We start from the raw sequence: 72,089 nt of genomic DNA, 5'->3' as shown, positions 1-72,089 counted from the left end.
ATCATGTGATTAACCTCCGAAACTATTACCAAGCCCAAAGATTTGATTTCTCTCGATTTTCATCATCGAACATGTCACCATAAAACAATAAACTCAAAAATAATTTCTTGGTATCCAACATCTATTTCTCTTGACTTTATTATAAGAAATCATTATAAATAATAAATCCTATGGTCAAAACCGATTGGATGGATTTTTTTTGTAATCTCGCTTAAAACACATCACGTGTTATGTGTTCCACGTACATGTTTTAGAAATTCTTTAAGAAAGGGAGCCTTACCGTGAGCAGTGGAGCTTTGGCCATGTGCTTTCGACAAGGATGAGTAGTCACTGAAGGTGGGGGTGTGATGGTGGTTCACGATGGCTCAAGGCTGGAAAGGCTAGGTGCTGACTAGAGAGATAAATAGGATAGAGAGATTAACCAAGAGAAACTGGGGGCTGTTAGGATGCCGGGGTGGAGGGCAGTGTGTTGTGTGGAGGAACTGGAGTCGCAGCAATGCCTAGTTGGCAGTTTCTGCATGTTTGCCGGTGCACAGGGGAGTTCCAATGCTGCTCTGTTTTCGGGTTGGTAAAACAGGGCTTGTGGACGAGGAGGGGTAACCTGTGCGGCAGTCGGAACTTTCTGTGCAGGGATGTATGGCAACGGCTCCTTCTCAGCATTGCACGCAGGGGCTTGGGGGGTCTCCATGGTTTCGGTTTTTTGCTTGTGTTTGACGGTGGCTCCGCTGTGGTTTGTGGGAAGGGCAGGGCTGGGACGTGATGAGGCATTGCTCTGGTTCAGTGAACGTAAAATAGGGGAGGAGCACTGGGTTGCTCTCGGCTTGATCTGATGGCTTTTGGAGGAGGATGGTGCGGTGTTATGGCTTGGAGCAGCAGAGAAACAGGGAGATTACTGGCAGTTTGCTGTTTGGGAGAGGGCTGCCACAACCTAAAAAGAAAACCCTAGAGACGGCTGGGTGTTTACATGCATGGCGAACCCTGGGGTGTTTGCAGGGCTGCCCTGATTGGGTCTTCAGCACACATGGGAGGGAGGGAGAGAGAGAGAGAGAGAGAGAGAGAGAGGGGGGGGGGGAACGCTTATATGTACACTGCAGCAACACTAGCTGAGGGAGCTGAACATATGCATATGGGGTCTATATTTATAGAAGGTAGTCGGGTCATAGGCTTTGAGTCCAGAAAGCCCAACTCATGAAATAAACATTTTTGGGCTTTTAAAATAGTTCTTGGGCCTACTACCAATTAAATAGGGCTCGCTTGGTCCATAAATAATAAATGGGCTTTAACCCAATTTTTTGTGCCCAATAAAATTCCATAATCCACCATAATAAATATTGTGCCCGTGGCCTATTCATAATTATCCAATAAGACTTAATAAAATAATACCTCGTGTTTTATTCCAAAGTGATCCGTTAAACATAATTAGGCCCAATAAAATTACTTATTAAATCTCTAATATCATTGGGTTGGGTTGTTACATAATCATAGTTCCAGATTTGGGTACCACTTTATGAGCTGTGAAATCACGTGTCCCAATCTATGGCACTACTACTTCTGTTTGCCAAAATTAGTGATCCTAACGTACTGCATTTAGTCAATATTGCTGACTGAAGGAAAATTTAAACAGAATTATAGAATATGGGGAAGACAGACATAATTACATAAGTGAATGCGCACGTGTATGTTAAAAATCTGACCAAATTAGAGAAGGTAAAGACATCAAGAAAATCTTGAAAGCTCTGCCCTATTGGAGCAAGCTTCTTGAAGATAAAAGTCAAGGGTGATGTGGTTGAGGGAGAGTGATAGGTGGACTAAGTTCTTTCACCAGGTGGCTCATTCATATAGGAGAAGTAACTCTATAGACTGTAAGTGTTAGGGTTTAAAGATGGAGAAGAAGATGGATTGATGGAATGATAGGTAATTAAAAAATAATGCCCTACCCTCTTACTGTCTTTTATATACTTCAGCTTACATTTAATACTTTTACCCTCATAGGGTATATTTAATACAATGATGCCTTTGAACACTCTCCCTCAAGCCGAGCATATATGTCATATTAACACAGCTTGAAACAAATAGGCTTTTACCGACTATAACATAAGGACCTAGTAAACATATATGCAAGTTAGTCAAACTTCACAAAATGTCTAGACATATCACTACTCATATCATTTTTTGAATGAAGTAACCGTCAATCTTAATGTGCTTAGTCCTTTTATGAAGCACAGGATTATAAGTAATATATAATCATTAGTACATTGAATAGTATAGCTGGAGATCTAAGCTATGTTTGATCAAGGTAGTATATAATCATTAGGACATTGGTTTTTGCGTTTTTTCAACCTATTATTTTTAACTTATTGCCCAATTTTACTTATCAAAAAAAAAAAGAAAAAAAACTTATTGCCCAATTTTTCTAAAGATTGTACATTGAATAGTATAGCTGGAGATCTAAGCTGGATGGCTGTCTTTTGATTTATTGGGAGTGGAGGCAAATTGGTTGTAAAGTTCATTTGACAAAAACAAGGTTCAAGGGGCAGTAAAAGATATGATTGGAGGCAAGGCACCAGGCCCAGATGGCTATACAAGGGCTTTTTTCCAAGCATGCTTGGATGCAGTGAAGAAAGGGATAATGAAGGTTTTCCATGATTTTCATGGGATGGGCAGATTTTTTTTTTTACAACGAGAAACTCCGGAGAACACCAAATGCAACATGTCTTTTATCCAGTTAAACCCCCAATTTGTGTAGTGCCCCCCATCGCACGAATTAGGTAAATTGTCGGTTTTTCACTAATGGGAGGTGGTCCTTAAGAAGTTTTTTACATTCAAGGATTCAAATCTTTGATGCTCTCCCTCAAAACCAAAGCATTTACCACTTGAGCCAACCCCTAGGGGTTTACAAAAGGTCTAAATGAAACAATATTTAGCCCTCATTCTGAAAAATACAGGGGCTGTTGACATTAAGGACTCCACACCTTTAAGCTTTGTGAGTCGAGTCTGCAAGTGTTTGGACAGCAGAATTAGAATGAGCAAATTGGACCTAGAGAAAGGGTTATGATTATGTGAATCAATATTTTTTTGCTGTGTTGGGGTGTGGTTTTGGGGAGAAGTATAATTGGATAGTTCTGTTAGGGACCTCGGTCAAGTCCCTAAACACTATGATCTCCATGCCTAGGATCTCCTTGTGATGACCGAGTGCCCGTTCCTCTCTTGCTTGGTTCTCGAACAAAGGTCACAAAGATGGCAACTTTGGTAAAGTGAGGTTAGGTGTTTAGGCTTGAATTGGCGTGTGGGATGGTGGGAAAGATGATGGCATGTGTGGGTTACAATGGGTGATGGAGGCACACGGCAATGGAGGAAACTAGGGTTGGCGCCACTTAGGGTTTAGGTTTAGGGTTGGATGAAGGAAGATGGGATTAGGGTTAGATATTGGGCGGCTAGGATTGACGGCCACAAGTGATGGATTGATTGATTGGTTGAGAGATTTTAGGAAGGATTCCTAAAATCTTGGAACTTCAATAAGGAAAGGATATGGCCGGTTATGGGAGAGGATATGGTCAACTAGGGTTCCTAAATTATAGGAACCCCAATATGGAAGGGAGGTGGGAGGCTAGGGCTAATCCAATTAAGGCAAGTGATGGCCGAAAATTGGATTTGAATTCAAATGGGAGAGTGTTTCGGCTAGGGCAAACACTCAAAGGGGCAACACTTAAGTGTCAAAATGGATCAAATGAGGCAATTTGTTGGTCTCGGCAATGAACATCAAATGAACTCAAAACAATCCCAAGAACAATCCAAGAGCACTTTAATAACAAAGTTCACAAATTAATAAGAACAATGGATAGAAAATGGAAGACAAGATGCTGAATGAAAAACCGGATCACACTTATTCACGAATTGCAAAGTGTGATCCTCTCCTTGGGGATTCACGAATTGCACCCCAAAGTGCCCAAGTGCTAAGCACCGAAATTGTTGATCTCAAGAACAAAACCGTCCAAAAGGAAATTGTCCAAAGATGTAAAAGAAAAGACTAAAGGTCCTATTTATAAGAGTTACAATTTGGAAACCTCCAATAGGTCCCTTGGAATAATTAAATAAATCAAATTAAATAAATAAAATAAATAACATGATAAGGGTCATGGACCAAGTCTAGCCGTGGTATGCATGGCCCATGGTGGGCTAGGTTGGTGCATGGTGGTCTTCGGGCTGGTCCATGGCTAGGTAGTGTGGCATGGCTTGCTGATGGTGAGCCATGGTGGTGCGTTGCATGGCCCAGGCTGGTGGCCTAGGCGCTGAGGCTGCAAGGCATGGGCTGGAGCTATGCGCTGGATGGCATGCCTGGTGGGCATGCCACTGGCCTGCTCTGCAAGGCACGGGCTGGAGCCGTGCGCTAGATGGCATGCCTGCAAAGGCATGCCAATAACCTCGCTGGCATGCGGCGTGGGGCACCTGTAGGGGTGCGCGCAGGGGGCTATGCGCGCAAGGGCTTGCGCGTGGTTGTGCGTACATGGGTGTGTGCAGGCAAGAGCGCAGGGGCGCGCGCAAGGGCTGGCACTGGGCTGAAGGTAGGCGCTCGTGCAAGGGCGTGCGCAGGGGCGCGTGCATGGGCGTGCACAAGCGTGCGCGCAGGCGTGGGTGCAAAGGAGCGTGCTAAGCTGAGTGGTGCCGCGCGCGCAGGGGCATGCGCAGTGCCGCGCGCATGGGCGCGCGATGCAGGGCTGTGTGCCTGGGCATGGGCACACTAGGCCGTGCGGCTACTAGCCTCATTGGCCCGCATGCTGGGCGCCCCGTGCGTGTCAACGTGCTGGCCAAGGCATGCATGCATGCTGGGCGCCCCGTGTGTGTCACGGCACGGGCCAAGGCATGTGTGTAGGCTGGCCAGGGTGCTATCCTTGCCTTCCAAGGGTAGTATCAAGGCTTGTCCCGGGGTCACTTTTCTAGGGGTTTTAACAAGTTCACTGAATACCTTGTTGTGCTTCTCAGTTCTGATAAATAGCTCTGCCATGGTTAGTTTGATACCAGATGTGGGTTGGGACAGGGAGATCCGTTGCTGTCTCTGTTATTTGTTATCATTATGGAGGCTCTATAGTTGAACGATATCAGCATTGCTGAATGGGGTTCTTTTTCAGACTTCCTGGCAGGGGACCGGGAATGCAGGGGAATTTATTTTACACCTTTTATTTGTAGATACACTGATTTGTTGCGAGGCAAACCAGAGCGCAAACAGTAATAAAATATTTATTGAATATTAGTTGCATGCTCAGAGATGTCAAAGACCAAGAAAACTTCATTAGCTCAGTGTGAAATTTTCATCTTTGGCAAAGAATAGATGATAGTAACAAACGTAATTAGGTTTTATTGCTTTTTTTTTTTTTTTTTTTAAGATTGTCAAATCTAATAGGATACATGCTTGCACTCTTAAGTGCAAAATGCCGGACATATTGAAAAAAAAAAGAAGAAAAATAAATAAATAAATGAAGAGAATTCTCAATGATCAATCATTAGGTGTGTCCATAAGTCAAAACTTGAATTCTTCGTCATACTAGCTTAAATGAGAGATGTATAACTGAGTGTACAGATGTAGTACAGTAGTAGAACTGTAGAACCAAACTAATGTTCAAGTTGATTCTCTGATAACTGCAGGCTCTCTCAAAAGCTTTGACTGAGGATGAGCTGGTGTATCTCAGAGCTCAGTTCACTCTGTTAGAACCAAATAGGGATGGGCGCATCTCTCTTGAAAATTTCAAAATGGTTATTTACTGCACCTAGCTTATGGGTTTGGGTTTGAGTTTCCTATCTAGAGTTGGTTAATGTTCTCAAGAGGGAATCTTTTTTCTCTTTTGTTGGGCATGGCTTGGTCATTTACGAATATCTGATCTTTGTATTAAGGTTATGTTGCTTCTTTTTTTTTTTTTTATATTTTATATACAGATTCATTTGTAATTTGAAAAAATATTTGCAGGCTCTTATGCGAAATGAAACTGATGCCATGAGAGAGTCCAGAGTTCATAATATTATAAATGCTGTAAGGCATATTTGTTGATTTAATGTTTTTCAGCTATTATATATCTCTGCCATAGACATGGTACAGCTATTAGTATTTTCAGAGCTTGTAAACAGAGATTTTAATTTTTTCATTACTTATCATCAACAAGTCTACATATAATTTTATGTATTTATGCACTAAAACACACAATCACATGCATTGGTAGCTTGGTAGAGTTGAACCTCAGACCATTGGTGCCTGAGCCATAGCCTTAGCTAATTATTCTGTCAGCGCAGATTTTCCACCGCATATTTTGAGACAAAATGTAAAAAATATAAGCTTGGTATTAAAAGAATTCCTGCTGGTTTTAAATTTATATTATTTTTCTTTATAAGTAGTTTTGGATTTATAGTCTCAAGGAACTTAATTTTGTTTCTGTTATATAATTTAGTTCGGGAAATTATCTATACTGTGATAACTTTTACTTCCAGCAAGTTGTTGCATGTGGAGACTTTGGACCATACCAGAACTTGCAAAGGTTGCATAAATCTGGTCACCCAATAGGTGAAATATAATAATATATTTTAGTTCTGATCTGAATAGACTTAAAAAAGAACCTTGGAACATGGGCCTAGGCATCCATTGTATATTATGGTTGATGGAAAAATTGGTCAGTTGAATGTTTTGATCTGGTTTAAATCATGATTGCATCACGTTTTTGCATCATTTATTTCTTTTTTATTTTTTAACTGAACGTCATTGTTCTGTATGTTGGTCAGTTTTTGTTTTTGTGTAGTTACTTCCTTTTGAGAAATGGAAAATTCAGTTTCTTATATTCTTGTTTTCTAACTTTTCAGATGGAACCACTTGCTTTTAGAAAGATGGGATTTGAAGAGTTTTGTGCTGCTGCAATCAGCACACATCAATTGGAGGCCCTTGACCGGTGGGAACAGATTGCTTCCACTGCTTTTGAGTACTTTGAACGGGAGGGTAATCGTAGCATATCTGTTGATGAATTGGCAAGGGTATGTGCAGTTATGGATTTTGGGACAACCTTCCTTGTCCTCTCGATTCTTTTTTGCGTATGTGTGCATATCTATGTCACAATTTTGTTGCCTTTTATTGCAGGAATTGAGTCTTGGACCGACTGCTTATTCCATCCTAAAAGATTGGATCCGAAACTCAGATGGAAAGCTTAGTTTACTTGGATATACAAAATTTTTGCATGGAGTAACACTCCGTAGTTCAAACACAAGACACCATTAAGTTTGATAGTTTTCATCAACACAATTTAAAAATTCACGGGATTTGCAGGATTTTCTTTTCTTCTCTTTTTCTTTTTCTTTTTGGGGAATGGGGGGGGGGGGGGGGGGGGGGGGGGGGGGGGGGGGGGGGGGGGGGGGGGGTGTAAAGAAAATGTGTATAATTGAATATCAGTCAAGCCAGTTCTGTGATGTGAGTCGTACTTTTTATATTGAGAATTTCTGCTTGCTCTTACCCCATTTTGGCAGTTCATATATTTCTATGGGCAGCTATTATGACCATTCATTAATTCTTGAAATCCAGAAGGTTTATAGTCAGATGAAAACTAATTGCAAGTCTTTACTGCTTTCTGATCGTAATTGCTGTTTGTAGTTTTTGTAAGTTGATTACACATTGGTGGAAAGCTGAAGATAAAAGATATGATTTTGTTACAAATTAACTTGTGGAAAGGATTTGCTGTTGCTGTTTGATATTTCTGCTAAATATTTGCTAAAATCTCGAAAAGGTCAAGTAAACCAAAAGTTTGTGGAGTAATGCCCTCTACTTATCTGCAAGAAGAGCTCTTGTGATGGGAGTTTAAACTTGGAAAGGTAATTCTAGAGATGGGGCTCTTTGATGCTCACCAGGAATTCAAGGTGGCGACAAGGAGAAAGGTTTATCAATCTCATTCTGGTATGATAATGGTCCATTGTTTTTTTCCTGGAGAGTTGATGCTGATACGTTTTTTTCTCACAGCTATGGCAACTCGAGGCTTGTTGAAGGAAGTCGAGTGATTTTGAAGTCAAGCTCGTCCTTTCTAGTTCGTATAGGCCCCTCCTTGGTTACAGGCTTTGAGAATATACCAGGGCAGTCCTTTTGGATTTTTTTCATGTCAACTATATGTTTTCTACGTTGACTTGTAAGTAGAAGATCTATTATAAATTGATTGATCATGTTGTCATAAACTAATGATAACCAGGTCATGTATCTAAAGCCATGTGACATCCAATGAGAATGTGACGTGTGAAAATTTTAATATACATTACAATGATGGTAAATTAAATGTCAGCTTAAAATTTTTATTTTTTATTTTTTTTATAAATTGAAGATTTATTAAAAATGGGAAAACACAGCCATGCATGCTGGTTTTAATCCAACTCATGAAGGTTGGTTGGAGGGGTGTTTCATGTTGGCTCTCCAACGACTCTATTAATCATGCTTTTAAGTGGGCCATCTTTGGATGAAATAATGTGACAAATTAAAAATGTTTGTTTCCATAAATACAAAAACACCTAAGCTAAAGGGACTGCATATGGAGAGACCTCAATGCCACCATACAACACATTATACATTTTATTACAAACATTGTTTAATGAGAAAATAAATAAAATTACAATTTGTAGACCATCGTAATAGTTGAGATGCATTTAGTCCATAGTTATAAATAAAATTACATTATATTTTTGAGAGATGATAAATGCAGTCTTGAGTATGCAAGTGTCGTGTAATTACTTTGAAAAAATGAATAAATACGAGATCCATATAAAACAAAAATTAATTTTTCAATAGTGGATTTCACTCTTTTTCGATGCTTGCACACTCCACAACTACATGTAGCATTACTTTTTCTTCTTCGCCTACTTCTCCATCAAATTTGAGAGATACTTAAATGTGATTAAATATATTTTTCTTTTTTAGCTTCTAAATTTTTTAAGTTATTTTCTTCGAATTTCAAGCGAATTTCTTGGAGATTCTGAAAGTTGCAAGTCTCCATATATAGAACGTGCATTTCTATATTTGATCAATTCTCATATGTTGACTTTTTTTTTTTTTTTTTTTTTTTGTGCATTTGTCAGTTTTCTATAATTAATTTTGTCTAATCTCAGGCCCTTCTTCTTGTAGACCTCCTTATTAGGTGAGTTTTCTATTTCTCTTGTACATTAGTAATTTTGTATTCTTGCTCTCTTCTTTATTTTATAAGGTAGTTGTTTGTACTAGTCGAAAAATATTCTAAAAATTCAATGAAGATCAACACAAGTATTATATTCCTAATTCCTAATGCATGTCAACTTTCCCCTATCTAAGAAGACACATGTAGCCTATTCTTAAAGGGAAGACTAAAATTAGAAGCTCTAATTAAACTTAGAGCACAAAGAAGCCTAAGTGTCTAACCCCTAAAGCCTTTTTTAATAAGTTTCCTATTTATGGAAAGGGTTTATTAAGCAAAACTCCTAAGAGGTAGACATGCTCTAGTTTAATCTTAGAGCAAAACCTCACATCTCAATGCCGGATAGGTCATAGGAGATGGAATGTGCATAATTAATTGATCTTCACGAGTTCAATCTTCACCTCGTTGCAACAGAATGTTTACATATACGTTTTTCTCCATATTTACCTACCATTTTACGTGTTCATCTCTCTTCTACTCGAAACTTTTAAGTTTGAACAAGAATTTAAGGGAATTATATTATTCGAACAAGAATTTTAGTTCGTAAAGGCCCCTCCTTGGTTAAATTATATGATGTAATCATGAATGAAATGGAATGATATTGTAAGTGCTTCCTATTTCTGAAAATATGACTCAACTTCAAGTAGACTCAAATTATTTTCTTATTTCTTGGTGTATCTAATGCCTGACCATATTCTTATTCCTCAGAGATGAGTTCTTTGGGGCTATAGAGTACATCATAATTTGAAAAATATGTAGAAGTCGATATGGGGACAATTATGGAGTTCCTTGATGATATTTCCCTTAGTGAGTTACGTAGCTGTTTAGTTAATATTGCAGGCTGGTGATGACATTTTGCCATCACTTTTTGTAAAGTTTGATCCATTTCCAGCTCGATTCCATGTTAGTTACTCGATTCAGCTGGTGCGGCATAAACAGTACCACATTTGAAATACATGCTGCCTGCCCGGCCTCTATCGTTCCCCTCATACTTTTGGATACCATTAATAAAAACTCACTTTCCCTTCACCCACATCGTGGATAATGTCTACTCTGAACCACTTATTGTATAGATCAGTGGCCACCAGTTTAGAAGAATAATATCTCAGATCTCCATTGTAGATCCTTAGTTGCAGAGTGGTGGCTGCTTGGGCAGCACCAAGAATTTGTGCAATTGTGACACCGGAGGTCCCTTTGGGCACAAAAGCATGGCCTTCAAACTGCCAAACTCCTGATGTGTAGTCATATCCCTAGATCAGAACCCAAGAGATAAGTCAATACTAGGCACCTTTACAAGTGATTCACGATGTTTCCCATTTTTAAGAAAATATATTCACCAGAGGAGGGAGACTCGAACAAACACACCAAAACAACAGCACACAGGAAAAAGAAAAAAATGGCCAGCTCAAGCTCCAATATAATGTTCCTTGAGAGATATTGCCACCAAGACCTTTATGCAACATGTTATTAGAAGCTGCTATGTCATTAATAAAAAGTTCACCAACAAAACTGCAAATAGACCAGAATTCGGGCAGATGACAAAAATGGATGTAGAGAGGGAGAAAGAACTTACAGTTATCCGTACTTCAGTACGTGGCCGAGTCGGGCTATCAGGCTTGAAGGGCTTGTCGTTGTTGTAGACCCAAAACCTTCGAACTCCATTTTTGTAAGTGTAACGGTCTTCTAGGGGTACATCATATGGCTTATGCAACACAAAGTTCTCTTCTGTAAGAGGCACTCGGGTGAATCCATCTGTAGGATCAGCACCACAAAGGTGGAGAGGCTCCCAGATAGAACTCACAAGAAGCAATAATAAAGCTCTGTAGTAGAAATTGGTAATCATTTCCATGTTATATCCTCTATCTGTTTTAAATATTAGAGTTATTAGAAGCTGAAGATTTTAAAATGCCCACCATAACAGCTCCTTTTATTGGTTCAATTACCTATTCAACCATTATTATGCTTTTGAATCTCATAGAAGACAAAATTCAAGTCAAAGCTTAAATTGAGTAAACTGCTAGTTAGGATGAGATTACTTAAATATGCCTCCAACTCTCACTTTTCTTCTGTTCTTCTTTTCACGGCAACCCAACTAGCTCATTTTATATACAGCTGGCTAGATAAGACAACCTCACCGGCATGGCCAGATAGTATGTTAGACTTCTAGAAAGTCAAAGTCAAACATTGATAGAGGTTCTACCTACTAACAAAAATTCAAAGAAGGCAAGAGTCTAAGGCCTCATTTGGTTATGCAAATGAGAAGAGAAGAAAAGAGATGAGATGAGATAAGATGATAAAAGATGAAAGTTAAATAAAATATTATTAGAATATTATTTTTATTTTAAAATTTGAAAAAATTAAATTGTTTATTGTATTTTTGTGTGGAAGTTTAAAAAAATTATAATGATTAGATGAGATTATATGATATATGTAACCAAACGAGAGTCCTCTCTAATTAGTGGTTTGCATTTCATAACGTAGTGTAGACGATAGCATAGTATGTACCATTTTTTGATGTGCATAATAAATTATGGAAAATGCTATGAGTCCGTTTTGGGCTCCCGTTTGACGTGTAAATGCCAAGTGTCCTTTTAACTTTCTTTTTTTATTCTTTTCTTCTCATCCGTGGAGGGGCTGTTGGGAGGGAAAAAAAAGGGGGGAGGGGAGGGCAGCACGTACGGGTGAGGGAAGAAAAGAAAAGAAAAAAACAAAACTGGAGCCAAGCGAAGAGAAGAAAAGAATAAAAGAAAAAAAAATTAAAGTAAAGGCCAAGTGACCTTTACACGCCGAAGGGAAGCCATTAACTGGAGCCCAAAATGAGTGAACTACCATTTCCCATAAATTATCGAGATCTTCTGTTCTTTTTTTCCTCCACAACCCAACTAGCTCATCTTATATTGAGCTGGATAGATAGGACAACCTCTATTGCATGGCCACATAGTATGTTAGACTTCTAGAAAGTCAAAGTCAAATATTGATGGAGCTTCTACCCACTAACAAAATTCAAAGAAGGTAAGGGTCTAAGAGACCTTTCCAAATCAGTGGTTTGCATTTCATAACGTAGCATGGACGATAGGATAGTACGTACCATTTTTGTGATTCACATCATAAACTATTGAGATTTTCTCTTCCTTTTTTCCTCCACAACCCAACTATCTCATTTATATAGGGCTGGCTAGATAGAACAACCTTCCCGGCATGGCACATAGTATGTTAGACTCTTTGAAAGTCAACAATAAACTATTGATGAACTTCTACCCACTAACAACAATTCAAAGAATAAGAGTCTAAGGGACATTTCCAAAACCGTGGTTTGCATTTTATAATGTAGCGTGGACGATAGGATAGTATGTACCATTTTTGTGATGTTCATCATAAATTACTAAGATCTTCTATCATTTTTTACCTCCACGACCCAACTACCTCATTTATATAGGGCTGGCTAGATAGAACAACCTTCCCGGCATGGCACATAGTATGTTAGACTTTTTGAAAGTCAAAGTGAAACATTGATGAGCTTCTACCCATTAACGACAAGTGAAAGAAGTTGAAAGTAACGTAGCATGGAGGATAGGACACTACAACAGAAAGGGTCTTTTGGAACGAAAATTTTCGTCCCAAAAGACCCTAATTTCGTCCCAAAAAAATTATTGGGACGAAAAAAATTCGTCCCAAAGTCGTTCCAATATCACTGTGCCAAAAGGTATTTTGGGACGAAAATCACCATTTCGTCCCAAAAAATTTCTTTTGGGACGAAATTGAAGGAAACCGTTCGAACACGTTCGAACGAAAATTTTTTTTGTCACGGTTTAAATTCGTCCCAGAAAATAGTTCGAACGGAAAAAATTTTAAATTCGAACAGTAGTGACGTGTTTGAATGATTTCAAAATATGTTCGAACACATATGAATTCGTTTGAACGTTATGAATTGTCTTTGTGTTCGAACATTAAATGGTCAGGTCGAACGGTATATGGGTTCGAACGGTATAGGCTATGTTCGAACACGACTGAAATTATTTACGTTCGAATGTTGTGTGATTGTTCGAACTCTACGAACATAAATTTCGTTCGAACATTACGTTTACGTTCGAACGCTATTGTCGTTACATAGAGTTCGAACATTTTACGTTCGTTCGAACGATATCTCTTTAATTTAAATCAATAATAGAAAACCAAATAGACATTCATACTATTTGAAAAAATACATTAGAAACTGTTTAACACTCACAAAAGTGTTAAAATAAGCGCAAACTAAATAAATAACAGTCGAGACGGGCATTGTTCGTACATAAATAGATAATCTCAAAACCCATCAGTTGTTTGGAGGCCTGTACTGTTGCATAAGCTGCTGCATTTCGAGTTGCATCTGTCTTCTAAACTCTTCTTGTTGTTCTTCATATTGTTTGAGGCGCATCTCTTTATCTGCTTGTTTTGCCAATTGAGCCTCTAACTCATGCTGTCTTGCAGTCAATTCTTCGATTCTGGAATTCGCATTCTCTAGCGCTATAGAAGTCATAGACGCATTCCCAGAAGAAGAGGAAGAGGGACCAGGCTTTACACAACGACCCAAACCCCTCAAATATCCTGAACGTTGACCCAGGACTTGTGTAAAAATCTCAATATCACTTGTTGAGGAATTTTGATCTGACGCAGATTCAGCACGTAGGGCAATCATTTTATCCTAGCCATATATAAGATAAAGAATTAATATCTTCATAAATATTCTAATATATTTAATTAAAACAGGTTATAAAACTTATATAATTTTCACGGGCATCAGGATGAGTCCACTCTCCATTACGATCAGTGTGCGATGCAGCATATAATTTTGTCAGATCATAATTAGTATCTGAATCTTACTACATAAATGTGTTAAGATATAAAGTCATTATGATTCATCCAAATAATTAACTATATCCAATAAAAAAAAATAGCAATACCAATTTCTTAGAAAGGCGATGGAAAGATCTTGAGCCTGCATGATGATTAATCTTCAATTTTGATCTATCTGTTTTGTTTATAGAACTTCGCTCCTACAAAGAAATTGAAAATATTATGAAATGAAATGACAGATAGGACAAGTAAAATAATTAAATTTCATTATACCTGATATGATGGATCCTCAAACATGTCACAAAGTTTTTCCCACTCAGAAGGTCGGACATCCTGGAAAGGATGTTGGCGTGCATCTTCCTTCTTCTCAAACTTATTATAATACTCATGACACCTCGCCTTATATTTGCGGAATGCATTACCCATAAGCTTTTCCACAGTCTTACGCTCCTCTCTCCGACCAAAATTTAATTCGAAATCATCCTTAAAAAAATAGTCACAAACACATTATCATTTATAATATTCTAAATTTAAGTAAAACATAGAAATTTATTCTACTAAATCAATGTTTTAAACATTACCAAACAACGCTTCTTGATAAGCTCTTTAACATCTTGGGGGACTTTCTTCCATGAAGTCGTTGCCAAAGGTGCGTAAGTTCGTGTAAGAGCACCCACATGTGATGCAAGCCAAGCTGCTAGTTGTCCTTCGCCCCCAGTATGTTCGTCAGGAATGTTAACCTTGATCTTACCCACCTTCCGATATTTTTCCAACGTCACCCCTCTAGTGGTGCCTCGACCTTGACGAGATTGTACTGTAGATTCTATAAAATATAAGATTGTAATCAATTTCATTTATATCTCTATTAGAGGACCTTAATTAATAATTTTTATGAGTATTAGACTTTTACCTTGTTCTGTAAAATCAATCTCTAATGGTGACAATGAAGGAGAGCTAGGAACAGGTGGAGATGGGTTGCGAACTTCCTTCCTCTTTGGCGGCATAATTTCAAACTACTGATACATTCAATAAGTAAAATATTTGTCATCAAGTGTAATGTTAACACATAATTGGTCAATCAGAATCTGTAACAGTTTCATTTGACAATTCGCTCTCATCATCTGTAGATACTTCAGATGATTCAACATTTTCCTCAACTGTCGCATCAACAATTTCAGCCTCAATATCTTCTCTATTTAATGGAATCATCTCATACTGGCTCAAATCCACAAACAAATTTAAGGCGGGTTGACTCTCTTGGTATGCTTCTTGAGTAGAAGAGTCATCTTCTTCTTTATCTTGTCCTTCCGCCTGAGGGATAACATCATATATATTTCTTGGAGAATATTTTTGAACTACTCGCCATTGATTTCCTAACTTCGGGTCATCTAAGTAGAATACTTGAGATGCTTGAGAAGCCAAAATAAAAGGATAATCTTCATACCATTTTTTTGATGTATTAACACTCAAAAAATATTCATCATCACGGACTCCAGTACGAGGATTGCTTAAATCCCACCAATCACACTTAAACAGACACACCGCAAGCTCTCCCAAATATTTCATTCCAATTATATCGACAATAACCCCATAGAAATCAATATTTTCTCCATCATGACTTCCTTCGACTAGGACACCACTATTTTGGGTTTTCCTATAACAATCTCGATCCAGTGTGTGATACCTACTTCCCCGAGAAATACACGCAGAAAATCGAGCAGCGCGTCTCGATGGGCCACGCGCCAATGCATACAGTTCATCAGATATATCATTTGGATTATTCGCATGCAATTGTACAACCTACATATTGAGTAAAGCATATACTATATCAAAGTTGAAATTAATATTTTTTCATTTGTTATTGAGTAACGCATATGTAATTTCATTACCCGTTCTTCAAACCATCTCGGGAACTCCTCTTCATGTTTTTGGTTTATATCATTTACTCCTAGTTCCTTGAGCACGTTAATATGATCACTGAAATTGATGATTACCACAAATATTTTATATTTTGTATTTTTTTAAAATTAATGAGGTAATTTAAATTAAGAAAAAGTTATAACTTACTTCAAGTAGTTCTCTATCTCAGGGCAATTGTTCAGCACGTACCACTAAGCTTTCTCGAACTCTCTTCCACACAAGTCATAACCACGCACTGCACCAATTGGACGAACTTGTTGGGAAAACACAGAAAATATATTCCGTTGTCTTGTTCGGTCAACGTCAAAGTTTCTTTTTGGCCGATCAAACCAAGTGTCAACTCCATGGAAATATTTGGAACAGAAGGTATGCCACTCATCGTCAATATATGCTTCTGCAATTGATCCTTCTGGACGGGCCTTGTTACCCACTGTACGTTTCAACTTTCCAAAAAATCGTTCAATGGGATACATCCATCTATATTGAACTGGTCCTGCAAGTCGAGCCTCACGTGGTAAATGAACGGCTATGTGAACCATGACATCGAAGAATGACGGTGGATAAATACTTTCTAGCTTACACAATATTATGACAATTTCTCGTTCCATTCGATCCAAAACTTCTACATTCAACGTCCTAGCACATAAGTCTTTAAAAAATGCACCCAACTCAGTCAAAGTCACACGCACATCTCTGGTCAAGTACCCACGGATACCAATAGGTAAGATACGCCGTAAGAAAATATGACAATCATGACTTTTTAATCCAGTTATTTTCCAGTCATTTGTTCTCACACACCTTGTTAGATTCGAGGCATAACCGTCCGGTAATTTGATCTTCATCAGCCACTCACAAAATGTAACCCTTTCATTCCTTGACAATGTATACCACCCAATCGGCATGTAGACAGACGAACCATTTTCTTGCAACTGCATTTTCCGTCTTATTCCCAACCGCTTCAAATCCTTCCTTGAGTTTATTGTATCCTTTATTTTTCCTTCAATTGACATCAATGTTCCCAATACGGATTCGCAAATATTTTTTTCAATATGCATAACATCAAGGCTATGTCGCAATTTTAACTTCGACCAGTACGGGAGTTCGAAAAATATACTCTTCTTTGTCCAATTCAACTTATTCGTAGCTCGTTTTCTCTTTCGTTGTTTTTACCAAATTCATTACAACCAACATTTATAAATTGTGCAAGTACATCTTCGCCAAACAAATATGGTGGAGGTTGGCCCCATTCAACAGTTCCATCAAACATTCTAGAATTTCCATGCCATCTATGGTCACCAGGTAAAAATCGACGATAACCCATGAAATATAATTTCCTCCCGTACGTAAGCCATTCAGATTTGGTATATTAGAAACAAGTTGGACATGCCATTTTCCCCTTAGTACTCCAACCTGACAAATTCCCATAAGCTAGAAAATCATTTATTGTCCACAATACCGCAGCATGCATCTTGAACGACTTGCCTGTTGACGAATCAAATGTGACAACCCCATTCTCCCACAAATCTTTCACTTCTGCAATCAATGGCTGTAAGTGTATGTCTATATAATTTCCCGGTGACCTCGGACCTGGGATGAGCAAACTCATCATGAAATATGGATCTTTCATACACTTCTACGGTGATAGATTATACGACATAAGTACAACTGGCCAAGTACTATAAGTAGTACTCATGTTCCCAAAAGGATTAAATCCATCTGTTGCCAACCCAAGTCTTACGTTACGCGGTTCTTCAGCAAACCATGGGTGTTCCTGATCAAATTCCTTCCACACCTGGGAGTTAGCAGGATGTGACAAAATATTATCGTTTCTTACTCTGTCTGATGAGTGCCATGTCATATCTACAGCCGTTGCGCTGACATAAATAATCGTTGTAATCTAGGTATCAATGGAAAGTGGCGTATGACCTTTTGCGGAACATTTGCCTTGTCCGATGTCCATCTTGACTCGTGGCATATAGGACACTCGTTCAACTGCTCATTCTCTCGCCAAAATAATATGCAGTCATTCTTACGCGCATGTATTACGTTGTAATCAAATCCGAGTCCTCGTTTCAATTTTTTTGCTTCATAGAAGTTACGAGGTAAAGTATTGTCTATCGGCAGTGCCTCTTTAAACAGCTCAAGTAACATATTGACTGCCTTAATAGATAATCGACACATTGATTTTATGTGAAGCAATCTTACGGTAAACGACAACTTACTATGTCTTCTGCATCCTGGATATAGCTCACGCTGTGAATCATTCCACAAGCGTGCAAAAGTGTTTTGGCCCCCATCATTTGAGCTTGATGTGTCCGTGTCACCTTCATCCATAAACATTCCCGCACCGATGTCACCTAACATTTCCTCCATATCTTCATCGTAATCATCTCCAACAATCTCTAGTTGTACATCTTCATCAATCTCTTCTTCTTCATGTGGAGCTTCAAATGAAATTGGATATGGTTCGCCGTGTAAGACCCAATCAGTATAACCCTTATCAATACCTTTGACAAACAGATGCTCTCTCACCAAGTTTATCTTATGAGAACGCAAATTCCTGCATTCTCTGCATGGGCATGTGATACGCCCATCACTATCACATGTACCCAATGCAAACTCCAAGAATTTCTTAACACCTTCAGCATATACATTGTAATTCTGACCCAATCGATCGCTAACTCTCATCCAACTCTTATGCATGCCGACTATATTCATTACAAACAATATTGTAATGCATCAGCAAACAACTATGTATCATGTACCAATTAATGAGTATGCCACCTTTCACCGGGTAGTTGGTCCTATCCCGTTCGGTATTGTAAGATCATAGTCGCCAACCTATGATCTATTATCTATCACGTCCAACAAAATTTCGGCAGCATCTTCCCATAGTTCTCCAAATATGCTCGTTTGGTTGTGTGCACTGACGATTAATACGTCGTTGCACCATCACCGAAACTGCATATCCAGAGAACAATGGATGAATCTACCAAAATCATAATGTTGGACGACAACAGATATAGTTCTATAGTTTGCGAGAATGATCTTACAATCCCAAACTGTCCACTCTGGACAATTCAAGAGTTATCAATCAAGCATTCATCCGGATTGATAACTTTCGAACGGGTCTAAGGTTTATTTTGATGAACAAACAATGCAAAATATGCTAATATATGTCAAACAATAACAACATATTATTTATACAACAATACAACAAAAACTTAATTAGTAGGTATTATTTCAAGATTTATTCCAGATTTTAATTTAAATATTAGTTTTACCTGTTTATAATTAAGTATTTTAATTTAAAGATTTAGTAGTATTTTAATTTGAATATTAATTTTATTAATTTATAATTAAGTATTTAAGTATTATTAAATCTTAACTATTTATATTTTAATTTAAAGATTTAGTAGTATTTTAATTTGAATATTAATTTTATTAATTTATCTTTAAGTATTTAAGTATTATTAAATCTTAACTATTTCTATTTTGATTTAAAGATTTAGTAGTATTTTAATTTGAATATTAATTTTATTTATTTAGAATTAACAATATTAAATGGTAGTTGGTCCTAATTATTTGTGATTTAGTAGTACATATAATTTATAACTATCCCAAACCTAACGTATTCTGTATACGTTATTGATGTAATGTCATTATCCATTCGAACGATGAGAACCTATGTTCGAACAAAATGAATACGTTCGAACGATGAGAACCTATGTTCGAACAAAATGAATACGTTCGAACGGTAATCCTAACCCGTTCGAACGTATTCATTCTAGATTCCAGTCGTCTTCAACAACGCCGAAAACTCCATTAATTACAAACTCTAACAAACACAAACAACAATCTCAAAGTATACAACTTTCTAACATTGCAAAATATTAAGTTCAAACCATACATTTCTATTTTAAAAGAAATACCTGAATTTTTGAAGATAAAAAGGAAATAATCCGAGAATAATCACAAACTATCCTACAAGTAATAATCCGATAATAATGGAGTGAGATGAACAAATTTTTTGAGCTTAAGGGCTAGTTTGAGAAAGAATACCTCTGATATGCGAAGGGGTAATCTTCAGGCGACCACACGGAGCGACAGCGCAGGAGGAGAGAAACAGAATTGTGAGGTTCTGTCGTGTTTTTGAAGAACATTTCATGTTCGAATGGTTATTTACTAACCGTTCAAACGTGAAAATATTAAGCGGGAGAAAATTCCCTCCTAATTTTCACGTTCAAACGTAACAAAAGTATGTTCGAACGTTATTGATTTATTACCGCTCGAAAATTAACCGTTCGAACTTTAATTTCTAACTGTTCAAACGGTATTGTAAATGTTTATTTATATTTTTTTTTTCATTATACCTTTTGAATAAAAGAACAACATTAATATATATAGACATATTAGATGATACTATAGTTTAATTGGCAGGATATTTTCCCACCACTGCAATAATTCGTTCAAACTATAACAAATTACGTTCGAACGGTAATCCAGTTGTCTTTAATTGGCGGGATGTTTTCCCGCCATTTGCCTTATCCGTTCGAATTTTTTTTTACGTTCAAACGTTAACATATGTGTTCGAACGGTTTACGAGTACCGTTCGAACACATATCCTTTATGTTTAAATATAACTTTTTTCATCATTAAATGAAAAGTACTATAACATCATATGTATTAGTTATATATACTATCATATATAATGTAATATATACTATCATATATATAGTAATCTATACTAAATATATAGTATATATAGTAATATATATTATCATATATGTAGTGACCTATACTATCATATATATTATTAAGATCATATGTATTAGTAATATATACTCACATATATATAGCCTCAAATATACTAAGGTCACATAATAAAGTGTAGAGAAATTTATAAGATGATAGTATATTAGTAAGCTATACTCTATATATATATGTTGTATAATATCATATATAACTTTAGTAGGTAAAGTATAATGGAATATATAATATGACATATATTAGTTAAGTATAAACTCATACCATATAGCACTACATGCTATTATATGGTACTATATATATATTAATATCTCATATATAACACTTTGATAGTAAAATATTATGATATATTACTATTATACTATAAAAAAATATTTTATAAGTTATTATGCTTTCATTTAAAGTATTCTACTATCATAATATATATTATAATATTACATATTTATTACAGTATATATAATCTACTATAATAGTATATATATTATAACAATTTATAGGAATATAAATATAGTATACATTTAATATATTTTTTAATAAACTTACAAAACTTTTGTTCGAACGTGAAATAGTAACGGTCGAACGGTTTTATATTAACGTTCGAACTTTAACTATTAACGTTCGAACGGTTATGCACGTATAAGTTATCGCAGGCAGCGATTTCTCTCACGCCGCCGTCCCCACCGTTTGAAAAAGCGAGAAAACGTTTGAACGCACTATATTCACCGCCGTCTGCCATCGTGATCAGCACATACGTCAATCACTTTTCCTCCCAAGTAAAGGTATGTATTTTCAAACTCATTTTACCGTTTATTTTATAATTTTATGGTTTTATTTGTTTTTTTTTTAAATTACATTTTTTCATCAATAATTACCGTAGAACATCATAAATCTATCGTAGGATGTATAGAAATGAAGAGTACTTTGTTTTTAGTCGAAGAAACCACGGAATCGATTAATTTTTGAGTATTTTCATGGCCACTGAGTTGACTCAGCCATGGCCGAGTTAGATCTGTTTTACGTTCGAACGATATTAACCAGTCAGTTCGAACGGGTAAACCTGTACGTTCGAACTTGATCGACACGTTCGAACGTTATTAGTTGTCCGTTCGACCATATATTTAGACGTTCAAACGCTAATTATTAAATTCATTCCATTAACATTTTATTAGCTTATTAAATTGTTTTCATCGTTTAATTGATTATATGTTCTATCAATTAATTTATTAAATTGCTATTAGTATATAATTTTGTAAATCTTTTAGTCGTAATTAGATTTTATCACTAATCTTGAATGTATATTTTATTTTTAAAATTTCAGGATCATAATAATGTCTTATCGGGGCCGTAAACGTGGTAGATCAGGAGAACCTTCCATCCAAACAGTTTGAGAGCGGACCGTTTTACTTGAGTGACAGGTAAAACTGTCTGATTTTGTCGCTCTTATATGTGAGGGTCATTCCCTCCCATCAGCATTCAATGATCGTGGTTGGGCACCAATCTTAGATCAGCGAGAAGAATGAATGGAGCTCGTTTCCTTCATTGAGATCGTTATTGAGTTCTATAAAGAGCTCGGTGCTGCTAGCCTAGACGATGGAGGGGCATATAGGATCTGTGTCCGAGGAGCTCCTGTTATATTTTCAGCAGACGGACTCGCTGCATATCTGGGTATTCCTAGGCTTCTTGATGCCTATCCAAACCTGCCGCCTAGAGAGTCTGGTCCTTCAGGTGATGCAGCTATGTCTCAGGACGAGGGACTAGATTACACAGATGAGATCGATACACTTGCTGATCACGAGGTCAGAGACTTGATTGTTGGTCCAGATGCTCCAGTGTACGATGGCTCCAAGAGTATTAGGCAGACAGATTTATCTTCTTTTTTCAAGATTGTGAATTTGATCATTGCTAATAATATTGACCCACGGCAGCACAAGAATGAGGTCGGCATGGATCGAGCGAGATTTATGATACGGATCGCTCGTGGCATCCCGATCGACCTCGTTGGTTATATATTTGAGAGAATCCGATCAGAGGCACGGTTCATTACGACAGTATACTTCCGTTTGGGATCCTCATCACTCGATTTTTGCTACATGCCGGGGTTGTGTCTGAACTTGCCGAGCGTTCCCGATTTCCGATGGCACCGATCAACAGCACCACCCTATCACGGAGCACGGGACACTCTAGATTTCGTTTTCGTGGGGCTGTTCCTGACAGGGCTGATATTCAGAGAGATGCACAGCCGGGGGATACTGGAGTATCGGCTGGTGAGACATCTACACAGGCTGAGACATCACGCACATATATTCGCGAGGAGATGGCTGACATATTGCGTGCTGAGATCAGCGTACACACATCAGCACCGATTGATGCAGTGCATACTGCCATGTCTGAGTTGCGTACAGAGATTATGGCTACCGTCTCTGGGTTACGTACAGAGGTTAATGAGTTACGTACAGCGATTAATGTCAATAATGCAACTCAGGTCACAGTTAGTACTCGACTGACACAGGTAGAGACACAATTAGCTGCAGTCGAGGATGTGTGTAGAGACCTCGCATCACAATAGTTTTTATCTTTTATTTATATTTTCTTTTGTTGTAATTATTAACAATATATATGGCATTTTGATAATTTACTTTATTTGGTTGATTAATGTATATGTGGTTGATAATATTTATTTAACTAAAAATCTTATTTAACGTAAAAGAAATTATTAAAATATTTTAAAATTAATTACATAAAATTAATTAATGAATTTGTATATATGATATATATTTTTTATATTTTGAGTTTCGTACCGAGATTAATATTATACCTTCGAATGTATAAATGTGGTGCTTGAATATGTTCTAACTAAATATATTCCATTCGAACGGTTTAGAAACCTTCCCGCCAGGATTTGCCACCAAATATTTTCCGTTCGAACACAACAAATTCTCGTTCGAACGTTTTTTAACTTTCCCCGCCATAATAAAGTAATTATCCGCCAAATTTTACTGTTCAAACGTATTTTTTCACTTTCGAACGGGAAAATTTTTTTGAGACGATTTAATTCGTCACAGAAAATACTGTTTGAACGGTTATTTTGACGTTTGAACGATTTTCTAAATTTATCGATTTTTTGGGACGAAATTTAAATTTCGTCTCAAAAAATGACTTTTAGGGATGAAAAAAATTTCGTCCCTAAATAATTTCATCCCAAAATCTCAAATTTATTGTAGTGGGATAATATTTACCATTTTGTGGCGTGCATCATAAATTACTAAGATGTTTTGTTCTTTTTTTTTTATTATTATTTATCCACAACTCAACTAGCTCATTTTATATAGAGCTAGCTAAATATAACCTCCTCGGCATGATCACATAGTACATTAGACTTCTAGAAAGTCAGAATCAAACATTGAAGAACTTCTACCCACTAACAAAAATTTAAAGTAAGAGTCTAGGAGACCTTTTCAATCAATGTTTTGTATTTCATAATGTAGTGCGGACGATAGCATAGTACATACCATTTTTGTGATATGCATCATAAATTACTGAGATTTTTTTTTTTTTTCCTACACAACCCAATTAGCTCATTTTATATAGAGTTGGCTAGATAAGATAACCTTTCCGACTTGGCCACATAGTATGTTGGGCTTCTAGAAAGTCAAAGTCAAATATTGATAAACTTCTACCCACTAACAAGAATTCAAAGGAACTTTGGATACCTCGACGCCGAAAGCCTTTCAGAGAGAGAGACTCATCTTCTCTCTAGAAAACTCCATTTCAGTGAGAGTTGTCACAGGAGAGGAAGGTGGAGCTGTGGCTCTCACCCTCCTCTCATTCTCCTTTCTATTTCCTCGTTGTGTATACACTTTCAAAGTAGTGTTTTTTCCTTCCTCCCTCCAACGGTTCGGTTTTGGTCAGCTCTGTTACTCTCCGATCGCCATCTGCCTATACGCACCCCACCACAACATCCGCCATCCACCAATCTGCTGGGACGAATCTGAGTCGCACCAAAATGATTGGCGTGTGGCTTGTTGCTTCACATGCTACCGCGCATCGACGGCTACACGTGTCGTACCAATAGTTTCATCTCGCTGAGATTTTCTAGATTTGAGCCACCCCATCTCCATCTCATCGGCGCATGACTGCCACGCACCATCACAAGAGTGGGGGAACGCAGATGTTCACAGGTCGCAGATCAGTCTACCCGATGCCATGTTTTCATCTATGTTATCGTTTTTCCTAACTAATAATCTCGAAGAAGAGACTGCGGTTCTCTCCAAAAATCATCTCAAGACAACAAATAACAGTGCATCCGCTATTCTCACTGCTTTCAGTGCAGGTTTCACCGCTACCAGCAATGGTTCCATTGTTCGCAAACTTTTGCAAACAACTTATTACCGTTTTTTAAGACGATGTCCTTTTTGTAGGACATGGGTGAAGACCAAAAAATTAGTCACAAAAACCTTTTTTTTTTTTTTTTTATCCACCACTTTTGTAACACCCCGTTTAATTAACCCTTAAGTACTCTAAATTAGACTTTTAATTATAGGTTAATCACTTTCATTAAGGTTGATAGTGGGATTAACATTAATGTTAATACTTAATGTTAATGAGCTAAGAATTAGAGAAGCAAGCCCATTAGTAATTTTGGTGAGGCTAGGATCCAAGTACTTTCATGGGCATAGTCCAAGAAAACCTTGAACCAAGCCCTTAGGAAATCAATGCTAGTTTTGGCCTAAGTATAGGAAGGTATAAGGCTTTTTGGTGATTGGACCCTTGGCCCTTTTCAAGCCTCTATGACCCAAAGCCATGTTTGAACTCATTTTACCATTCAAAGACCAAAGGCCCAATACACCATACCATTGGTTTCCTTAAGCCCAAATCACACTCAAAAGTACCCAAATTAAGTTTTAAAAATTGGTTAAGGCCATTAACCATCATACTTGAGGTTAGTGCACTTTAAGCCATACTTTGAACCTTAATCATGCTTAATCTTTTCTTAAAATTTTTAATTCAAATTTTCTTGACCTAATACTCCCTAAAACCATGATTGGACTATGTTAATACTCTAGCTAAACCGTCCCACATGTCACTAAGAAAAATGACATAATAAGCCTAAATCATGCTTCAATCAGTTTTGTACATTGCCCTTTGTAATGCTTGGACTATTTTGCCTTTGGATCCAACATTTTTGTGGTTTATCCTCAAAGGTAATATGGTCCTTAAACACCTCATGAGACTCTTCCAAACTCAATTTGAGCCTTGGACTAAATTGGTTGCATCAACCAACTCAAAGAACCAAACCGGGTACACCTTAGTCTAGTTTGTGTAGGAACCATTTGGATTGAATTTGAACCAGCCTCTGGCCATGGTTTGCACCACCACCCCACGCCACCTCCTTCTCCACCCAATCACTAAGAAGTCCCATGGCCATCATGAAGGATTTTGACTCATTTTAGCTGCCCAAAAACATCCAAAACCGAACTGATTTTTTGCCACCATTAAACCACCTCCATCCACCTGTTTTCAAGGGTGGTTTGAGAGATTTTCTGCCATCCAAATGATGCCCCATGACCTGGAGTCATCTACAAAATTCTTGCAGCTACTATGGAGAGAAAATGATGATAGTTTAGGGCACTATTTCATTCTGCACAAGTGACCTAAACTCATGCAAGCAAATCTGGAAATTTTTTCAGATTTGAGCACCTCCTACTTCACCCAATCACCAAGCACCCAAGGCAAAGTCCCGCACCCCTTGGCCACCTATAAATACTTCCCTCCCCTTCTCATTTCACCCACACCATAGCTCCAAGTATCAGCTTGAGCCTTGAGAGCATTTCCCTCTCTTAGAGATCAAAAGAGTGCAAACCGAGTGAGTTTTGGTGAGTTCTTGACTCTTCTTGTGTAAGGCAGACTAGAGAGCTTAGAAGACCACGAAATTTGTAAATTTTCTTCCTTTTGATCTTACCTAGCATGTAAAGCTTTGTTTTCAAGTGTTGGTAAGAAATTTGGTTGAGTTTTGAGAAGGTTATGATGCTTAATGAAAAACACGATCAATTAAAGGAAGGTTTGAATGATTGAATTTTTTAATTAGAAATTTAGCTATGGCATGTCCTAAAATGATTATGGAATGTTAAATTTGTGATTAGAAGCATACCATGATAGGTTTTAAATCTATCTTGTTTTGATTATCAAGCATGAATCAATTTTAAGCATATTGGTGATTAAGGATTTCTTAACTTTGATTAAGTGGTGGGATGAACTTTATTACTCAAGGATTAGACTTCATGATTTCTCTAAAGATGTTAGCAATTATTAGTGATTAAATAAAATTTCATATGCATGCATTCATAGGGATCAATAGTTGAAAATACACATAGGCATCAACTAGGATGCATGCCACCTGAGACTAATTGGACAAGTTTCACTTAGGGCCTGTTTGTTTTCAGAGATGAGATGAGATTAAAGTTAAAAAGTTGAATAAAATAATGTTAGAATATATTATTTAATATTATTTTTGTTTTGGGATTTGAAAAAGTTGAATTTTTTATTTTATTTTTTGTGGGGATTTGAGAAAGTTGTAATGATGAGGTGAGATGAGATGAGATGAGATGAGATGTTTTTCGAAAACAAACAAGGCCTTAAAATTTTTTTAAAATCCAAGGGCATAGATGGTTTTATAATGCCAAAAATATGAAGTCCATGAAATTTGGTTAAATTTGGAACTCATTTGCAATTAGTGAAAATTTAGGGCCTAAATGGTAATTTTTGAAAGTCTAGGGGTATTTTTGTAAATACCTAAGTTTTAAAGCCTTTGATTTTGAACATATCCATAAGATTATTAACCCTAACTTAATATACACACGATTTACGCAGCTACGGTGCTAATTTCAAATTTTTCAGAAGTTTGTAAGTTGGCCTCTAACTTACACCTTGATAAATTTCTTATGAATTATTGATAAATACTTCATTATTCTTCAATTATCATTTTGGGCATAATTTATCATGTTATATGATTGAGTGCATACTTATATAACATATGACATTTTCACCATTTTTGCATATTACATTTATAAAAGTTATTTTTTTTTACATGAAATTTACTACATTTACACATGTCATGAAAAATATTTTTTTTAAAAGCATAGCATGAAAATCATTTTTTCACGACCACAAAGGCAAGGATGGGAAATTATTCTGTTGGAACTCCTTTGTCCATTCTGGAGTGTTTAATAATGAAGTGGTAATCTCCGAGTTGACAAAGAACAGTCAACAAGCTTCAAATGGATTCTTTTTAAAGAACGCCGAAGCATAGTCAACATGTTATGACACCTAATGCTAGTGGGTGTACATGTTATAATTTTTATGATGTTATGTTATTTACCAATGCATTGAGAATGAGTTTATAGAAAACGTAGTTTCAACGTAAGTTATACTACGGTCATCGGCAGGTACTCACAGTGCATATGGGGAGTTGTGATATTACTACACGTTATGTTATTAATTAAGATATTGATGTAAGTCTATGATGATGAAAGTTTATGATGAAATTTTTATGAAGAAGTTATATCTTTTCAAAAATGATGATGAAATTACAACTGAGTAAAAACCCGTGTCTCCATATTTTTAAGAGATGTTGAGGAATCTGGACGAGAGACATACATACTGATTTTCTGTATATCACGCATTGCATATTTATCATTTTCCATGATTGATTTATCTTTTTGTCAGTTGTTTAACTTACTGAGATTTCGAGTAAATTTCACCCTTTTGGGAGACCACTATCATTCCACTCGGAATGATAGAAGTTGTGTTAGGGATCGACCAAGACGAGATTGATTGAGCACTGGATTCGCATGATTGAGGAGGAGCCGGATCTGGAGAGGAAGTTATACTTAATTTTGATATTCATAGTCTAAGCCCTTTATGCTTTAGATTGCATGAAGAGAATAATATGACTTTGTATATAAGTCTATGCTATTTTAGTATTTTGAACATGATGATTATTTAATGAAGTTGAGATGTTTTAGTTATTCTGGAATATTTTTCACCATACCCTTTTAATTCCGCTGCGATTATTGCATACTTGTCACAACCCCGCCCCGTGAAGGATGGGATCATGACGTACGTGCATGTCCTTTCTTTTCCTTCTTTTTTTTTTTTCTAATAACATGAGATCGGCATGGACATGACACACGTGTACTCTAAATTTTTCATTTAATAAAGAGAACACCTTATAGACATTCTATTCGAACATTTATCATAAAAGACTCTCAGAATCCATATATTCATAAAACACATAACCCATCATCCATAAACATAACTCTTCTAGTTAGGGAAGATCCTAAACTTCTGCCTCTCCCTCTACAGTAATGTCTTGCTCCCCGGCCTTTTCATCATTACTTAGATGTTTAAAACATTTAAAAAATAAATTAGTCGAATACTCAGTAAGTAGTACACCATGCAGTGAACATACTAGGCATCTATTCTTTTCTTTTGAAAACATGCATACATAAACATTTTTGCTAATTCTTGACAATGCTTTCATGCATAACAGTTTAAGAAATAAGCTATACTTTCGTGCATAAACATTGTAAGAAATAACTATGCTTTTATGCATAAACATTTTAAGAAATAACTATATTTTCATATTTCACTTTCTTTGGCCGGTACACACTATTACGCCCCTATGTTGGGGTTAACAGTTTTCCTTTAGATCTGGATTCCGCCCATGATCACAGGTTGTGAATCCCTTTTCAGTCAGGGGGCAGCACTTGGTGCACTACCAGTACTACTTACCCGGTATTGCAATCTGCTTATTCCTTTGGTACCCTTTTCATTTATATGGCCGTTACATATTTTCATACATTAAAGCATTCATTCAATCCATTCTTTCATTCATTCATTTCAATCCTTTCAGTCATTTTCATCATTTAACAGTTCATTCATGGAAAACATAACTTAAAAGCACAGACTTAAACATCATCTTTTCATTTAACTGTGCATTCATGAAAATACATCATTTTAAAAGCATGAGCTCAGACATCATTTTCCATGGCATCCATAAAGCGTCAGTTCTTAGAGATAATTTAATATCAGTTTATAGGACATCTTAAAACGTTCATTCGCGTCATTTAAAGCATCAGTTCATATGGGCATTTCAAAACACTTTCTTCGTGTCATTTAAAGCATCAACTTATAGGGGCATTTTAAAACTCATTTAAAGCATCACTTGAAGCATAAGGCATGAGACATTCATTTTCTTTTCTTTGCAATTAAAACATTTTCATCATCTTTCTTACTTTGATGCACATGCATTTTTATGAAAGATACATTTTCATACTATACTACATATAGGAATAATCAATAAGTTTATTGAGAGAGCATGTATGGAAACCTTATGACTTAGAATGTACGTGCATGCATTACCTTATACACATGCACACAATTATAATTGATAGGGTGCTTAACAGGGGCTATCGAGAAAGGGCTTGTATATACTATATTCATTCTTTTCTTTAGAAGAATTTGCAATAAGAGATAGAGGCATTCTTTCATAAAAAGAACTTGGTGTCAGAAGCATGGTCATAGTTACTTAGATTTATGCTCCTCGATACTTCCATTATCAATATAGGTCATATTCCAATAAATACCATAAGCGTGTTAATACTCATACAATATTCTTTAGCCCTCATTTTAAAAAGAGAAAGTCACGATATTACAATCTAACGTCCATCTTATGCTTAGGATTAATCCCAATGACTACTCCTCACCTCGACTGACAAGAGAATAATTTAAATATTAAGATATGCTAGCTGTCCATGGAAAGGTTATTTTAAAGGCTTACATGAAAAGTAGTTAAGAATTTATAGGCTTCAAGCAATGTTTCTTTGGTTTAAGCTCACTTTGGGTTATGGACATTTGGATATAAAATCTAGAAATCTCGACAATGGCCTTTAAAATAGATTTAGGCATATCAAGTAGGCTAAACAAGCTTAGGGAACATGACCTTTAATCAACTTGTAGTCCCTCATTATAAGAATATTAGCTTAATAATATTTTTGACTCTTGGGTTAGGTTGAATTTAACCAAACGGGAGACAACATAAATTGGCTATTTTTACATCAAGACATGGTGTGACATGGGCTTAGGGGTACTTGGACAGCTTTGCATATCATAATATATCATACACAAATAATCTCTTATATCTAAACTAGCTAGGCTATAACTTATTTACATAAGCAATATATTAATTAGTTTAAATAAAATCTCTCATTAAAATTAAAGTAGCATAAAGTATGACAAAGTTACCCATTAAGAAACTTTAAAACCTTTAAATACTTAAACTTATGATTTACTCACTTAATACATTTTAAAAGCAATATATAAAATTACAGAACCCAAGCAAAACCTGTAAACCGAACCTCTAACATCCTAAAAATAGATTACCAACCAAACCTCAACACAAGGCACATAATACCAATATATATAATTTAAAATCACTTTAATCATCACTTATAATTAAACCATGTTTAATAACAACATAGTATTTTCCAAATATAGGAAAATACATAGCAAAACAACTATAATACCATTCGGTTTGCTAAAACAACTTAGTTGGCTTCCAAAATCATATTAAAAATAAATAAGTCAAATTAGGATTTTTACCTTAAGTTCTTAGGTCCTTTCAAAACACAAATGGAAGACCAAATAGAGGTATATCAGTGTGGATGAAGAGCAACACGATATCCACGATATCACTATTTTAAACTCCAAAACCGAAACATAAAAATCATCAAAAGAAAACCCACTTGATTGAACCATGGCTAAATTTGAAATACACAAAGGAGAAGGATTAAGGGTACTCTTGGAGATGATGAGAGGAGTTGGATTCTTGAAGAACAAAAGAGAGGAGAAGAAGGTGGCATCGGCTATGGCTTTTCTTGGAGAGAAGGATGAAGTTTCTTCCTTCCTTAGGTGAGAGGCCAATGTGTAGGAGAAGAATACCTTAGGATTTGTTTTATTTTATTTTATTTTCTTATTTTGGTAGCTTCCTACATAAGCTTGGAGGAGAAAGTGAAACTTTTTCTTTTTCTTTTTTTGGGTGAGAGTCGACAGGTAGGATGAAAAAATTGCTTAGGATAGTTTTTATTTTATTTTTTCTTCTTCTCCTTTTGTTTTGCTTTGGACGATAGGTGCAATGAAAAGTGAAGTCAATGGCTTCTAGGAAACTTATGGGTCAAAGAAGCTCAATGGCTTGCTTTAGAAGCCTATGGGTGTAAAAAGCTTAATGGCTTGACGGTTGAAAGGGATAAAGGCTTTAGTCGCTTGGTCAAAGCTTTTCACATAAGCTTGGAAGATGGATGGTAGAGATCTATTTACCTTAAGAATGCTTTTCACCTACCAAACCAATGGTAGAGAATAATTAGGTCATTTTCTAAATAAATAAAATTAAAGGACTTAAAGAAAAATATTTCAAAGTCTTAAAAACAATACCCGTGATTTATTTTAATAAACCATATTTTAAAATAAAACATATTCATCTTAAAATAAATAATTGGAAGTAATAAAAATATCTCTATCTCAAAATATTTAACTTAAATAATTGATAAAATAATGTAAGGACCTACGTAGTAGGACTCGGGTATTACAATACTGTTAGTTGTATGCTAGGATGTATTGCATATTAACTATCATGAACGGAGGTATGTAACCTTGTGTTGCATGTCCCGACGCTTTAAGTCTCCGTTCCATCCCAAGCGGAGATTGGGCGCGTCACAACTTTGTACTGTTATTATTGTTCTAGGATGTTTGTTGGGGAACCCCACTCCCTTCTCATATATCATCTTTTCTAATTTCTAATGAAGTTTACTTGCTTGCTTAGGGGAAAAAAAAAATCAAAGAATGTAAAAGTCTAATAGACCTTAATTCCCAAATCAATGGTTTGTATTTTGATAAGTGTTATTTTTATGTGATTTTTATTACTTTTTTTATTTATGAAAAGTGTCATTTTTGCTTCAATACTATTGATTTTATTTTATTTTTATATATTTTTCTTTATTCTCTTAAATTTGAAGGAATAAGAAAATTTAGTACGAAATGAGAGCATTTTGATTAAAAAAAAAAAGAGACTACGGATCCAGACAGATGAGAGGCTGCGAGATTTGAAGAGAGCCGATGAGATTTAGGCGATGAGACTTGCAACCAGAAGGCCCGAGCAAAACTCACGACAAGAGTTAGGCGATGAGTGATATATTACCTTTTGGGCGAGAAAATTTGGCGACAAGGCTCTGGGCGATTAGATTGAGCGACTATTCTAACCGACTAACTTAAAATACCAACCTAAACGACATTGTGCGCACACGACAAGAGGAGTAGCTTTACTGCTCCATAGGTTGGCAAGAGGGTTCTATCATCCTAGTTGGAAGTCTTTCCTCTCGGTAGGCAAGGAGACCAGTTATATTTAGCGCATACGGCATTTACCCGGTGGGACCCTTCCGAGTTCCGCAATCAATCTGCTGACTACCAAATCCTCCCGAATTCCATAAATCAAGCTGCTTATTACTGAATCTTCCATTTTAGATAATCTTGTTATTTTTGGGATAATTTCTTTTATGTTAAAATTTATTTTTGGAAACTATTTTCCAGATCTTTAAGACAGATTGTAGCCGCAATTATCTTGTTTTTAGATTGGAGTTTTGACATTTATTTAATCTCGTCTTATGGGATGAATAAGGGGATTTTTTGAGTAAAGGAGAGTATGAGTTTTAGATTTCAATAGTTCAGAGTTTATCATTTAAGTTTCTTTTGAGGAGGTGGATATGGGGGCAGAGGTGAGAGCCGCATGCTTCATCAACCGACTCCAACAAAGAACACTAGTTTTGTTCTTTTCAGTTTCATTATGAACTAATTTTATTTTCTAGAGCTATGATATAATCTAGCATTAAACACACAATTTATATTCTAACTTATTTTATTTTCAATATTTTCATTATTGAGTATTTATTCCTTGTTCTTAATGCTTGTAACTTTCTAACTAATTATTGTTCGATCTATTGAATCGTAATGAGACTGAGAGGTAATTTTTTATTAAAACTCTAGGATTAAGCACCATTAGTTGAGTAAAAGTAGAGATACTTTACTCAATTAATGTGATTTTTAAGAAAAAGTCAAAGAACTTAATGAGTCTCCAATTAGTTAAATTCACATAGAGATATGGAGTTAGTTAGAGATATTTTTGGTATTGTTCGAGAGAAAATATTGAATAGTTAAGGGATTTTTATCATCAACTTGAGCTAATTGATATTCTATAATAAGGAAAAATAAATTGTGTGAGATTTGTTAGATGAAATCAAACGCTCTAGATTTATTTTTATTATCTTTAAAATCTAGATTTTAATATTTTTTTCTTCAATTCAGTTTAGATAATCTATTCTTTAAATTTTGATTTTTCAAATAGTAATTAATTTAGTAAATTTCAGCACTCGATAGCATAATTAATCCCTGTGAGTTCGACATCCTTTTTTTTTAAAAACATTTTATTACTTGTTACGATTCTATGCACTTGCAGATATTTTTAGCACAACATATTTCATGACGTAGCATGGATGGTTAGAAAGTATGTACCATTTTTGTGATGTGCACCGTAAATTACTGAGATCTTCATTTTTTTTCCTCCACAACCAAACTAACTCATTTTATATAGAACTGGCTAAATAAGACAACCTCCTCGGCATGACCACATAGTATATTTAGACTTCTAGAAGGTCAAAGTCAAACATTGATGTACTTCTACCCACTAATAACAATTCAATGAAGGTAAGAGTCTAAGAGACATTTCCAAATCAGTGGTTTGCATTTCATGACGTAGCATGGTCGATCGGTAGGATGGTACTTACCATTTTTGTGATGTGCATCATAAATTACTGAGAAATTTGAATATGCACCATAAATTACAAAACCGAGAGGTCATATTGCAACTTTTTATAGTTTAGGTTGCATATTGCAAAAGGGTGATAATTTAAAGGGAACTGACGCTGAAGGTAGTGCATACGGTGTTGCAGAGCTTTAATGAATAAGAATGAAATCTAGTCTGGCTAATCTATCTACCAACTCAACACTGATTACTTGGGCTAGCTTCCTTGTTTTGTAACTAGACACTAAGCAATTACAAACCCTGTGTTTGCTTTTCAATCCACATGATAGTTCATGTTTCAAGTTACAAGCTCATTTAGCGATAATGATCTTAATTATCATCTAACACTTTTTAAATATCTTGATGTCTCTCCACCTTGATTCCATGTAGTAGCTTATATTAGCCGGGGCAGCATAAACTCCACATTTGAAGTACAAGTCCCCAGGCCCTTTATCCTTCATCTCAAATTTTTGTACTCCATCAATGAAAATAGTCACCATCCCTTTATCCAAATCATGAATAATATTAAGTCTGAACCACTTATCTTATAGATCAGTAGCAACCAGATCTTTGCTATAATACCTCATTTCTCCATCATAGATTCTTAGTATCAAAGTGGTGGCACCATGAGCAGCTCCATGGATTTGCGCAATTGTAGCACCAGATGTTCCATTTGGTACAAAGCCATAGCCTTCGAATTGCCACACTCCAGATGAATAGTCAAGCCCCTACCAAAAGAGAAAAACGTTGCCAAGTGTTTCTAATGTGTAATTCACAGCCAATATGTATTAACTCAACCACAAATATTACAAACATCACGGGAACAAGATCATTCCCAAGTTCTTGAGCCTCAAGTGAGAGAGATATATACATAAAGTGGATCTTACAACACTATCCGTGCCCAATTCATATGTCATGTCTCTTTTTTACTTGAGACCTCAAAATCTTGAACTCATGTATGAATATGGAGAAAAAAGGGGGAGACTTACACTCATTCGAATCTCAGTGCGTGGCTGGGTATGACTACTAGGGTTGTGCGGCTTGTCATCAGCATAAACCCACAATCTGTGAACCCCATTAATATAATTGTATCGTTGCTCGAGAGCTATGTCATATGGTTTCTGTAACTTGAAATTTGCTTCTGTAAATGGGACAAAGGTGAAGCCATAAAGTAGGATTGGCACCACATGATATATTGAACTTCTCCAATGAGCCTACGAGAACCGAAAAGATAAGCAGATAACTGAAGCAATTATTCATTTCTCTCATTTACTCTCTGTATGGGAAGGTTGAAGCACTCTAAAGATGAGACAACCATATGTAGAAGTTATGATGTAATTATTTAAAGTTCCATGAATAAATAGGGTAATGGGGAAATATATATAGAGATTGTTTTACTTCTTTGGACTAGTGTGAAGATTCTCCTATTCACCTACTCTAGGAATATGACCTCTACTCTCTTGCCATCTCAAAAGTTCCTTCAGGCCTGTTGCTTGTCATCTAGTTACCAAGCTATTCTTCTCTAATTGATACCCTTTTTCAGTTTCTTGACCGAGTTAGATAGTCTAATACAAAAAAAAGACAAACACAACATTAAATACTCATATAGAATTCACTCTACCTGAAAGTCCTATACAGAAATCATTAAATCCTATAGGATTCTTATAATGTATCTATCTCACTCTAAAATTAAACTACTCAATTTGGCCAACCAATTAGGAAGAATCTTTATTTTCTTGGACACAATTTTAGGAGTTTTGGACTACAAGCGATTATTTAGGATGGCCAGCAATATGAACATTCCCTCAAATTGTACCATCCCTTTGTCTTTTGTCACCAGTTCTTTGTTTTTTCATCACTGGTTGTGGGTAAGGAGTAGAAAAGCTCATGGCATTACAATTTTAGTCATTTGGTATCTATTACATATATGTTTCATTAAACGCACAATTGTCTAGCTATATTTGTCTAATGCTTTTTCACATTGACATGCATATGGAGAGATTAGTAAGCAGGAAAATGATTATTAAGTGGACATGGTCGCCTCCAATTCTGGAAACTGCATACTGCATTGTAAATTGAAGGATCTCACAGCAGCTGAGAATATATACAAAAGACCCACGAGAATTTGAGTGTGATGCAGCCAACCAAGTTAATTATATGAAAAGTACTGTTTGCAATTTTTCATCTCAAGTTTTGGTAAAATATAATCATCTCCTCTCGTTAAGTCAAAAACAAACTAAAGACAAAAAAACCTTTATAAATGATTAGATATATGTTTAGAATAGTTATAATGACGTTCCATATTATTGCTATGTGACTTCATTTTTTAGAGAATTGAAATTTTCATTTGAACTATTAGATTTTTTTTTTTTTTTTGTAACAATGATATCTTAATGGCTGGATACTCGTAACAAACATTCAAATACAATTAATGCAGTCCCAATAAAAAAATGAAAAATAAGATATGAGACGAAAGGATTAGTTCCCACCATTTTTTAATTTTGTTTTGATAAACGAAAAAGGAAATCATCTAGATGGATAGTTTTGAGTCTTTTGATTACCGAGGAGGTTTGGATTGTGAGTTGATGAGATGAGATGAGATGTGATGAAAGTTAAAAGTTAAAAGTTAAATAAAATATTATTTCAATATTATTATTGTTTCAAGATTTGAAAAAGTTGAATTATTAATTATATTTTGTGTTAAAATTTGAGAAAGTTAATAATAATTAGATGAGATGAGTTAAAAGACTTTATCAATCCAAACAAATCATTACAAGTTGTGGTGGATTAAGAACTTTACTATTTCGGACTTCACTACAAGAAATATTATGTTTTCCCAAGAAGGAACTTCTTGGCAAAAGGCCGATTTTTCGTAGGAAAAACCTTTTACACACAAAATTTGTTTGTAGGAGTCTCGTGGTGTATACTTTGCCACAAAAAGTGTTATTATTCACGATAACTCTAACTCGTGGAGAATACCTGTGTTTCACCAAGGCACATTACATGTGAAAAAACTTCCATTTTCATCGCAAAAGCGAATTTAAACACTATGAAGTTTGTTGCAAGAGGATCTAGTCTCACGAGCGAACTTGGTGGGTAAAACTATTACCCACCATTACAGTTTGTGGAAAATAAGCATGTATTAAATATGCATGACAGCTAATTACCTATTAATGTGATGGTTGGAAAAACTTACTTTCCATGAAGGGATGTCGTGGAAACTACTTTTGCATTGATGATGAAATACTTTTCTCTACCACAACTCATTCGTAGGAAATGTAGAAATTTCCATAAGAGAAGTTTGTAGGAAATGCGTTTTACAACAAACCAATTTAAATTTTAGTTCATAAATCCCAAAACCACGATCGTGGCAAATAAGTTATTTCCCATAGAGGAAGCTTGTCTGGAAAAGCATTTTGGCAAATATGATATCAGATTTTTGCCACAATTGCTAACTCCTGGAGAAAAACAAGTTTTCTCCACTAAGCTAGGATTGTAGACAATAATTCAAATTGTCTACATTTTGCTTCTAATTTTTCCTATTTATGATTGAATAAATTGGTTAATACCTAGTTGAGATATATGGCAAAATTACTTCAAAATACACTCACAACTATATAAAGGAGTGAATAAATTAGAGGGCATATATAGTTAATTCACCATTATCACAACTACGGGTGTAACCGGTCCGGTCCGGTTTTGGATAAAATTTAGGACCAAGCCGGTATATATTGCTTTTGTATTTTTCAAATCCGATTACGTATCGGTTATCCTTCTAAACCGATACTTCCGATTTTTTTAAAAAGTAAATTTATCATTAAAAATTTGTTTATATATATTTTAAAAAAATCTGTTTTATATTTTTATTCTCAAATTTGTTACCATTAAAAAAAATCTGTTTTTAGTAAATCAGTTACTAAAAGATCTAATTTACTAAAATTTGTTTTACTAAAAACTACTTTTCAAAAATCTATTTTACTAAAAAAAGTTCTGCTACAAGCTTATAAATATTACTACTACAAAAATTGAAAAAACAAATCTGCATTGTTTAGGGCCCTGGACTGCTGGACTTTTGTGAGTACACTAGGCTTTCAAGCCAGCTGGCATTTATATACTAGTATAACTGCATATTATTATTATATTACATAATTAGTACATATTATACTATATAGTATATACTAATATAAGAATAATATATAGTATGACATATATTATGCTATATACTATAATATAAGTATTATATTAGTATATAGAATATTATAGTATATACTGTAATATACTAACTATACTATCATAAATATATGATATATTATACTAGTACTATATATTATATTATTATCGTGTTACTATTACCTATAGCTATACATTAAAGAATATAATAATCCATTGATACTAAATATATATAGTTATAGTGATTTGGTTATAACTATTAATATAAATTATATAATAGTATTAGTATTAGACTATTACTATAGCTATATATTAGCATTAGACTATTAGTTATAGTGATTAGAATAACTATATATTAGTATTTGTTATAGTGAATTTAATTTATTATAACTAGTAGTATATAGTAATACTATTAGTATTGGTAATACTATACTAATACTAAATAACTATAGACTATATCAATACTAATATAATAATACATTGATATTAAATTATTACTAATACTATATATTATACTATAGTGATATTAATATTAAAATATTAAGTTAACTATACTATTATACATATATTATTATTATTATTATTATTTTAAAAAAAAGAGTTAGGGTCACCTGTCCAAAAGTGACCCCTCCCCAAATTTATTAATAACCCTCACTTATGGCGGAATAAAACTGTGGTTACAAGTCAAGCATCTGGGGTATAAACGAAAAACCCCGCATGTAGAAAAAAACCAAGCCAGAATAAATAAAAATAACCATGGAAAACAAAATAAAATCACTAACTAAAGCAAAACGAAGGCAACCCGAAGTAATCCACACGGACAAGACCACGCAGCGCTCGAGGAGTCTCCATCAATTGAGAGACAATTAAGTCATTACCAGAAGCCCCATGTTTGGCTAACCAATCTGCAACTTTATTTCCCTCACGAAAAACGTGATGAATCGAGCAAGTCATGGAGTTCATAATGTCCATAATTTCCTCCCAGAAATCCTCCAGGTACCACACCCCACATCTTTTGCTCCTCCACCAGGAAATAACAGTCATAGAATCAAGTTCAATATCCACATAATTGAGAGATTAGGATTTACAAACCTGGACTCCATGAAGAAGAGCTAAAAGTTTTGACCGATTATTAGAACTTGTACCAATGAACGCAGAAAAAGCGTACCAATGAACGCAGAAAAAGCATGAATTAGCTTACCATGATGATTTCTAATAATCCCACCTATACCTAAGGCACCCGAATTACCCAAACTACTGCTATCGGTGTTAAGCTTAACCCATTCCGTCGAAGGCCATTGCCAAGCAATAACTTTGCAACGCCGAATTGGGGGAAGAACGGGCTGGACATGCAAACTTTCAAATACCTGCAAATCAAAACTAGATATGTGAGAACTAGCATGTATATCTCGATAAATAAGACTAATCCACCGGCGAACAGAGTGAATAATGTCAGAGGTAGATTCAAAGTGACCCTCCATACGCACCAAACAGCACCTCCACCATATTCTCCAAGTGATAATCACCGGGAGAATTCCCACAATAATGCCAACTTGAGACGCTAGAGTCGCTTGGCGAAACCAAATCTTCACTGTGTCTTTCCAATTCCAGCCTATCGGAATCCCAAGACTAGTCCCAAACTATCGCCAAATGGTGTTCGCAATATCGCTTGCAAAAAGAACATGATTTTGGTCCTCATAGTGATCGTTAGCACAACAATCACAACGAGAGGTAATAGGAATGCTAATAAGTCGAAGATGATGATCGACACTAAGGGCCATATACCAAGCTTTCCACATATGGGTAGACATTTTAAGAGGAAGACTCTTATGTCACATCCAAGAGTACCCCTCAATAGTATCACCCCTAATACGGACACAATCCCACGCCGACTTAGTGGAAAACAAACCATTATCATTATTGGTCCAAATCAGAACATCTAACCCCGGTTTAGCCTTACAAATATCCTCTAAAATCCCATTAAAGTGATCCGTCCCCACTAACTGACGAATAAAATCCACATCCCAATCATTATTTAATTTGCAATCCTTCACTTGAAGATGAGGATGCCCCACAATATTCATATCATTAGTTAAAGGGCCTCTGTCCCTCCATTTATCATACCAGAAAAAAAAAAACCTTACCATCTTTAAAACCCCACTTAGAATTATCCATGACCAGAGGAAGGGATTTAGCAATCATTTTCCAGCATCTTGTACCCTTAGTTGGATGAACCAGGGCCCAAGGTTTAAAACCCACATACTTACCCTTAAAAAAATTAGCCCCTAAAGAATTACCTTGAATAAGATTCCAAGCAAATCTAGCATGAAGGGCATTTTGCATATCATCGAGGTTCCTAAGAGCCAAACCGCCTTCCTCCACGAGACAGTAGATAGAATTCCAGTCCACCCATTTTTTCTTACCTTTGCTATTATCCTCCCCTCAGAAGAAAATACTCATCATATGATGAATGGTTTTAATAGTAGATTGCGGGACCTGAAGGACGGCAAAAAGATGAAGAGCCATACTAGAAAGAACATGACGAAGTAAAATAAGACGGCCACCCACCGAAAGAAATCTCATCTTCCACCCCGATATTTTCTTTTGAATATTAGACACCATATCTTCCAGATGCACCTATTTGAGACGACCCAAAATAATAGGCATTTCAAGATATTTGAAAGGGAAAGACCCTTTTGAAAATCCAGCCTTCCGTAATAAGAAGCTTTTTCGAGCTAAAGAAATTTGTTAAGAGTAGAAAATGGCAAATTTAGAATGATTGATACACTGACCCGACCAACTCTCATATTTATGAAGCACAGATAAAATCTCCCTTAGGGCTTGAGAGCTACCATTAGAAAAAAGCATCACATCATCAGCATACATAAGATGAGAAATTATGGGCGTACCACCGGCCTGAGAGAATTGACCAAATTTCCGAGCCTCCACACTTTGCTTGATCACTCCAGAGAGAATTTCTTGAAGAATAATAAAGAGATAGGGAGAAATAGAATCACCCTGACGCAAGCTCCGACCACCTTAAAAAACCTTTAATAGTGTCATTCATCATAATAGAGTACCAAGGAGTTGAGATGCATGTTCTGATAAGAGCACAAAAATTAGAGAAAAATCCAAAAAGCGAAGAACCTCCAGAAGAAACAGCCAATCCACTCGATCATAGGCTTTAGCCATATCCAGTTTAATCATCATATTACCACCATGAGCCTTCTTATTAATGGAGGGGACCATTTCCTGCGTAATACTAATATTTTCAAAGATGCTTCTCCATGGAATAAAAGCGTCTTGTTCCCACGAAATCATTCTTGAGAGGAGACCTGTCAAACGATTAACAATGATTTTGGAACATATTTTATAGGACACCGAGCATAGGCTGATAGGCCTAAACTTATCAAAACCAGAAGGTGTATCAACCTTTGGAATTAAGACAAGAAAAGATGCAGTGAAAAATCTTGGGAGCTGTTTAGAATTAAAAAAAATCAGATATGGCTTCTAAGACATCCTCTTTCACAATTTTCCAACAACTTTTGAAAAAACCAGAACCAAAGCCATCAGGCCCCAGAGAGCTGTTAGAAAGGATAGAAGACAGAGCAGAAAACACTTCATTCATAGAAGACACCGCACACAAAATCGAGTTGTCAGAATCAGAAATAATATGTGAGATAAGAGTCGATAAATCAGGAAACAATTTGGTCGGCGTGCCCTGCAAAAATGTAGAAAAGAAATCCACAGCCCCCTGATGAATATTCTCCAGCTAATTAAACACCATGCAATTCGATGATCTCATGTCCACCACTCTTTTACGCCGTTTATTAGCAAGGCAGGCATGAAAAAACTTCGTGTTACGATCACCATCCATATTCCATTTTAACTTGGACATTTGAGCCAGTCTAGTATCTTCACGATGGAGCCAATTGTCGAATTCCGCAGAAGCGGCCATAAGATCCCTCTCCGTAGAGTCATCTCAATTTTGCTAAAGTTTCTTTTCAATCTCCTCAATTTGTTGCTTAAGAGAATTAATATGCATATAAGTGTGACCGAAAATCTATTTATTCCATTCACGCAAGGCGACCTTAATGTGCTTCAATTGAAAAGCCAATTTTGTAAGCCCATGACCATCAATAGTTGCAGACCACGCCTGACGAACACATAACAAAAATTGCGGATGATCCACCCACATTTGTTGAAAACGAAAAGGCGAAGGGCCATAAGAGAAAGGATCCATCTTGAACTCAATAACCATAGGAGAGTGATCGGACGTGGTGCGCGGCAGATAAGAACAAACTGCATTCAGAAAATAAGAGAGCAAAGAGAAATCCATGAAAACTCAATCTAACTGCGCCCAAGGCCGAGCAAGACCCGACTGCCCATTACACCAAGAAAATTTTTTGCCCTTAGACTTCATCTCAACCAAACCACCTTGGTGGACTCAGTCATTGAAGTCCTCCATCGCCGCATTAGAATGAGGTGAGCCACCCCTTCTCTCCGAGTTATTCCGAATGATATTAAAATCCCCAGCAAAAAGACAAGGCTCTGATCCCATAGCCTGGGAACTAAGGTCCTCCCACAAGATTTTCCTCTCATACATACTGCACTTTACATAGATGATAGTACACAAAAAATGATAGGACCCCGTGATAACCCAAAGAGAAACAAATTGCAAATTTGACCGCACCACTTGAATATCAAGAGCATTGGCCCAAAAAATCAAGATTTTACCACCAACATCTACATTCGAAGTGAAGGAGTTAAAATGTAAATAATGTTGCAAATGGGTATCTTTGTCTAGATTTTGAAAAGGCTCCAGAACCGCAACCATCTGAGGCTTAAACTTACAAACTAAATTCTTCAGCATTCGACGAGAGGTACCGATGCCACGGGCATTCCAAACAATAATTAAGTTACTCATAAAGACAAGGTAGAGGGACGGGTAATGACCCAAATGGAGCTTCTAACTTTCTCAAACTTTTTCTTTTGATATTTTTTCTTAACCTTTTTACCTTCAGATTCTGAATAGTAATCCTTAAACTGAGGGAGCACATAGGGAGGGATATCAGGATCAAGTTCAAAAGCAATATCATCAAGCGTATTGCCTAGATTTTCATTTAGAGTCTTGATTGCTAAACCGAGTTCATTTTCCTCCAGTTCAATGTTAGCAGAATCCTCCAAGATCAAAGGAGAGGGCTCTTCAACATTAAAAGAAAAAATGCTATTATGGTTCAGAAGAATACATGCATCCTCACTTGGCGCTAGCACCCCTCCATCATCATGAACATTGACCTCCATACAGGTCCCCTGGTCAGGGGATGATACCAGAATATTAACAATTGGTTCCGGAATAGCACCAACTGGTTTTGGAATCTCACCAATAGGTTCTGGAATCTCACCAATAGGTTCATCGGACTCTGTCTCAGGAGGAATAACCACTGGGTTGGTCATCTCACCACCCTGTGTATTTTCAAAACTAGTTCCACGAGGTTCTTGTTCTCCTTTCTTACGGCCTCAATTTTGCTCCCCATGCTTAGATTTTCCTGCACGACATGTCTTAGAATTATGACCCTGCACTCTGCATTTTCCACAATATGCAGGCAACGTCTCATAGATAACCTCTTGTTTCCTACTCGTAGCCAGGCCAGGAGTACCAATCCAGAATAAGGGATCGACTCCTTGGCAGCATCCATATCCAAACAAAGTGTAGCTCCATTAGTCTGGGTCGCACAACGCGTGGGGTTATCCCTACGTATAAATCGACCAATCGGTGCAGTGAAAATCTGAAGGAATGATTCTTGATAATAGTTGGGAGGTAATCTGGGAAGCAAAATCCACATGGGTACATTAGAAGGTTCATGCTCCTCATTGAATTCTAGAGACCAGTGAAAAGCATGGTAAGCCACTCCATTCACTTCACACGATTCACGGGACAAGGCTTTCACAAAATTCTCTTCCGTAGCCATCCTGACAAAAACGTTATGGGCAATTTCATAGAGGAGACGACCAGGGTAGATGACAGACCCCACCGGCTAGAGATAAAGACACATATAGAGTCCAGAGAGGGCCGTTGTCTAAGGAACTTGATCACTATAGAAAAACAGAATTGCTCCGCTGAGCGGTTGATTTCTTCTTTAGAGAACTGGAAAAAAATCTCGCCTTCCATAACTTTAGGTGCACGAGGGGCTACAGTAATTTCGGGGAGGGGTTGCGGCGCCGCAACAACCATTTCGGCAAAGGTTTGATGGCCTGAAGATTGACCATCCACGGCTGCCATGCAACCTCAACAAAACAGAGGCCAAAATAGAGAAGGGAACCTTGGAAACACACGACACCCTAGCAGAGCACGTAAAGGGCAATTTCGAAACTAAAAGATTATCTATTATACATATATTATGCTATAACTTTTATCGTATATATTATATATTAATATATCATAGTATTATAGTATTATAGTGTTACTACTATATATTATAATATTATGCTAATAATTAATATCTTATATTATGATATATCATAGTATCATACTATACTAACATCATAGTATTAATACTAACATATTAAGTTAACTATATTATACTAAAACTCTTATAATATATTAACATATACTAATAGTATATATTATGTTGAAAATTTATTAGGCCATAAAATGTAATTAATATTATAATATATATTTTTTATATTAATAACATATGATTAAGCAAATTACAAATGTTCATATTTAAGATTAACATTTTATGTTATAAATTATAATATGAAATTATATATATAATTATATATATTATATATATAATTATATATATTATATATATAACTTATATATATAAAATATTTTGTATAATATATAAAATTAATTTATATATATATTTTTCTCAACCGGTCCAATCCCGGAAACTACAAAACCAAAATCGAACCGGGTTTGGCTAGTTTTCATAATCCGAAATCGGTTCGGTCCGAACCGGTCCAACCGATCTGATCCAGTCCAGTTTCCCAATTTCATAAAGTCTAACTATACTGTTCATTTAAGGAAATAGAAATACATCAATGTTTACTGTGTGGGAAGGACAAGAGAGGGTCAACAGGTTGATTGTTATAACTATTGTATAGCCCATAAAACAACTATAGTACTTCTACATATACAAGGATGAACTTTGCTCCAAATTAAATCTTTCCATATCTCCATTGCACTCATCCACATGAGAGAACTCATTTTGATCTGACCAGGTGATGAGCACCAGTTGTACCAATGCAGCCTCTATATCAGGAGATTTTCGGGACTGAATGAAAAAGACCTATCTAGCAGATAACATACATGATGTTATCATCACATCAAACTATTGCCTCAGCCAAAAAAGCATTACACTACAACAAATTAGTTCCTGATAGTGATCTGAGTAAGAAATCCTCACATACCATCTCCCTTAATATTCTTGGGCATTTACATTAATATTGAACTCACGGGCAAACCAAGGTAAAATCCTCCAGCAAGTTGGCAAATGCATACTTGCAGCAATATATAAATTATCCAACATGAGCTATAAAAATAATAAGTATGCCAATACAAGATTTCCCTAGCTAGAGCCGAATATATAAATAGCACATTCTGTTTTCACCTTCTTCATTACAAGTATACAATAACATTGTCTTCCACAGTAGATGGAATATATATATATATACCAAACTATATATATCTTAGTATGCTCGATATAGCTGACAAAAACATCAAGAAATGACTGTTTATAGGCCAAAAACATCAAGTATGATCATACTCAAAATATTATTTCAAGAAGATTCAAGTATGTTTATCATACAATGGTTCTAGGGATAGCCCATTTCCAACTTCAGGTTCGGTTTTCAACCTCAAATTAGAACAAAAAAATCAATGATTCCCACAAAATCAAAATAGAGAGGCTGACTTAAAACTAGATAAAATCCTATGGTCATTAAGGAGTGATCAAACTATATTTATGAGTGCTAAACAAGACATACAAAAAAAAGAAAAGAAACATTGTTGTATGAATACCATTTGTTGGGAATTTGTTTGTGATACCCTGTATTTTAGTGTATTTTTTTACTTGAAGGATTTTTTTTAATTAATTTAAATATTGGTTTTCTTGTTTTAAATTTATCAGATTTCTTGTTGGATCTATTTTATAATTTTTAAGTTGTGAAATTTATTTTGATGTGCTTTCTTGATATTAAGTTGCTCTTTGCTTAAATGAATAATTTTATTATTGGACTTTAACTATTTGATTTTATTTATTAGTATTAGTATTGTTTATTTTATTTTATTTTATTTGTTTAAATTTCTTTTGGGCTCCAATGGGTTTTTGTAGTTTAGAAGGGCTGCTTGTGTTTTCTTTTGTGTTTAGTGGACTATTGGGCCGTTTTGGCCTCAAGGTAGAAAACCTTAGTTTTCTTTTTCATTTCATCATCTTTAGGCGCCGCAACTTCTTTATTTTTTCTTGTCATTTTTTTTCTCTTTTCCTCTTTTTCCTTCCTCTCCCATACTGCACTTCTCCTCTGGTTTTATTCTTCCTCTTCAACCTGTGGCTCTCTCTTTCTCTGTCTCCCTTTGTTCCCCTCCTGTGCTCTCTCTTTCCTCCTCTCTATTCTCTCTCTCTCTCATTTTTTTCTCTCTCTCAGTGCGCCATCATCAAGACAACGCCCCCTCTCTTGCCCAGCTCTGCTGTGACCTCTTTCCCTCACAGTGAGCCTCCGTCGCACCTTCTTCTCTTTTGGTTTCCTTTTCCTTTTTGTTGAGTTTTTGTTTTCCTATCAACAAGTAGAAACTTTGCACTCTTTGAAAATATTAATGAATAGTTTTAAACTTAATGGTCATGATATTCCTGGCAATTACAAAACTGCCATTAGGCCTTTGGTCTTTGATTTTTTCGTAAAACACCTCAAATTCTTTTTAAGTGCTTTTACATGTTTCCCCCTTAGTATGATGTTTTCTGATACGTTGTTACGTGGATTTAGTTTAATGGGTTTATATTTTAATAGGTTTCGTTTAATTGGTTGTGTTTTAATGATTGGGCTTGGTTTTTATTATACATAAAAAAATGATTATATTGTTAAGTTGAACTATTAGTTTTCAATTGAACTCGTTTTTAAGTTGGCCTTATTTTTTGGGATTTTAAGTAGCCATAGTATTTTATTAATCTATAATACGTTGTGGGTACTTTAGTACTTTAAAAACACCGGTATTCATTTATCATAATATTTATTTGATTACTCTCTTCAGTACGGATTCGTTTAAGTGGATATTGATGAATTTAGAAAGTGATGATATTTAGAGTTAAGAGAATTTTAAGTATTGAGGAATTGAAATAGGTACTTCAGGTGTAATATGAAATTTATTTGTTCACTGGAGATTTATTTAAGTTACATGAATTTTTATAGGTGACGACTGACAATTGTTCAATACTGTTGTGGAGAATTTCTGAATAAGCTAAGATGCTCAGGTAAGCGGGATTCCTATACTAGACTTTGCATAAAAATAAAATAGATTGAGGTCAATTTTGAAAATGTGCATGTTGTGTTATGAAAAGAAATGTTAAACGATCTCAGTTATTTGTTCTACATTACTCATGAGATTCTGTATAAGAATAAAATATTTTTTGGCATGACTGGTGTATATATGAGCTTATTTTTTTTGGCATTCTGCTATTGAACTCAAAAAAATATGAGTGAATATGAAAATTGATAATTTTTACATGTGACATGAAGATATTCTAAATCTGTTTTTTTTTTTTTTTTTGGAAAGTGTGAAATGATCTGAATTGGTTCAGTACTTTGTCTTGGAATGATTGAAAAACTTTTAGCATGACGTTCTGATTCTATTCTGACTCTGACTCTGATTCTGATATGTGATTCTGATTCTGTTCTGCTCTGATATGTGGCCCTGTCACGGGATACAATAGTGATCTCTGGTCCTGTTACAGGATACAATAGTGACATCTGGCCCTGTCACAGGATACAATAGTGACCTATGACCCAGTCACAGAATATAATAGTGACCTTTGGCTCTATCACAGGATACAATAGTGACCTCTGGCCCTGTCACGGGATAAAATAGTGACCTCTGGCCCTACCATTGGATATAATAGTGGAATTCTGTTATGAGCGCAATCACTTTGATATTCATGGTGATTTATGTTCTCCTTGGCTTTCTACAAAATGCACAACCCTACCATGGGGGATAAATATGGTCTCTATTCTGAAATGATGATCTGATATGATATGATAAGATGAAGATGTTCAATCATGTTGTGCCAAATGAGTCTTTGAATATGAAATGTTTGAAATATCACTATGATTTTCTGATAATATGTATTTTTGAGATTTGCATATTGAAACTGAAATGTTTTGTTTCTACATTCTGAATACTATGAAAATGCTCATGTTTACATACTAACATATGTTCTCTGCTTACTGAGTTGTTAATAACTCACCCCTTATCTTCATAACATTTTTTTGATATTTTTATGATTCAGCTGGAAAACAAGAGTAGAAAGTATTGAAAAAGTTTGATGATCATAGATAAATGAGTGCTACGGGTACAAGTATTTTGGAGGATCATATTTCGTAGTTTTATCTCTAGGGGTTATTTTGGTACGTCAAGTTATAAATAATTTGAGTCTTTGTGAAGATGTTATTTATTTTATTGAGGTTTTTGTTTAGTATTTCGGTGGAGAGACACATATTTTTGGATCGAGCAAATAAGTTAAGTATTTGTAGAGTTTCTATTTATTTATTATTGATTATTGGAGATATTCTTGAGTAATAAGAGGTAACTCTCCAGAACTCCAGAAATGGGGCTTTACATTGTTGACCACATGTTTAACTAATATATGAACAATATACCATATATTGTCACTAGCATCAATCCCTTATGAAATATGACATAAAACTACTTCACATGTGGACAATGAATATGCATGACAACTTCAATATATAATTTCCTGCAACCACATCCCATGTCAAAAACAGTACACTATTACATACTACTAGTATTCCATGAAGCAAGGCCATCATGAAGGTCATCTTCATTTTGTTGTACACGTGAAAGACCAGAGTTGCTTCTTGTACAATCCTCATTTCAAAATTGAAAGCAAACTGATCTCAAGTTCATGACTTTGTAATTTTTTCCCTTCTTATTTCAATCGCCTATATATAACTCGAAAATGTATAAAGATGTAAAATTGACATATTAACATAATATGTTAAAAATGCAAATATGTTGGGAATTTTTAACACAAAAATTGACTCTTATTTTCCACCAACATCAAAACCACCTATTAATTCCAACTACTTATTCTTTCAATACACCAGTCAATACCAAAATCCAATATATTTTATACATATTACGTGGTCTATCGCAAGTTCCATACACTAACATCATGCACTACGATTACGAGTACTAATAAACAAGAACAGAAAAAGTAAGCATATACCACCAGTACTGGATTTGGAGCTCCTATACAATTATATTTTTCACCCTCTTTGTGAACTGGATCTCATGTTCAACTGTGATGGAACTCTTGCCATATACTAACATAACTGTACATGTTGGAACCATTTAGAATATGCAGCTACCTACATGCATGCAACAAAATCCCTAAATAAAAAAACAAAAGTATTTTTGTCAACTGGAAACCACTCAGGTCAAGAATATACAAAACCCCACAAACCATAATTTAAATTGTACATAAGAAGATACTCACTGATATTGCTGGTGAAAACCATATGACAATTGCATACCATCACCAAACATTTGCAAAAACCTACTTTCATGAAGAAACCAGGTTACGATGCCCAACACAAAAGCCTACTTATATAACCACCTCCCACCATTTCTATCAAAACACCCTCAACCTGCCCACAATACACATCTTAGCCATTGGCATTTAACTCATTCCCATTTTTATAAGGGAACAAAAAATACAAAAATCCCCAACACTCAAAAAATATGAACCATATAAGAGATGCCTAAGCATCTCCTGGAGTTTATTGTTGAGACTCCCTATTTGACTCCAACTATGAGTTTATGGCCATTAGTTTTTTGTCATGCTCAGAAAACTGTTTGTATAGATTAGCCTTGTAATCTATACACCGAAAAGTGACTCTAGTTTAGTCTTGTAAATGTTTGCACAAGTCTTGTTCCTTTCATTCTCCTCGATCAATCGTTTAAATGCCTTGTGCATAGCCAAATTTATACCCTAAGACCTCTGTGAAAACATCAGCAACAACATCAACATCCTGAGCCTCTTCAGTGTCTTTCTCATTTAACCTCTCTACCATCAGATTTTGAAATTTCATAAAGAAAAAATATCATTGCATGCAGGTCAGCCATGCATAGTCGAACTAAATAATTAGAAATCATCATTGTATCAACTAGCTCAAATAATTATGTTCACTTGCTGAATTGATGAATTTTTCCTTCTCCCTTGACCAGTGTATTTCTTTGTAAAATGCAATCATATTCGGTGCCTTCTCACCCTTCATTTACAATTTATGTTAATTAAGGCTCAAAATCATTGTATGGACAGAAATCACAGAACACTCACTTTAAAAACTACATATCTTACACTTTCTTCCATAAGCCTAACAAAGGATTTTCGGCCACCAGTATGTTTCACCTTCAGTTTTTTTCCTATTGTTAGTGTTTCTACAAGACTGCTCCTGAAAGAATTCCAAATATTTATTATCATGCACTTGGACACTAGTGCTCAATGCCGCAATAGTACTATATATATATAGATGATAGCTATAAGAGGAAAAATAAAACAATACTCAGTTTTCCCAACATGGATATTTGGATATTCATACTTACCTTGAATGTCCTGCTGGCCAACCTATCACATAGCTTATTGCTGACAAAACCCGCGACTACGAGCCTCCATTCTTATTATTCAACAAATTGTTTTATAAATTTTTTTATATAATTCTTTGTATAACTCGTCAACTTATTTTTTTCATGGCTCTCAAAAAAATAGAGCATTTAAAAAAAATAAAAACAAAGGACTTACAAAATTAAATATTAAAGAAAAACAAAAAAAAACTTAAAAAGGGCAACAAAAAATCAATTAAAATTAAAACGAAGACTTATAAGTTGCTTAAACATAAAAATAAAACAAAACAAATTTAGAAAAATAAAATTTTATAGTGAATTGAAATTCAATATTGAGAAATAAAAGTTAGAGCTAACGTGTTGAACTTCTAACACGTATCATGTTGTTATTAGATGTCACTTGTGTGTAACACTCCGTATTTTAGTGTATTTTTACTGAAAGATTATTTTTAATAATTCAAAAATTTATTCTCTTATTTTATAATTATCTAATATTTTAAATGGGTTATTTTATGATCTTTAAATTGTGAAAATTAAATTGTTATGTTTTCTTAATATTTATTTACTGTTGTACATTTAAATTGTTCTTCTTTTAAATTAATTGATTGTGGGATGTAATTATTTTATTTTCATTGTATCATTATGTTTAAATTATTTTAATTGATTTGTTGTTTTAAAATCATCTTTGTTGGATTATTTTTGTGACCCAAGAGGTGAGGATTGGACCTCATTTCTTTTTCCCACTTTTCTTTTTTCTCTTTTTCTTTCCTTTTTTCCTTCTTCTTCCGCGGAACTCCTTCCCCGCACGCAACAGCCCTTCACTCTCTCTCTCCCCGTGCGCTTTTCCTTCCACCCAACCCACTGCCGTCGCGCCGCCGTGCGCGACACCACCCCTCCCATCAGCTTCCCCACCGGCCAGCGACCACCCCTTTCCATTTCCAGCTCCTCCATCGCCGCCGTTAGCCTTCACGTGCAACACCCAGCTGCGACGCATCTTGAGCTCCAGCACCGCAGTCGCGCCACCTCTAACCACCATCTCTTCACCACTTCATCCTCGACCTCCGAGCAACCCAATGGACCCAACCCCAGCTCCGATCCACCACCGGTGAAGCACATTCAACTCCATTTCCGTTTCAAACTTTTTGGCCTTAAAACCACCCTTTGCGCCGCCACCCACGGCAAACCACCACCACCATTGGCTTCACCGACCTCTCTAGGCCCTACCATATTAATTTCGGGTCTTAGTTTGTCCCCATTCAAAAGTGGATTTTTGATACCCACGGCCACAGTGTATTTTACACTGTTATGTTGCTGAGTCACCACTTCTTGCACCTCCGGGATCCTTCGAAAATCATATTATAGCGCTGTAAGTATTTTTCCAAAGAACTATTGTGATTTAAATATATTTTTGCACTAACTCATATTATTGTGAACTGGTTGGACATACCGGACTGAGTCTGAGGAGTTCTGGGGTCAGATGGATTATGGACGGAGTTGTGTGTTTGGTTGGTATTGTGAATTGTTGGTTGTTGTGGTGTTGTTCATGTACATGGCATATTGCACGCATGATAATGTTTGTAAAGGAAACTGGGTTTTCGTGTACATGCATTCATGTTCATGTGTTTCATGAAAACTGGGTTTTCATGTGTTAAAGGATTTTGGGTGCGTGTGTATCACGACCCCAAGCCGAGATGAGGTATTATCTCGGTGGAGCTCCTCTGGTCACTCGGGAGCTGAATATACTGAGTGACGTCCCCTGGGTTGTCGCTGGGCGACAACGAGATCGGACGAGATGGTCTCGTGCCGACTCCGTGGCCCCTCTACTGGTGGGGGCTAGAGGATGCTTGGCCACGTACGCGCTGGGCGCGGAACTGGGCATCGCTCGTTGCGTAGTGGGTGCTTGGCCACGAACGCGCTGGACGCGGAACTGAGCATCGCTACGAAGCCAGGACGTGCGGATGATCCTTAGGGGAGATCATGGTGCATTGGTTAATGGAATAATGAGCTATTTTCTAGAAAAATAGCGTGTGTTAATTAAAATGTTTTTATGTGATTCATTTTCTGGGAAAATGAGATTTTATTGATTTGGGTCATTTTCTGGGAAAATGACGGAGTATTCTTTTTGGGCCAAAATGTGATTTTGGCGTGTGTTGGAAAATATCTATTTTCAGGGAAAATAGTATTTTTGAGAATAATGCATATTTCATCATATGCATGCATGTTGGTCGCATTAATGTATTTTTATCTCGTAGTTGTTTGGTTTATACTTACCTGCGGCACCATTTTGTGGTAACGCAGATTTCGATGCAGATGAGGCTGAGGGTGAGCCTGAGGATTCGGCTCCACCAGAGGAGTGATCTGGGATCACTCGTTTTGGTTTGAGACTTGTAAAATATTTATTTTGGATGACTGTATAATTTTTAAACCTTTTTACTGTTTGTCTAAATTGTATTAACAATTCTGGTACTTAGTTGTATTAATTATCCGCTGCGTTATTTTTGTACACTGTTGCATGTACACACACTTGATACTAACGTTGGGATGTGTGACCCTGTTGTCGTCATCCCGGCATCTCGATTCCCGTGTCTCTTTACATGGGGGTCGTAGGCGCCACATGTGGCTTAATTTTAAAAAGAAAAAAGTAAAAAAATGGCATCCGACACAAAGCAAATACAAAGGCAAAATAATCAAAGAAGACTCTACAACCACAAGATACTACATATCACTACATCATGCCAACACTGTCAATAGACAACAAGGATTGATGAGGTGCTTGTGGTATATAGCACGAGTTGGCACACAAGTGCATGGAGGCGACACTTTGAGACTTGAGAGACCTGAGCTCATTTTCGACTTTAGGATAGGCGACTATGTAGCTCAAAAATTAGTCTCAGCCCCCTTGTTGCAAGTTGTCTCAGTGGATCCCACTGCTCCTACTCCGAGTCTGCTACTAACCCTTTTTCATTGTCCACCACTCTCACTGTTGCTGACATTGAGGCATTGATTTATCAGGTTTTATCCCAGCCTTCGAGCACTTTGCCTGTCACCTTAGGTAAATCTCCTTGGTTTTTCGACTCTTCATGCTCTAATTCTACCATTTTTTCTCAAAAATCAACTTTGTGATCCATTCCTATCATATATATTGATGATGGTTTTCATTGCCTGTTAGTAACATTGGGGTCATTTTTTCCCCTACCTTATATGTTAATAACATTTACCTTGTTCCCTAGTTGTCCTTAAATCTTCTTTCAATTGGACAACTTTGTAAATTAGGTACTAAGCTTACATTGTGACGCCCCGACTCCCACGTACAAAAATAAGGAAATCGTGACGTCAGGATGATGACAACACGGGTCACGCATCCCAACGAAATGTGCTCAAGTGTGTGCAACATACAAGAGTGCACAATAAAAATAGCAGCGGATAATATAAATAAGTCATCTAAGTACCAGAAATTTAAATACAAATATTCAAAACAAATTACCTTTAAAGAGTTATACAGTCATCCCAAATATATTACAAAGGCAACACATAAATTAATAAAAAACGAAACCCGATAAACAGGAGCAATCCCAGATCACTCCACCAACGGAGCCAAGCTAAGGCTCATCATCCTCATCTGCATCAAAATCTGCGATACCATAAAATGGTACTACAGGTAAGTATAAACCAAACAACTCTCGGGATAAAAACATATTAATACAACCAACATGCATTCATACGACAAAATCCACTTAGCCATAAAATACCATTTTTTTCCAAAAATGATTATTTTCAATACACACCAAAATCTCATTTTGGCCCAAAAACATAGTCTGTCATTTTTCCAGAAAATAATTCACACAAAACAAACCTTTTATCGGACACTGTAGGCGGGAATCGTAGGCGGGACTCTATCACCGTCCCTGCTTACCACCATCCCTACTGCGTGCACCGTAGGCTGGAATCACAGGCAGGACACAACCACCATCCCTGCTTACCACCATCCCTACCGCGTACACTGCAGGCGAGAATCACAGGCGGGACTTTACCACCATCCCTAGTTACCACCATCCCTACAATTCCTTCCCACACAATGAATACTTATCACACAAAATGAATATTTATCACACACCATGAATACTTATCAGAGCACTATAGGCGAGAATCACAGGCGGGACTATACCACCATCCCTGCTTACCACCATCCCTACTGCGTGCACCGTAGGCGGGAATCACAGGCGGGACTCTACCACATCCCTGCTTACTACCATCCCTACAGTCTCTTTTCCTTTTTCTCAAACCAGACAATCTAGTCGTTTCAAACACACTCAAATCATTTCACATGAAAATTCAATTTTCAGATAAACACATGAACATGTATGCAATCATGCGAAAATCCAGTTTTCATTTACAAAGATGAACATGTGTGCAAATATGCCATATACATGAAACAACACCGCAACAACCAACAATGCAAACCAATCACATAATAACTCCGTCCATAATCCATCCGACCCCCGAACTCCTTGGATTCAGTCCGGCATGTCCAACCAGATCACAATAATATGTGTTAGTGCAAAAATACATTTAAATTACGAAAGTTCTTTGGAAAAATACTTACAGTGCTATATAATAATTTTCAAAGGATCACGAAGCTGCAAGAAGTGGCAGCTCAGCAACGTAACAGTGCAAAATACACTGTGGCCGTGGGTTTCAAAAACTCACTTTTCAACGGAGACAAACTAAGAGTCGAAATTGATAGGGTAGGGCCTAGAGAGGTCGGTGAAGCCAATGGTGGTGGTGGTTTGCCGTGGGTGGCGGCGCAAATGGTGGTTTTAGGCCAAAATACCCAAATCAAAAATGGGGTTGGATGTGCTTCACCGGTGACGGATCGAAACTGGAGTTGGGTCCATTGGGTTGATAGGAGGTCAATGATGAAGTGGTGAAGAGATGGAGGCCGATGGTGGCGCGACGGCGACGCTGGAGCTCAAGATGCGCAGCGGCTTAGAGGGGCTCGTGGGGGCAAACGGCGGCGTGATAGGAGCTGAGAATGGAGGGAGGTGGTCGCCGGCCAGTGGGGAAGCTGATGGGAGGGGCGGTGTCGCGCACGGCGGTGGGTTGGGTGAGGAAGAAGCAACGCACGGGGAGAGAGAGGGAGAGGGTGTCGCGCGCACGAGGAGCAGCAGGGAAAGAAAGAAACAAAAGAAAGAAAGGAAAAGAAGAAAAGAAGAAAGAAGAAAGAGAAAAATGGAGGGAAAGAAATGAGGTCCAATCCTCACATCTTGAGTCACAAAAATGATCCAACGGAAAAGATTTTAAAACCGCAAGTCAATTAAAATAATTTAAACGTAATGATACAATGCAAATAAAATAATTAAATCCAACAGTCAATTAATTTAAAAGAAGAACAATTTAAATGCATAATAATAAATAAATATTAAGAAAACATAACAATTTAATTTTCACAATTTAAAGATCATAAAATAACCCATTTAAAATATCTGATAATTATAAAATAAGAGAATAAATTTTTGAATTATTAAAAATAATCCTTCAGTGAAAATACACTAAAATACGGGGTGTTACATCCTCCCCCTTAAAAAAAAATTTCGTCCTCGAAATTTGTAGAGTCAAACATCACGCTAAAGCAGTATACAAGACATAACCAGAACACTGTAGGCGGGAATCGCAGGCGGGACTCTACCATCGTCCCTGCTTACCACCATCCCTACCGCTTGCACCATAGGCGGGAATCACAGGTGGGACACAACCACCATCCCTATCGCGTGCACCGTAGGCGGGAATCACAGGCGAGACTTTACCACCATCCCTGCTTACCACCATCCCTATAGTTCCTTTCCACATAATGAATACTTATCACACAAAATGAATACTTATCACACATCATGAATACTTATCAGAGCACTGTAGGCGGGAATCATAGGAGGGACTATACCACCATCCCTGCTTACCACCATCCCTACCGCGTGCACCGTAGGCAGGAATCACAGGCGGGACACAACCACCATCACTGCTTACCACCATCCCTACCGCGTACACCGTAGGCGGGAATCACAGGCGAGACTCTACCACCATCCCTGCTTACCACCGTCCCTACAGTCTACTTTCCTTTTTCTCAAACCAGTCAATCTAGTCGTTTCAAACACACTCAAATCATTTCACATGAAAATTTAATTTTCAGATAAACACATGAACATGTATGCAATCATGTGAAAACCCAGTTTTCATTTACAAACATGAACATGCGTGCAAATATGCTATATACATGAAACAGCACCACAACAACCAACAATACAAACCAATCACACAATAACTCCGTCCATAATCCATCCGACCCCCGAACTCCTCGGACTCAGTCCAGCATGTCCAACCAGATCACAATAATATGTGTTAGTGTAAAAATACATTTAAATCACGAAAGTTCTTTGGAAAAATACTTACAGTACTATATAATAATTTTTGAAAGATCACGAAACTGCAAGAAGTGGCGGCTCAGCAACGTAACAGTGTAAAATACACTGTGACCGTGGGTCTCAAAAACTCACTTTTCAACGGAGACAAACTAAGACCCAAAATTGATAAGGTAGGGCCTAGAGAGGTCGGTGAAGCCAATGGTGATGGTGGTTTGCCGTGGGTGGCGGCACAAATGGTGGTTTTAGGCCAAAAATACCCAAATCGGAAATGGGGTTGGATGTGCTTCACCAGTGAAGGATCGGAGCTGGGGTTGGGTCCATTGGGTTGCTAGGAGGTCAAAGATGAAGTAGTGAAGAGATGGTGGCCGGTGGTGGCGCGACGGCTGCGCCGGAGCTCAAGATGCGCCGCGGCTTGGAAGGGCTCGTGGGGGCAAACGGTGGCGCGATAGGAGCTGAGAATGGAGGGAGGTGGTCGCCGGCCGGTAATGGGAGGGGCGGTGTCGCGTACGGCGACGCGACGGCGATGGGTTGGGTGAGGAAGAAGCAACGCACAGGGAGAGAGAGGGAGAGGGTGTCGCGCGCACGGGGAGCAGCAGGGAAAGAAAAGAAAAAAAAAAGAAAGAAAGGAAAAGAAGAAAAGAAGAAAGAAGAAAGAGAAAAATGGAGGGAAAGAAATGAGATCTAATCCTCACATCTTGGGTCACAAAAATGATCTAACGGAAAAGATTTTAAAACCGCAAGTCAATTAAAATAATTTAAACCTAATGATACAATGCAAATAAAATAATTAAATCCAACAATCAATTAATTTAAAAGAAGAACAATTTAAATGCATAACAATAAATAAATATTAAGAAAACATAATAATTTAATTTTCACAATTTAAAGATCATAAAATAACCCATTTAAAATATCCGATAATTATAAAATAAGAGAATAATTTTTTAAATTATTAAAAATAATCCTTCAGTGAAAATACACTAAAATACGGGGTGTTAAATACATTTTCTAATGTTGGTGTTGATGTGCAGGATCCACACATGGGTCAACTTATTGGGACATGCCGTAAGATTGGATGTTTGTTTGAGCTCTCTTCTTTGTAGCTTCATCCCATCTATCTTGCTCCGTTGTTGCCTCTGCTATCTCTTCTCTGTTATTGCATTCTCGGCTAGGTCATGCCTCTCTACGTGTTCTCCTTTTGGCCTCCCAAAGTCGCCTAGGTTCTATAGGGTTTGAGTCCTTTGATTGTGTCTCCTTTCAACTTGGAAAACAAACACATTTACCTTTTAATATAAGTGAATCTTTTTCGTCTGCACCTTTTGGTTTGATTCACTCTGATATTTGGGGTCCTACACCCACTCCTACTAAGAGCACTAGCACTGGACTCATCAAAGTCATCTTCAAAATTTGAAGAAAAATACATGTTTTCTGTAAATGTAAATCCTTCTTATCCATAACCTCACATTAGATTAGCCATTAGATTAATCAAAATAATAATATAATATTATTTTTTTAAAAAAATAATATTTTTAATTTTTTCTTTTATATATTACAATTACACTAACCATATGTTAATTATTAATTTAATTAATAAAGAAAATATAACTTGATCCAACTGGGAAAAATTAAAACTTCATTTCCACCAACAATTCATAAAAAAGTATAGATTTCCACCATTTTCACTTTCATTTCCACCAACAATTCATCGAACGGTACCAACATATTTCAGTAGCAACATTGAAAGTCTATACCAATTTCCACCAACTTCAATAAAACAGTTCATAGAAACAAAACATATATACAGAGTAGTTCATTCACGATTGAGGAGATGTGATTTTAGAATACAATAATGATTTGGCGATTAACAGTAACTTGCTATATATGAAGAATGGGATGGACTTACTATAGCTGAAAGCTTTAGCTCTTCTGCTTTACCGAGTACAATGCAGCTCATTTAAAGACCACAAAGTTCATATTTTGGCTTTTCAGGAGTTTTAGCGAGGTTGATGCGGATGCTCTGAGGGGAGGGGGGATCTCATTATTTTAATATCTTTGTTTATGAGTATTCTCGTTATACATGGCTATACATGTTACAGCATTGATCTGAACTTGTTCATGTTTATCAAACTTTTAACAAAATGGTACAAACTCAATTTTATCGTACCATTAAAGTCTTTCGATCAGATAATGCCATGGAATACAATGACAAGTCTCTCCTTGAGTTCCTGAATCAACAAGGTACATTTTCAAATCGTTCATGTCCCTATACCTCTCAACAAAATGGTCATGCAAAACGAAAACATCGTTATATCCTTGATTTTGTAAGGAGCTCTTTTACTTTCTACTTCTGTACTTGAAAAATTTTGGGGTGAATCTGCTCTTACATTTGTGTACACAATCAATCGGGTACCCTCACCTATACTTCACAACAAATCTCCTTATGAGCTTCTCTATGGAATGATTCCTAACTACTACTTGCTTCGAGTTTTTGGTTGTGCATGTTTTGTTACTCTTCCTTCTCATGAACGGACCAAACTTGAACCCTGCTCTCAATTATGTTATTTTCTTGGTTATAGTTTAACTCAAAAAGGTTATCGTTGCTATGACCTTGTCACAAAATGTCTTCGAGTCTCTCATCATGTGGAGTTTTGGGAACACAAACCATTTACTAGCCTATCCACGTTCTCCTCTTCCTCCTCTGCCCACTCACTCATATTATCTAATCCCACTATGCCTCTATTTCTTGACTCTTTTGCAAAGATTTTGAGCAACTCAGATAGTTCTTCCACCGCTACTCCTAATCTAGTTGATGCATTTGACGGACTGCTTGCAACACCATCCATTCCTGAGCCTTCCCAACTCCCTAAAACTCGTTGTTCCAGTTAGGTAAGTGTTCCTCCTACTCATTTTCGTCATTATCACTATTTCTCTATTCTTGCTACCCTCCACGAACCTCAAAATTATTGTGAGGCTCATATTGACCCTCTTTGGCTGCAAGCTATGCCTGATGAATTAGATGCTCTTGTCAAAAAATACACTTGGAATCTGGTGGATTTGCCTTCTAGTAAAGTTGTAGTGGGATGCAAGTGGATTTATAAAATCAAGACTCGGGTAGATGGATCAGTTGAAAGCTGCAAGGCTCGCCTTGTTGTAAAGGGTTTTACCCAGGAGTATGGGATTGACTATGAGGAGACTTTTGCTCCTGTTACCAAACTTACCTTTGTTAGATCTTTGCTTGCAGTTGCTGCTGTTTAGCGTTGAGAAATCTTTCAAATGGATATTAAAAATGCCTTCTTCAATGGTAATATTACTAAAGAAGTTTACATGAAACCTCCACCTAGCTATGAGCATCCTCCACATCAAGTTTGTCGTCTCCGTCGAACTCTTTATGGGCTCAAACAAGCTCTTCAGGCTTGGTATGATAAAGTTCGGCCAATGGTTTCTTTTTCTTTCTAGCCCATATGATTCTACCCTATTTCTTCTTACTACTGGTGCAGGTATATCCTTCTTCTTCTCTATGTGGATGATATGATTATTACTAGTGATGATATTGTTGGTATTCGAGATCTTCAAACATTTCTAAGTTAGAATTTTGAGATGAAGGATTTGGGACACCTTAACTACTTTCTCGGCCTTGAAGTTACTTCGAGTCAGAACGGTTATTATTTCACTCAAGCCAAATATGTTTTTGATTTAGTTTCCAAAGTTGGGTTGACAGATAGCAAGATAGCCACTAGTACACTTGAGTATAATACCAAACTTCTAGGCACTGATGGTTCCCCACTTTTGGGGGCAACACTTTATCGACAGTTAGTTGGTAGTCTCTTTTATCTTAATGTCTCTAGACCTGACATTTCATATGTTGTTCATTTGGTCAGTCAATTCATGAGTGCACCTCGAACTACCTATTGTGTTGCTGATCTTAGAATTTTACGCTATATCAAGGGCAGTCTGTTTCATGGCCTACACTTCTTATCACACTCCTCTCTTGAGCTACAAGCCTATTCTGATGCAGATTGGGTTGGTGATCCCACTGATCGTACTCCACCACTGCTTACCGTTTCTTACTTGGTATTTCTTTGATTTCGTGGCATAGTAGGAAACAGTCCGTTGTTGCCCATTCTAGCACTGAGGCTGAGTATCGTGCCATCACTGATACGACATCTGAACTTTTGTGGTTATGCTAACTTCTAAAAGATATGAGTGTTCCTCAATTAACCAGTTCTCTCATTCATTATGATAATCATAGTGCCATCCAGATTGGGCACAATGATATTTTCCACAAGCATACCAAACATATTGAGCTTGATGGTCACTTTATCCGCCATCATCTTCAGCATGATGTCCTCTAGTTACACTCAGTCCCCTTTGAAGATAATCTTGCTGATATTTTTACGAAATCACATCCACCTAATCATCTTGGTGATCTTGTTTGCAAACTCTAGTTAACTTCATCGCCAAGAGTTTGAGGGGGGATGTTAGTGTGTGTGTGTGTGTGTGTGTGTAGAATGACGTGGTCTAATATATTATATTAGCTAGATTTATTTTACAATTTGATGGATCACGTGGCTTATATTTAGACAAAATATATCTCTTTTTATTTATCATTCTCTCATTAACCCATAATGTAATATTAATTATTTATTAAAAAGTTATTTATTATATTTTACTTATTTACCAATCATTTTATGTCACATAAAAAAAATAATAACTCTCAATCTCTCCACTACTACTCCAAATAATTATCAACGATTCCGTTACATGGAGATAGGAAATGACCCAAATATCTTGTATATATATTTATGTATGTTGTGTTCTTGGTACAAAAGTGGAAAAACTTGAGATATTTATGTTCCGCAATTTGTTTTTATTATTATCATGTTCATCATCTTAGTATCAAGAATCCCTTGTTTCCTCGGAGAGATTGAGAGATATAGAGAAAGTAGGAGGGTGTGGCTATCAAAGATTTCCTTCCAAGTTTAGGGCGAATGGTAGCCATGGAGGGCAAATTTAGGAGGGATATCAACATGATAATATTTCCTTGCAAGTAAAATGTTGATTTTTCTCAGTTAAGGAAAGCAATGAATTGAGAATCCTTTTATTTATAAGTTAATGAATAAATACCATTTATTGTGAAATCATGTCGGCCATAAAAATAATAAAAATATTATTTATATTCATTGAGGAGTAGACTTTATTTGATGTGCAAGTAATTAAATTTGTAAACAGAACTTTTGAAGAAAGAATTGCGTTTAGCATAACCGAGAATTTAATGGCCAAGGCTCCATCTGGATGTTAAGCTGAATTGAGTTTTTTATGAATAGTAATGAGTTAAAATGATAAAATGAGTTTTGTGGTGCTCTAGTAAAATGAGTTTAAATATTAAGATGAGTTTAGATATATTTATAAAAAATTAAAAAAAATTGTGAGTCTTACGTGATAAAGAGGTTTTGATTTGAGTGATATTTAATAATTTAATAATTATGTATTTGTATGTTGAAATAGGTCTGAAACAGAATTCAAATGAAATGAGCTGAACTCAAAGATCCAAACAAAGCCTAAAGTGACCGCTTGTGGGACCACACCTTTGTTTGGCCTCTTCTATTCTGTCCTCAGATTTTGCGAATGATGACATTGCTTCCTTACCATAAATTTGCAGATATTCTTATTCAAGAAAGAAAAGCAAAAAACAAAAAAGAAAAAAGAAAGAAGAGAAAAACATTGAGTTCTCTTTTCCATTACGCTTCCTACCAAAATAACAGTAATATTACAACTGCAAACGTTTGTTCGTCACCATGATCGTCTGATCTATCATATTCACCATCAACTACATACCCAGAATCCAAAAGATAAAATTATAACATCAAAAATCATTCATGCATTTGAGTATCAAACGCCAACTTTGATCATCATCATCATCAAACCCTAAAACATCTAATTACATGGTGATGATGATGATGGCCGTGATGATGATGGAGGGACTTTTCCCTATCAATCATGCCCCGGACGTACGTAAACTCCTCAACATGGCAAGGGATGGTGATTGTCCCCTTCTGATCAAAACCATACTCTTCCTCAGCCTCCTTCAGGAGCTGCATGAACAGTGGGTGATTGAAATACATAACAGGAACCACAAATCTCTGCTGCTTCTCTCCCTGTCCCACCTTTATCGCCAAACACCCTTTCGGCACATCTCTCATCTCTTGTTTCTTCGTCCCCTGGTGATGATGATGATCGTGGTGATGAAGATGAGGCAGGTGTAGGTGAAAGATCCGCAGACTTCTCTCTCCACTGCCCATATTCTGCAGAATCTAGGCTACGAGCGTAAACACAGAAAACAAAGACCCAGAACGGTACTTTTTCCTTTGCGAGTTTTACCGTTATTTTTCCTCAGAAATTTATGTTTTTATAAGAAAACATGTGAAAGAGACCAAGGCTCTGAGGCTCCGATGGCTAGCGCTGCTTGATGAGGATTAGGGAAGAGTATCGCAGTGACCAAAGCAAGTTGGTCATGGGTGATAAACTCACAAGTACAAAATGCATACAGGCCAGATATAAAAAGATGGGATATTTATATCTCTGGAAGAACTAGAGTTTCTTGTATTCTGCATGAGCAGTATATATTCTAGACCATTGGATCTTAATGGCCACAAGGATGATCATCATGTGATCTCAGGTAAAGCAACAAATATAAGAAATTCTTCCTTTTAATTTAGAGCCCATTTGGACACTTGGTATCACAGAAAAAGTTAAATAAAACTATTATAAATTTAAAATTTTATTGAATATTATTCCTATTTTAAAACTTGTAAAAGTTGAATATTTGAATATGAAAAGTGTTTTGTATTTAAGTGAAGTTTGATAATGAAACTAGGAGAAGTTTTGAAAATTTTAAAAATTATGTGTCTCGTCTCTCTATCCAAACATTCCCTTATTGCAAGTGTATAAATCTTAAGTAATTGTATATTTAAATAATAAATATGTAAGTTAATTAAGTATATGGTTCATGCATGTGTTTAAAAATAATAAGTTTAAGATTCAAAATCTCATTATTCTACATTTTTTCTAGGATAAATGTTTTAATTAACCACAATTCATATAATGCGTATGACTTGTATTTTTGAGTAAACTTTAATAAATTCTTGTCCAAATTTGAGAATTTTAAGAGATAGATATATGAAGTGAACTCTATATCATAAATATTTTGAAAAATATTAAATAAAGAAAAAATATCATATGACTTATTTTATGCATATGTGTTTATTTCATTTTAGGAAAATGATATGATATTCCCACTGACAAATCATTCTGAAGATTTGTATTAATTTTTATATTTAATGTTAACAAAGTATTTTTTAATAAATTTATAATTTACTTTTAAAAAGATTTTAAGAAGGTTTAAAAATTTTTTATAAAATTACTCCTCCTTAATATTGTGTTTGGACAGTGAGACAATCTTAAATATTATGTAAATATTAATAAAAAAAAGTAATGATAATAATGATAAAATATTAATTAAATAATTGTAAATAATAATAAAATTATGTAAAAAGATAATAATAAAATAATAAATAATTATAAAATATTATCAAAATAATCAATTATAATAATGATAAAATATTAATTAAATAATTGTAAATAATAATAAAATTATGTAAAAAGATAATAATAAAATAATAAATAATTATAAAATATTATCAAAATAATCAATTACCTAAATTTGTGCAAGAATTCCAGATATCTCCGTCCGTCTGCGTCTCGTACACGTTGATTGAAAGAGAGTTCGAAGCTTTTAACGATCATCATAACGGTAGGAGCGGCAAGGGTGTAATTGTTTTGTCAGGAGCGGTACGACACGTTAACAGCAAGTGGTGTCAGAAAGAACACGTGGGAGGTGGGGCTGGAATCATAAGGTGAAGCCGACAACGAGGTGTCGTTGACAGAGGGGAAAATTCCAGGGACAGCCAATAGCAGGTCTTGAACATGTCCAAGTAGACGTCAAAGGTGTCTCTACAATTATAGTAGACTACTTGGAGAAGTACTACAAAATCTAATTTCCACAGAAAAAAAAAAAAAAAAAAAAAAAAAACTCCATCAGATACGTGGCTTGTATATGGTATACGGAGGTATAAATTTAAACCGAAAAATCGGTTGATTTTTACCTGTTTTGAATCGGTTTAGTTTGGAACAGATTTTTAAAATATGAAACTTGACCGATTCTAATTTTAAGATTTTTCAGACCGAACCGAACCGGACTGGACCGGTTGAAAAAAAATATATATAAAAAATAATATTTGTATTATTGTATATATAAGTTTTATATAAAATATTATATATATATATTAATATATGTAAGTTTTATATATTATGTGTAATTATAAATTTTTATGTGAAATTTTTATATATATTTATATATGAAATAATTTCTTATTATAATTTATAAATTATTACATAAAATGTTAATACTAAATCACTAAAAGTTTAAAACTAATATTAATATTAAATATATAGTTTATAATTAATACTAATATATAACTTATAACTATACCAATAGTCTAATATTAATACTATTATATAGTCTAATATATTAATAAAAGTATAAAACATATTTTTTTAAATCAGTTTTTTTTTCTTTTATAAACAAATTTTTAATGACAAATTATGAAACTTACATTTTAAAAAAACTGAAAAATCGGACCAGATCAGAAACTAGTAAAATCGGAAGTACTGGTTTAGAAGGGTAACCGGTGCGTAATCGGTTTTAGAAACTACAAAACCGGTACATACCGGTTCAGTCTTAAATTTTGTCTAAAACCGGACCGAACCGGACCGGTTACACCCCTACTTGTATATCTATTTTATCATTTTAAAAAAGTCTCAGCATTTTCCCTAAGTTAAAATATTTATCATGGTCCAAGTTAAATAAAGTATCCATTATGAAAATGTTAATATAATTCTCTATTCATATATATTTTTTTATTTTTTAATGGTTAAAAAAGTAAGTGTTAGTAAATTTATATTTTTTTTATGTTTTTCTTCATAGTTAAAGATATTTAAAAAATACTTTGAAAAACAAAAAAAAAAAAAAAATCATTTGTCCGGGTGTGCATATTTGGGATGCACATTTGGTGTGTACCCTAACATTGTTCATGCATTATTTCCATTCGGATCAGTACAAGTATTATTATTATTTTCATAGATTCTTTGTCACTATAATTTTCTTTTAGATTTCTAATTTTTAATTGAGTAATACTATACATGCTTAACTCGTGCAGTTTTTTTGAAAAATAGTAAATTCCAGCATAAAAAGTTACGAAAAAAATTATTTTTTCATGGTGACGTCCAAATTTTTTTTTTTTTCAAAATGACTATCAACCTACTCAAATGATTTTCCTTTTTAATTCATTATAGTTAAATCTAAAAAGAATATCACATAAAAATGGGGATGATTGGCTTATATACTGTTAAAAATTCTCTAGATACATTTTGTTTGAAAAGTGAATAAATAAGATTAGAAGATTGATGGAAAAGTCGACTTATTTTGTCAGTCACTTGCAACAATCTTGTCCATTCCTTTTCCAAACATGATTTATCAAGTAAATTTGGCTGAACTCATTTCTACATCTTCAAACCTTACTCTAGAGTACCCACCCCCTCTTTCTCATCACATCACTAGAGGGCACGCCATGATTGGATCTAGAACTGCCACTGCCATATTAATGCTGGTGTTGTATTAGGGTCAGAGATCAATAGGAGCTCTCTAATTTCCATCTCTCCCAAAACTCAAACCAATTAAAATCATGGTAGAGAGAATAAAATTGCGAACAGAATGACAAAAGTGTCCACATCTTTCTTCTTAAAGATAGGTTAATTCCATGTACGTACCCCTCCTATTTTGTTTTTTTTTCCTTGCCTTGGCATAGCCTCCATGGGACCCATTCGTGGTTAGTGCTACACATATTGCTGCATTTCATTTTCAACCGACTAATCACAATGGAAGCTTACATTGTAGCATGCGTCAAAAAACATTTGTAAAATAGTTGATCGAGTCATGATTGTTCAATGAACTATATTTGATCAGTATTAAAACACAGTTTTTTCGGATTAAATCTCTATCCTATCCCATTCATCTTTATTTGCTTTTATGAATAGAAAACATAATTTTATTTTTTTACTTGCAATAATGTTTTTAAAATAATTTAGATCGCACCACCATAATTTGAGAAAGCTAACCGGTAATGGGATTCTGAAGCTTAATATCCGGTTTGGATTCACAACTCATCTCACTACTATTCACTACTATTTATCAACTTTAACTCACAAATCTCACTACTATTCGCAACGTATCTCACTACTATTCACAATTCATCTCAACTCATCTTCGAATCCAAACGAGATATTTAAGTATAGAATGGAGTGTGCTCGTACTTTGGGATATGAGATTATAAAATGCTACCCTCTATGATGCGTGTTCCCTCGGTCAATAGGTACAAGCTGTTTACCAATCTAACTAAACCAAAGCCCAAACTCGCTATATGCAAAATGAACAAAACCCCAATGATGCTTACATTTCTTGAAAGGATCAAGAAAGAATGTGATGAGAAGGATTCCATGCATAGTGGTGGGTTCGTGAATATCTACTCGGGTTTTTCAAATCAAGAAGTTTGGACTTTGAGTGGTAAGAAACAAATTAAAGACTACTTGGACCTTGGATTTACAGCGCCTAAAGTGAATAACTTTTTTTTTTGGAGATGAGTTTTGAGTCCAAGGAAGGACAACAAGAGCCAAAGGAACTAGCAACAGAGAAAATGACTTTGATTGGAGGTGATCAGGTTAAAACATGGTGGGGAGGCAGTTACATATTGCCAGATTTCGATGACTGAATTTTACAAGGATAGAGAATCCAAAACCCCAAACCAAATAGATTTGATTTTTATTTTGATTTTTAAGTGTGAAAACTGCACCTTTCGAACATAGAAACTCCCCATGTATGAGCAAATGTGACTAAGAAAGGATTCATAATCTCGAGCGTGAGAGAAAGACCCTGTCAGATAGTCAAGGTAGGAAAGAGCCTTACGTGATCAAGACTTAGGTTGGCAAGACCCTAGGTGGGCTAAGGTACTTCAGGTGAAGGGTGAGTAGGGGTGAGCATCAACATAGGTGGAGTCGGATTTTCCTAAATCCAACTCCAACTCCAATTTTTTCGGAGTTCAAATCCAAACTCTGACTCATGTAAGCTTTGATTCGACTCCAACTTCGAAAACACAAAATCACAAACTAAGTCAAAACAGAAATTTTTTTTAGCAAATCAATTTCTAACACTTTGAAGAACATGCAAAAATCTTTTATAAAAACCAAACATAATTTGAATCAAACATTGACACGTATAAAAATCATGTAGGCACTCCAAAAATTCGAGATCCGCACATCACTTCATCAAAATTTCACAAAACTTCCAACGTTCATCAATAAATACCACAACCGACAACTTCATCTTCAACCCAACTTCCATCCAATAAAACTCCAAGAAAATTTACCAATGCTACTATAAGTATTCTAGACTTAATATTAAATAAAATATAAGAGCATCGAGCCGTAGAAAACCACTTACAAAAGCTTGGAAGGCTAAAGCACAAAGTTGCCTAGAATTCTCTCTCAACTCTATCTCAGTTTGCTTTTGGAAAAGTAAGGAAATGAGCTAAGTGTGTGAAGTGAAATGCAAGGGGCGTGGGTATAGAAGAGGGCTGACATGTTGAGCGTTTGAATTACCAATGATTTTAGGGTAGCTTTGGAAAAGGAGGAAAATGGGTTGCAAAGTGCAGCAATTTCCTGCTTCATTGTGGCCGAGTGGGTGACGACTGGTGAAGGGGTGTTTGATTTGCTATCAAGGCACTATTTGAGACTAGTCATGAGATGGCATGACAGCCAAGGCATGGCCTTGTAAGGAGGAGGGAACTTGGGCTAAGGTGGTGGTTTCGGAGGAACCAGATGGGGCTAACTGAAATGCATTTAGTTTGGGTCTAGTTAGGGTTTTGATCATGGTTTGGTTCCAATCAAACTTTTCTTGGTCAAATTTAATTATCAAGATGTAAGAGAGTATTTAAGGTTGTAAGAGTGTTTAATCCAGTAATTAGTTGCATGTGAAAGTGATTTAATCAAGTAAGTAAACACTTAGTTACAAAACGAGTGGTTTAGGGTTTCGGTTAGCTTCCAATGTTTTGTGATTTTATTAGGGTTTAAACTCTCTTTTGTTTCACCAAATAGTGCTTAGTTGGATGAAATAGTGATTGATTTAAGAGAGCATGGTGATAAAGCTTGAATCACACTCCATTTCTTCACACTTTGATCTCCTCTTGACATGTGTCCTAGGGTTTCCAAGTTAATCACTAGGATCATGACATGTGTCCAACTAAAAGTTTTCCAATGATCCAAAGTAAATTTAGACATCCTACATGACGATTTGACAACTGTTCGAACCAATTGCCATGCAGCGCTCTCTCAAAGGGTCACTATTCACTCAAAAAACTCGAAATTTTTTATTGCAACATAAAATTCTAAATATTCATACAAGTCTAATGGTGCAATTTATTTCGTAACATTCTACTCCTAAGTGTTTTAATTAAATAGGAAGACAATCTCGTTTACTAATCACCCAGAAAGACTTGAAACTTTTTATTGTACCTTAAAATCCTAAATATTCATATGAGTCTAATGGTGCAATTCATTTTAAAAAAATCATACTCTTGAGTGCTTTAATTAAATAGAAAGGAAACTTTGTCACCATAGTGAATTAGGATCCGACTACTGTAGCAGACTAAAACCTAGTTGATCAGTCAATTCATGAATTCCCTAAAGGATTTTCACGAAGTTTCTAAGGTCTAAAGAAATTCATCGATCAAATTTCTTTCATGTCGCTAAATCCTCCTCTCCTAAAAAGAAAATTTTCCCCTCGAAATCTAAGTGTGCTTACTCACAAGGGCTATTGCCTGTCACTGGCAGTAGAGTTGTGGGCAATGTGGGTGGAGGTGAGTCGAAATCCACTGTAGTGGTATGCTATGGTAGATAGTATAACTTGTCATCGTTAGAGTCAAACATCATGTTGGCGAAATTCCCTAGATCAATATGTTGCTCAACCTCCTAGTTATCGTCGCTATCCGGTATACACCCTTCAATGAGCAAATGTCCTCGATGTGTCAACGTCATCAATGATCTTGATGATGTCTCCTGCTCGGGATTGGCGGCACGCTCCTTTGCAGCCCGGCTAGACTCTACCTCATCAAGTGGCCTCCTAGTGCAGAAATTGTCTCTATCGATCCATGAAAATGGGTGGTGAGGTGGAAGTCGCTCTTCATGGAAAATGACCCTCTATTGGAACCCTTCCCATGGCTATCTATGTCCATGACGTGAGTGCAATGGTGCTCCCATTTCTCCATCGCTTGCTAGTAGGCAACGGTTTGCTAGTCAAGCTTAATGAGTTGCCTCCTATGACACTCCTCTCTCATCTCTCTAACTCACTAGGCTGAAAGTGTAGACTTCCTCGTTGTCTTTCTCTCTCATGCTATAAAAGTTGCAAAAGGTAAAGTCAATGACAAAAAACAAATCCCACAAAACAAACCGTACACTAGGCCATAACAAATCTGAGGTGAGCATACTTTATTTGATATCCAAACAAATGAAGTACAATTACTTAATGATGCGATGTAACCTAGTACAAAATGGTGACTACAAAAACGATTAAGCTATGCTCACAGACAAAACAAAAACTACAGTACAATCCAAATAGATGAGGGTACTTGGCTTTCATACCAACTTCGTTTTCCCAAGTGGCTTCCTGAATGTTATGATTCTATATGTAATAAATGTATATTCTAGTCAGTGTATTTATGGCACATATGGGAGTATGATGTTTGGGATGGCTAGTATGTTTGGATAGTGTCTTATAAAATATCCTACTTAAGTGTATTCATTGCATATATACTAGACCTGTATGGCGGATTTGGAATCGGGTTAATTATTCTAAGAATTAGACAGCACTCATTAAC

The 72,089-nt window shown here is 35.9% G+C and overlaps 3 protein-coding genes and 1 pseudogene across 5 annotated transcripts in view; 1 reads left to right on the top strand and 3 right to left on the bottom strand.

Annotated features, from left to right (window-relative positions):
- The window catches only part of LOC121255959 (CDPK-related kinase 3-like), a 14,370-nt gene extending 6,799 nt beyond the window's left edge, over positions 1 to 7,571 (top strand). For 2 of the 3 annotated variants that reach the window (XR_005938893.1, XR_005938895.1), the window contains exons 8-12: positions 5,641 to 5,748; positions 5,960 to 6,022; positions 6,841 to 7,008; positions 7,112 to 7,341; positions 7,391 to 7,571. Coding sequence is in view for 1 of the 3 variants with exons in the window: in XM_041156534.1 (XP_041012468.1) it covers positions 5,641 to 5,748; positions 5,960 to 6,022; positions 6,841 to 7,008; positions 7,112 to 7,249 (477 nt within the window). In the remaining 2 variants the exon portion in view is untranslated. Of the gene's footprint in view, positions 1 to 5,640; positions 5,749 to 5,959; positions 6,023 to 6,840; positions 7,009 to 7,111; positions 7,344 to 7,390 lie in introns of those variants that run through there. The other variant, XM_041156534.1, reaches the window with a different exon arrangement.
- Positions 7,572 to 9,915: 2,344 nt separating this feature from the next.
- On the bottom strand, positions 9,916 to 11,051 carry LOC121239654 (citrate-binding protein-like). Its single transcript, XM_041136930.1, is given in 4 exon segments — positions 9,916 to 10,079; positions 10,081 to 10,189; positions 10,191 to 10,423; positions 10,747 to 11,051. Coding segments are annotated over 4 exon segments (663 nt in total). The 5' UTR covers positions 11,023 to 11,051; the 3' UTR covers positions 9,916 to 10,034.
- Positions 11,052 to 34,870: 23,819 nt separating this feature from the next.
- Positions 34,871 to 35,859, bottom strand: LOC121240560 (annotated as a pseudogene).
- Positions 35,860 to 63,755: 27,896 nt separating this feature from the next.
- LOC121239408 (auxin-responsive protein SAUR32-like) lies at positions 63,756 to 64,703 on the bottom strand. Its single transcript, XM_041136664.1, has one exon. The coding sequence runs from the start codon at positions 64,344 to 64,346 to the stop codon at positions 63,966 to 63,968; it is 381 nt and encodes a 126-aa protein (XP_040992598.1). The 5' UTR covers positions 64,347 to 64,703; the 3' UTR covers positions 63,756 to 63,965.
- Between the last annotated feature and the right edge of the window lie 7,386 nt (positions 64,704 to 72,089).

The sequence above is a fragment of the Juglans microcarpa x Juglans regia genome, chromosome 1D (assembly GCF_004785595.1).
Source record: "Juglans microcarpa x Juglans regia isolate MS1-56 chromosome 1D, Jm3101_v1.0, whole genome shotgun sequence".
In the NCBI taxonomy this organism is placed as follows: domain Eukaryota; kingdom Viridiplantae; phylum Streptophyta; class Magnoliopsida; order Fagales; family Juglandaceae; genus Juglans; species Juglans microcarpa x Juglans regia.
Note: the sequence above shows the minus strand (reverse complement) of the source record. Positions and strands in the feature narration are given on the sequence as shown.

Excerpts from the sequence above, each read along its gene's own strand:
- LOC121239408 (XM_041136664.1), bottom strand. The coding sequence starts at position 64,346 with ATGGGCAGTGGAGAGAGAAGTCTGCGGATCTTTCACCTACACCTGCCT.